Source organism: Hibiscus syriacus, unplaced genomic scaffold, assembly GCF_006381635.1.
Source record: "Hibiscus syriacus cultivar Baekdansim isolate YM2019G1 unplaced genomic scaffold, ASM638163v2 tig00110482_pilon, whole genome shotgun sequence".
In the NCBI taxonomy this organism is placed as follows: Eukaryota; Viridiplantae; Streptophyta; class Magnoliopsida; order Malvales; family Malvaceae; genus Hibiscus; species Hibiscus syriacus.
The window spans coordinates 2,454,256-2,526,344 of record NW_024062758.1 but is presented as its reverse complement, the minus strand read 5'-3'; the positions used below and the strand labels follow the sequence as shown (position 1 = coordinate 2,526,344).

The 72,089-nt window shown below is 33.3% G+C and overlaps 3 protein-coding genes and 1 pseudogene across 4 annotated transcripts; 1 reads left to right on the top strand and 3 right to left on the bottom strand.

Annotated features, from left to right (window-relative positions):
• Window positions 1–21,037: 21,037 nt before the first annotated feature.
• On the bottom strand, window positions 21,038–22,987 carry LOC120128747 (actin-depolymerizing factor 2-like). Of its 2 annotated transcripts, XM_039146378.1 has the most exons (3): window positions 22,892–22,987; window positions 21,464–21,729; window positions 21,038–21,372 (listed from the first exon to the last, which is right to left on the bottom strand). In XM_039146378.1, the coding sequence occupies exons 1-3, from the start codon at window positions 22,892–22,894 to the stop codon at window positions 21,222–21,224; spliced, it is 420 nt and encodes a 139-aa protein (XP_039002309.1). In that variant the 5' UTR covers window positions 22,895–22,987; the 3' UTR covers window positions 21,038–21,221. The 2 variants fall into 2 exon arrangements, with proteins under 2 accessions (XP_039002309.1, XP_039002308.1); XM_039146377.1 differs by lacking the exon at window positions 22,892–22,987 and having other exon boundaries at window positions 21,464–21,750.
• Window positions 22,988–29,822: 6,835 nt separating this feature from the next.
• On the top strand, window positions 29,823–32,987 carry LOC120128820 (ras-related protein RABE1c-like). Its single transcript, XM_039146444.1, has 8 exons — window positions 29,823–30,010; window positions 30,810–30,882; window positions 31,287–31,387; window positions 31,493–31,558; window positions 31,830–31,927; window positions 32,180–32,242; window positions 32,335–32,427; window positions 32,531–32,987. The coding sequence occupies exons 1-8, from the start codon at window positions 29,944–29,946 to the stop codon at window positions 32,609–32,611; spliced, it is 642 nt and encodes a 213-aa protein (XP_039002375.1). The 5' UTR covers window positions 29,823–29,943; the 3' UTR covers window positions 32,612–32,987.
• Window positions 32,988–44,425: 11,438 nt separating this feature from the next.
• LOC120128795 lies at window positions 44,426–48,805 on the bottom strand (annotated as a pseudogene).
• Window positions 48,806–66,732: 17,927 nt separating this feature from the next.
• On the bottom strand, window positions 66,733–67,301 carry LOC120128728 (zinc finger protein ZAT11-like). The gene has a single exon (XM_039146358.1). The coding sequence runs from the start codon at window positions 67,264–67,266 to the stop codon at window positions 66,748–66,750; it is 519 nt and encodes a 172-aa protein (XP_039002289.1). The 5' UTR covers window positions 67,267–67,301; the 3' UTR covers window positions 66,733–66,747.
• Window positions 67,302–72,089: the final 4,788 nt, after the last annotated feature.

Here is a 72,089-nt window from a genome sequence, read left to right as displayed (position 1 = left end):
AACATCCCCCCAACTCAGACAAATGATCAAGAAATAAACATAGATGATGGAGACTCAGAAGCATGATTCCAATTCATACGTGAATGACAACAACAAAAAGAATGGGGAATTGAAGAACTTAATCTTACCTCTAACGAGTCTATTGATTACGAAGATTAAAACTTCTTAATCAATACTATTATGTCAATGATTTTATTTAATGTTTATGGTGTTCGTAAATGTTAATGTATTAAATTTTTTTGTTCTTTTATTCCTAATATGCATTTCTGAAAGTCAAATCTAATGTATTAAGTTTGTACTTTTTAACAAAGAAATCTAACTGACCTCGTCACCTCGACGTGATGAGTTCATGTGTATTTTTTCCTTTCCAACCTTAAATTTGCATAATAATATGAAAAAATAATATTTTTTAATAAAACTCCTCACCTCAAGGTGACGAGTTTTGCAAGAAATATTAAAATATTGGGCCCGAAAATATAAAAATTATATCCCATGGAACTCGTCACCTCGACGTGATGAGTTCTCTCTACACTGTAGAAAATAACATAGAGCTCAAATTAATTTTTGAGGTGCCCTATTGGGACAAATAATTGCGTTGGGCAAAAAAACCCACAACTTTGTATTCAGTTGGGCCCTTCTTGTTAATTATTTTTCGAACTCATTTTATGTACATATAATTTACTTTTACATTTTTTGCCAATGAAAATAATATGGGTCCATAACTTAGTGGTAGATCATTTGACTGCAGATCAAGAGGTCACCAGTCTGAACCCGGTTAGGCCCTTTATTTTTCTACTCCCTTTTTTTTCTTTCCCATACTTATTAATTCATATTTTTTCCAATTATCTGACCTTTAGTTTTAATAAATGTTAAATTGGTCTATAGATCAATGGTAGAGCATCTAACTCCATATTAATAAACCTTGTTTGAAGCAAAAAACAAATGTGATGATTCATAATATGTTTTCCCTTGACCCATTTGATAATTTATACTAACAGTGTATAATTGATGTAATACCAGAAAAAAATTAATAAACCTTGTTTTGAAGCAAAAAATAAATGTGTTCAGCTAGTTCATTGAAGAGTTTAAACTGAAAAATCGTAGCATAATTTTCTTTTATAGACATTCTACGCTGACTACCCAAAAGAAAGCAAAACTTTGATGGTTTACCGATCCCAACTTAAAAAAACGAAGCTAAATCCTCAGAAGTGATAGCCTTCACCGAAGGGTTAAAGTTTGCTATCGAGAACGGATGTATGGATGTTATTATAGAAGGTGATACGATCTCCATTGTGAATAGACTTTTAAATCAACAAAAGGCATCTCAACCATCGAATTATTGTTTAACGAGGCACATGAGATATTTTCCAGCAATCGAGACCTCAAGATGTTTTACATCAACCGTGAATCCAATTGAGTAGTCTATTTTCTGGTCCAATGACTTTGCCGAGATCTAATTCGTTGTGGTTTTATTAAAGGTGGCAAATGGGTCATTTAATCGGGTTTGGGTCGAGTCATTTTTGCCTTTGACACTAAGCCGTGTGACGCTTATACAAGGCTCTTCTCATACAAGTCAGTCTTTCCCTCAATAATTGATGCCTCATTTTAACATGTCTTAAAGTCACGCCACATGCGCCAATAGTCATTCCCTTGAATCATTAGCTAATCCCACATTGTTCGATAATTAGACAAGCCTCATATTAGTCCTCAAGCCACCATATAATTCTCTATCCATAATTACTCTTGGAAGGAATATCTCATGGGACATAGCGAATGCTAGGTTACACCCTTACTGACCTACCAAGAGCACGATATGGGGCCTACAGTCCTCTACACTGTCCCTAGACATAATCCTAGAGAGACATCGTATCATCCACTTGGTCCTAATGTATGTACACTTAGGTTCCAAATGAACCTAAGTGAAGGTCGCTTACACCATGGTAACTCCACATGCTAGCTCAGGGTAAGGGGGATGGTGGAGACCCAACACCAGATCAATTCCCCTAAAGAGATAAATAAACTTACCAATTATACCACCAGTATACGTTGAAATATATGTAACTAGGCCATTACCTTGACATGCCCTTCATCGCCATTCTTTACATTTTCCCTTGAATCATGAACAGTTCTACTCTTTCATGCATCGGGTTATTGTCGTGGTAATCTCATGGATATGAGATGGCCGTGACATTATCCCCCACTCACATTGGTTGATGTCATCATCGACACTAAAACCATATTTTAGTTACCTTGTTACATAAGGTTGACCCTCCTCACAAGGACCATCACTTGCCCTCAAGAACTAATACCATTATTTGTTCAATGAGACACCAAATCATAGCTCTAGGAAAAGTAAACCCACTTACCTTCTGATTCCCTCTAGTTGTCATCGAGTTGATTACTTTAAAGAATATAACCTTGAGGAACTATCATCGGTATGTCTAGTATTCCCTTAATGGCTTCTTTAGAGATATGTTGCGCATGACAAGGTCCACATAATCATTTCCTAATGACATCATTATGGTTCTAACATGGGGGATTCAAACATGTTAGACTCATCTCGGCCCTTTCTAAATAAACCATCTACTTCTGCTCTACCCAACCATCGATACTTCCACGTAGCCTCAACAATAAGAATAAATGCTCAACCATCGGGATCTATGGACTGGTCCTTCGGGACAAATTTCATATGTCACTCAGTGGGACTTATACGAGCTGTGGAGACAACATAAGTGCACAACCTCAATGTACTCGAATACCTTAAGTTCTCAGTAATGTGCATGGACTATAAAAGATATCAAAAGTGTTTGCATTATTATATGATGTTATGTGAGTTTTTTTTGTGAAATGATATATGATATAACGAAATGATAAGTACAATATCATATGGTTAATGGGTTAATGATAATGGTAGAGATCATGATAATGATAGTATATATGCATGTATGTATTTAGTTATATGAAATGCTTTATGGTTTTTATTATATGTTTTATATGCCTCACTAAGTCTATGACTTAGCGTGTGACACACGTAGGTTCCGAGAAGAGGAAGATTGATAAAAGTTATGCAAGACAGGTCAGTTTATCCTTTCCAAAGATCAGATCAGAAAAGAATTGAGTAGTATGTATTTTGTAATAATGATAGTGGTTGGTATGTAAATAGAGGTTTGAATCCGATATGTTCTAATCGGTTTTGTAAAATCATATGAATGAGTTTTGTAATGTTTTAAACATATTTTTTTTCAAATTTGTTATATTGAAATATAATTCAACAATATATGATTGTATTTTTTTAATATAAGTTCAAATGTTCGGTTATTTTGTAAGGAAATTGTTTTAAAAAGTCAATGTGACATCTTGGACTCGTATCCGGGTCGGGTACGAGTTGGGGTGTTATATGTAATGGTATCATAGCTAAATTTTAGTCGATTCTAGGCTAAAAACGAACTCTAAAGTGTTTTAAAAAGTATACATGCCAACACAAAGTGGAAAATTTTCTGATTTGATAGTGTAAGAAGTATATTGTCTTGTTAATAGAATTAAATTGTTTTGTTATATTAGATGTATGATCATGAGAGCTTCCAAAGTGAAACACAAGGCGATAGACTGAAGGTAATAGCAATTCACCTACCCTGGCCAGGCAGGGAGAAGAGCGAACACCTCAGGGAGTGCCTGTATAAGATTAGAGAATGTTTTCATGATGTGGAATGATATCCTGATGTGTTTTCAATGTTATGCTCCTTTAATTCACAGAATGAATGTATCAAAATAGTTAAAAAAAAGTTAAGAGCACCCGAGTTCAAGGGTGAATTTGGGGAAGATTTTGTTGTTACAGACCTTTGGATAAATGATATGAAGATAATGTTATAAGGTTTTCATTTCTCCAAAGTAGAGAAGTTAAATTGAGAAGTTTCGTTACTACATGGGCAAGCTAGAGTATGGTGGACAAATGTCACCATAAGAACGTTAAAATATCAAATGATGTGGTTAGAATTGTAGAAGAGTTCAAGAATAAGTATACTAGTGATACGTTTATAAGATGGATGAAATAATAGTTATGAATTTGAAACAAATGGATAATACTATGTATAAGCAAGAGTGTGGATATGATAAGGGTTTGTACTCTCGAAGGAAAGAGTTAGCTTTGGCTAACAAGATTTCGTGATGAAAAATGTATTGTATATAGTTGTATATATTGATTATGTAAATGTGATGTAGTGGAGGAGATAAGAATTCGTATGTTTAAGAAAATATAAAGGGTAATAGAAAAGTTTAAGAATGAGTATATCGGCGATCAGGTTATAAGACAAAGAAAGTTACAACGTTGATTTTGAAACAGAGGAAGAGTATTGTGTGTGAGTAAGAGTCCGAGTTTGAAAAGTTGAGTAAGATATCGTTGAGGAAAATTTTGATGGAAAAGAAGGTATATGATCGAGTTGATAAGGGTTGTACCCTAGATTAAAAAGTTAAGGATTGTGTTCAGAAAAATTGAATGTGCAACCGAATAATGTTAGAGGATCTCCACTATTCTAAAGTGGAGAATTTAGATAAAGTAATTTAGTTGCTATACAGTTGAGCTAAAGTATGGTAAACAAATGTTATAATGGGAATAATAGAAGATCCATTGATGTGAATATTGTTTCGGAAGAGTTTAATAAATATGTACATCAGTAATCATTTTATAAGATAGAAGATGTTGAAATGTTAAGTGCGAACAAAGAAAATTTCATGGTGTATGATAATAAGTATGGATTTGATAGGTTAAGTAAGCTATTGTTGGGGGTAATTCCGATTGAAAAGGATGTATATGATTGGATTATTAGGGTTTGTGCCCTAGAGTGAACAGTTGAAATTAACTAATTATAATAGTAAAGGTGATAGAGTTGTAAGATTTGGAAAAGATATAAAGTTAAGTTAATCAAGTATGATGTGAATCTGGATTTAGTTGTGTATTATGATCATATAGATATGATATAGACAAGGAAATAAGTATTCATATAAGATTAAAGAAGAAATTATCAGTACAAGAGATGGTAAAGGAAGAGGTTCCGTATAAATAAAGGAGATTATCAAAGTTACGAAGATGCGATGAAAATCGATAATCAGCGAGAAGTAAAAGTGATATGAAAAGAGTATGAGAGCCTGAAGAAAATATATGATCTATGTTACAAGGAGATTTTGATTTGTGGAGGAGTAAAAGAATAAGGAAATTAAAAGTGTTAAGTATGATAAAGGTTATATGGAAGTGTAGATGATAAGTTCGATATAGAAATACGAAAAGTATACGAGGTAATGTGAAAAGATTGTTTGATTCCGTAAAGTATATGTTTAATCACATTTGAAGAAGATTTAAAGTTGTGTTTTTGAATTGACGATGATGGAATAAAAGTTTGATATTGTTATAAGGTAATTAGAGATTAATGAATAAATATATTGATTTATAATATGGAGTGATAAAAATAGATGTTATTGTCTACGTGATGAGTAACATTATATGAATTTTAGAAAGATCAAAGGAAAATGCAGAATTGAATGAGAGAAAAGACGGAAATGTATGAGGTTACTAGTTACTGTTTATATGATAAGCAACAGTAAATGAATAAATAAGAAAAAAAATTAGTTGAAAAACTAAAAGAAAGAAAGAGTAAGTAAAGGAGACAACATAAGAACATTAGAAGATATGTTCTTATCAATGTGTGCAATGAAAATTCGAGGACGGGTGTTCTTAAAAGAAGGGGAGATTTGTAACATCCCAAATTACGGGTTAGTGACTAAATTGTAAAATTTTAGAATTTGGTGATTAAAATAAAGTAGTTGAATAGTTTAATGATTTATTTGGAAATATTTCCTGAAAGTTGTTAGTAATTATCAAAGGAATTAAAGGGCAAAATGGTTATTTGACAAGAAAGATATTTTTCCCTTTATATGAATGAATCACATGGGGGAAGAGAGTTATATTCTTCTTCTTCTTCTTCTTTATTATACGAGACAAAGGGAGCCAAGCTTGCAAAGGTAAGTTTTCTAATTAGTTGATTATTTGTTGATTTAAAGTTTGGGTTTTGATCATTAGATGATAACTAAGCTTAAGGAAAACTTAAGTTGTCTTAAAATCAAAAGATTAAGAAGTTATGAAAGATTAAAGAGAATGAGTTTTTAAGTGAATTTTTGGAAAATATTTGATAAATTGAATTTGAAACTAAATTTGACTTGTTATCAACTTAATTAAGAGATATGAAGTGATAGAATTGGATTGAGAGCATCTTGAAAATTTGGGTATGATTCTTGAAGTTCATAAAGAGGAGAGGAAATTAAGGTTAAAGATGAGATAAATGGATATAAATGAGTTTAAACATGTGTATGTGATTAAGGATATGAAAGGGGTGGAAATATGGCACAATTAAGTTAGAATAAAGTAATTTTCGTGCATAAATTAGAATTTCGGGCTAGTGTGCATCGGTACATATTCAACATGTACCGATGCATCAAGGGTAAATTTCCATAGATTATTCAGTATGTATCGATGCACATAGGTAGGCATCGAAGCATGGGAATTTTGAAGCTATTTTATGTAGCGATGCACCCATAGTGCATCGATACACCCCTAAAGGAAAAAAAAATGGAATTTTGGGTTCATCAAATCAGCTTAAGTTATTAACATCAAGTTATAAGGTTTAGGCTTCTGATAATCGTCTTGGAAATTATATTTATGTAGATAATGAGCCTAAACGAGTTCTGGAACAATCAAAGAATTAGGATCGAATCAAAGTAATGCTAAGGTGAGTGTAATTTTATTTGTACTTATATTATTGATCAAACATTGGCTTGCGATGAGCCAGAGACGGAGTAACTATGGTAAGAAGTGACTCTTGAAATGTTATTTGATTTGTGAATGATGTGATGCTTATGTGTGCATGAGTATATGAAAATTGGTATAGGTGTCATATGTTATTATATGTGACGTGAATTACATAATTACATGTATATATGATAAGTGATATTGATATAAACAATTATAAGAATATGTAATATGAGTGATTATATAAAACTATGAGATAAGTTATATGGCATTGATATATGTACTATATAAAATTATGAACATGAGTACATATATATGTTTATATGAATACAAGAAGTGTTATATGAAATGTGACCATGTGATATGAATGTGATATGTGAACATAAGTGACTAATTGACATCAGCTATGTGACTATATGAAAGCAAGAACATGTGATATGAAATACATGATAATGGGATATTATACTCTATAAGAGTATTACATGATATGAAATAAAAGAGTTATGAGTTATATGCATATAAGATATATGTTTACACATACATGTGGTATGTGACAGAAGAGAAGGAACATGTGATTATAAGAGAAATGATATGAATATAAAAATGTTATAAATGATAATGCCCATGTTATGTGATATGATAGCTAGTGGTATAGTTGGCATGCCAAGAGTCGAAGGTTACCTATGTTCTTCGGGACATATGGACAGTTACATGTTATCTATGTTCTTCGGTACATATGGACAGTTATAGATTACATATGTTCTTCGGAACATATGGACTGATTACCTAGATTCTTCGGGATCTATGGACTGGTCCTTCGGGACAAATTTCATATGCCACTCAGTAGGACTTTTACAAGCTGTGGTGACAGCATAAGTGCACAACCTCAATGTACTCGAATACCTTAAGTTCTCAGTAATGTACATGGACCTATAAAAGATATCAAAAGTGTTTGCATTATTATATGATGTTATGTGAGTTTTTTTATGAAATGATATATGATATATCGAAATGATAAGTACAAGATCATATGGTTAATGGGTTAATGATAATGGTAGAGATCATGATAATGATAGTATATATGCATGTATGTATTCAGTTATATGAAATTCTTTATGGTTTTTATTATATGTTTTATATGCCTCACTAAGTCTATGACTTAGCGTGTGACACACGTAGGTTCCGAGAAGAGGAAGATTGATAAAAGTTATGCAAGACAGGTCAGTTTATCATTTCCAAAGATCGGGTCAGAAAAGAATTGAGTAGTATGTATTTTGTAATAATAATAGTGGTTGGCATGTAAATAGAGGTTTGAATCTGATATGTTCTAATTGGTTTTGAAAAATCATATGAATGAGTTTTGTAATGTTTTAAACGTATTTGTTTTCAAATTTGTTATATTGAAATATAATTCAACAATATATGATTATATTTTTTTAATATAAGTTCAAATGTTCGATTATTTTGTAAGGAAATTATTTTAAAAAGTCAATTTGACATCTTAGACTCGTATCCGGGTCGGGTACGGGTTGGGCGTTACACAAACAAAATGCACGCCTATGAGCTTTTAAAGAACAAGTGCCCCTTGCGCAAATACCAACATTGAACACCCTCGTGCTAGCACCATATTAATTTTCCCTGTCTATTCTTCACGCTAGAGCACTTGGCGCAAGACCAAGTCATCATGCCTACTTCCCTCTTGGAAGCGTTCGAGATAAACGCTATCCCCCTGTCTACTATATCTGTGGAAGCTCTTGACGTGAAATAGGGACACCCTTCCTTCTTCATACGTGAAAGCGCTTGGCGCAAGATCAGGTCATCCTGCCTACTCCCTTCTAGGAAGCGTTCAGCATGAACGTTGTACCTCTGCCTAATTCCCACGTTGAAGCCAATCGGTTGAGCTTTTTATTTTTTTAATCCCCTTTTTTCTTTCTCGTACTTGATAATTCATATTTTTCTAATTCTCTGACCTTTAGTTTTAATAAATGTTAAATTGGTCTATAGATTAGTGGTAGAGCATATAACTCCAGATCGCCATTTTGAACCCAGTTGGAGCCTTTGTTTTAATTTTAATTTTCTTCATTATATGTGATGATTCATAATATGTTCTTCCCTTGGCCTGTTTGATAATTTATACTAACACTGTATAATTGATGTAATACAAGAAAAGATTAATAAACCTTGTTTTGAAGAAAAAACAAATGTGTTCAGCTAATTCACTGAAGAGTTTAAATTGAAAAACTGCAACATAATTCTCTTTTACATAAATTCTATGTTGATTACCCAAAAGAAAGTAAAATTTTGATGGTTTACTAATCTCATCTTAAATAAACAAAGTTGAATCCTCAAAAGTGATAGTCTTCACTGAAGGGTTAAAGTTTGCTATCGAGAACAGATGGACGAACGTTATTATAGAAAGTGATGCGATCTCCATTGTGAATAAACTTTTAAATCGATGGAATGACATCTCAACCATCATATTGTTGCTCTTAACAAGGCACATGAGATACTTTCCAACAATCGAGACCTTAAGGTGTTTTACGTTAACCGTGAAGCCAATTGAGTTGTCCATTCTCTGGTCCAATGAGTTTTGTTAAGACCCAATTCGTTGTGGTTTTATTAGAGGTGGCAAACGAGTCATTTGGATCGTGTTCGGACTGTAACATTCTCAATACCAGGTTAGTGACTAATTTGGAAAGTTTCAGATTTTGGTAATTAGAATAGAATGATTGAATAGTATAAAGATGTATTTGTAAATGATTGTTTAGGATTGAATTGAAAAAGAAGAAGGAATGGAAGGACAAAAGAGTCATTTGCAAGGAAAATTAGTTAAAAAAAGGATATATATTAGTACACGTGGGTTGAAAAGGAGAGAACACCACAGGCTTCCAGAGTTCTCTTCTTCTTCTTTCTTCCTTGTACGTGTAAAGCAAAACAAAGGTGAGTTTTCTAATTATTGAGTTTCTTGTTAAATTTAAGATTGGGTTTTGATTATTAGATGATAACTAAGCTTAAAGAAAGCTTAGGTTATCTTAAAATCAAAGGATGATGGAGTTAGAAGAGATTAAAGATTAGAGGTTCTTTAATAAAATTTTGGAATAGAGTTTATATATAGAATTGGAAGTTAAATTTGACTTGTCATCAATCTAGTTAAGACATATTAAGGGTTAGAAGTTGAATTAAATCATGTTGCAAAGTTGGTATAATTCTTGGAATTCACAAGGAGGATAGGATTATGAGGTTTAAGATGAAATAAATGAGTATAAATTGGTTTAAGTATTTGTACTGGAGTTTAGAATATAAAAGGGGATGAAACATGAAAGATTTAAGCTGAAATGGATGAGTTTTTGGGTTCAAGATATGAATTCTGGGCAGAGTGCATCGGTGCACATTCAAAGTGTACCGATGCATCAAGAGAAAATCCCAGAATTTGTTGAAGGTGCATCGATGCATAAAGAGTGCATCGATGCACTCACTTAAATTAATGAACAACGAATGACATTAATGCATCAGTGCATAAGGAGTGCATCAAATGCACCTGCTTAAAATACAAACATCGAATAGGATTTATGCACCGATGCATGGGTAGTGCATAGGGATGGCAACTCAACCCGAATCCGACGGGTTCCGACCCGACCCGACCCGATCGGGTCAGATTTTAAAAAAAAAAAATTCTGGTTCGGGTCGGGTCGGGTTTAGGGTAAAAAAAATTCGACCCGACCCGACCCGAAAAATATATATAATTTTATCTTATATATTTAGGGATAATTACAATAATATCCCTCCATATATAATTTTTTTCAATTAAGTCACTGTTTTCATTGAATTAAATTTTTTTATTATTATTTCGGGTCGGGTCGGGTCGGGTTTCTAAGTCATATATTTGGGTCGGGTCGGGTCGGGTGAAACATTAATTTTGTCGGGTCGGGTCGGGTCACGGGTGGAGAACCCTTTCTTCTCGGGTCGGGTCGGGTGGCCCAAAAATCCGACCCGACCCGACCCATTGCCATCCCTAGTAGTGCATCGACGCACCCGTCAAGGGATGCATCGATACATAGTGTAGTGCATCGATGCATACCTTCAATAAGAGATGGAAATAGCTTTCTTTTAGCCTAAGAATTAATAGTTTGAAATATATCAATTCATATGCTGATAAGTATCAATGTATTACTATGTAGATTTAGAGCGTAATCTTGTTCCAGAACAATCGAAGGATTAGAATCGAATCAAGCAAGGCTAAGGTGAGTGCATTTTATAGTTAAAGTGTATAGAGATAAGACTTGTGATAAGTCTATCTCTGATAGTTGAATTAATGATTTCATACCCATGTATATGCATACATATACTATTGTAATAGTGATTGCATGCATAATTCATTATATGTTCATATGACATTGAATGAACGAATATCATTGCCATAAAATATAATCCAGGTATGTGAAATACTGGAAAAGATTATGTGTTTACATGAAAAGTGATGAAAGAGATATGAAATGAGAAACGTATTCATATTAAAGCTCATGTTATATGATACGAGAGCTATAGGTATAGTTGGCATGCCAATAGTCGAGGGTATATTAGTCCTTCGGGACATAGTGGTCCTTCGGGACGTATCCAGTGGTCTTTCGGGATGTATCCAGTGGTCCTTTGGAACATAGTTGTCCTTCGAGACAAATACTGAACAAATGTTCGGTGCCCCATGAGGGAATTTATTGAGATGTGGTGACAACATTAGTGCAAAACCTCAACGTACTCAAATACCTCTGTTCTCAATAATGTACATGGGCAATTGAAAGATAAAGTAAGGTGAAAGTGATACAAGAAAATAAGTTTCATATGTACATGACATGATTGTATCGGTTACAGTGAAATATATACATGCATATTGAAATGTTATGATCAAATGGTAAGAATGCATATTCATGAATATATAACTACATGTTTATTTAATGCCTCACTAAGTCTATGAATTAGCGTGTAAATGATTTACACATAGGTACCAGGAAACAAGAAGAGTAGTATTAGAAGTGGCAAGAATAGCATCACTACTAAAAGATCATATCAGAAGTAATTGGCAAAGTAGGTATTTTGGGTTGTGTATAGAGCGTTGGCATGTAATAAGTTGTTAATTACGAATGCTCTGGTCGATTTTGTATTTCGTAATCTCTTTTATGTAAATTAACGTATTTTGGTTTAATGAAAGTTTAAAATTTCCCTGTTTTTCTTTAAGTGGCAAAGGTTGAAAAGTCAATGTGACACCTCAGACTCATATTCGGGTCGGATACGGGTTAGAGGTGTTACATTTAATGGTATCAGAGCTACGGTTTAGTCGATTCTCGGCATAAACTGAAGTCTAGAGTATCTTATGATGTATACATGCCAATAAATTAGTGAAAACTTCTGATATGATAGAATAGTAAGTATGTTGTTTTGCTAATAGAATGATATTATTGTGTCTTAATAGATGTCCGGACATGGTAGTTCTATAAATGAAGTGGGAGATGATAGACCCGCTGAAAGTAGCAATTCACCTGCCCTGGCCAGGCAGAGTGAAGAACAGACACCCTCTGGAGTGTCTGTGAATGAACAAGATGTATTCTTTAAAACGTTAGACGCGGTATTGATGCGTTTCCAACCTCCAACTACTTCAACTCCGAAAATAAATGTTGCGAAAGAGTTGAAGGGTTTAGGATCTCCAGAGTTTAGAGGGGAAGCTGAGGAAGGTCCTGTTACTGCGAACCTTTGGCTTAATGACGTGAAAGTCATGCTTGAGGGACTTCATTGTTCAGATGTTGAGAAGATGGATGGAGTAATTTCCTTGTTAAGAGGGCAAGCAAGGATTTGGTGGACCAATGTTACCTTGAGGATGTCTAGTAATCAAGTAACTTGGTCATTATTTTTAGAAGAATTCAAACATAAGTACATCGGAGATCAATTTGTTCGATAGATGAAACAGAAGTTCATGAATTTGAAGCAATGAAATCGCACTGTATATGAGTACGAGTGTGAATTCAATAAGTTGAGCCGCTTTGCTGCCGAGCTTGTTCCTACAGAGAATGATGCTTGTGAATGGTTCGTAGAGGGTTACGTCCTCGGTTGAAGGAAATACTGATTGTATTGAATCTATCCTCGTTTCAAGAGGTAGTCAACCGTGCCAAAGCTTTGGAAAGAGCTCATAATGAGAGATTTGAAAATTCAAGAGCTCAGACAGTCAAAAGAACGGGTGCTTCTTCAAGTTTTGCACCATCAAAAAGGGGTAAAGATGCTGGTTCTCGACCCCAAGGGAGATCAGAGTCAGTGGCATCCTCCGCTAGAGGATTGAATCCGATGAGAGGTAGACAAACTCAGTCAGTGGGATCTAGAGCTGGGAGAGCTAATCAGAGTCAAGTCAGATAATGCCCACATTGTGGAAAAAATCATTCAGGGATATAAATGAGAATTTCTGGAGCTTGTTTTAAATGTGGAGAGACCGGACATTTTGTTCGGGATTGTCCCAGGGTAACCGATGATTCTGCACCACTAGATAGGTCTATTTCGGCAGGCCAAAGGGGAAGAGGTAGAGGCAGAGGAAGAAATTAGTCAGAGTCCTCTGCTCAACAAGATATACACTCCACGGCTCGAGTGTATAATCTCAATACCAATGAGGATCGGGATGACCCAGAGATTGTAATAGGTATATTTCTATTGTTTGATAAACATATTATGTTTTTGATTGATACGAGGTCTATATATTCATACATTACTAGTAAGTTAGTGAAAGAATTGAACATTCCGTTAGAAACTACTAGCAATGAGGTGATAGTGACGAACCCATTAGGGCACAGTGCTCGGATAAATTTGGTAAGCCGAGGGTGTCCCATACGGATTCAGGGAATTGAATTATCTGCTAATCTGATGGAATTACCTTTCGACGAATTTGAAGTGATACTGGGAATGGATTGGTTATATCTTTATTACGCTAATGTCGATTGTAGATTGAAAAGAGTAACGCTGAGAAGTCCAAAAGGGGTAGATGTGGTGGTATTTTGTGAAAGATGGAATCCATTGGCAAATGTAATTTCAGTAATGTCGGCGAAAAAGTTAATGTTACAGGGATGTCAAGGGTTCATTGCTAATGTATTGGATGTTAGAACCAAGGAGAAAGAGATTGACGAAATTCATATAGTCAGAGAGTTTTCGGACGTTTTTCCTGTAGAGTTACCGGGTTTGCCTCCAGATTGAAATAATGTCTAGAACTTCACCTATTACAATGGTACCATACAGAATGGCTCCAAAAGAGTTGCAAGAATTAAAGATTCAATTACAAGAATTACTAGATAAAGGTTTTATTAGACTGAGTGTCTCTCCATGGGGAGCTCCAGTTCTATTTGTTAAAAAGAAAGATGGATCAATGCATCTTTGCATCGACTACAGACAGCTCAATAAAGTAACCATCAAGAACAAATATCACCTCCCCCAAATCGATGATTTATTTGATCAATTAAAGGAAGCTTCAGTGTTCTCAAAAATTGATCTACGTTCGGGTTGTCATCAATTAAAGATTCAAGAGAAAGACATTTCAAAAATGGCGTTTAGAACAAGATATGGTCACTATGAGTTTATCGTGATACTGTTTGGAGTTACGAATGCACCAGCTGCTTTCATGGATCTAATGAATAGAATATTTCAACCTTATTTGGATCAGTTTGTGGTGGTGTTTATTGATGATATTTTAATATATTCAAAGTCAGAAGAGGAATATAGTTCGCATTTGAAAATTGTCTTGTAAATTTTACGAGATAAGAAGCTTTATGCAAAATTTTCTAAATGTGAATTCTGGTTGAGTGAAGTAACATTCCTTGGTCATGTAATTTCTGCAGAAGGAGTTTGAGTGGATCCCCAAAAGTTTAAAGCTATTTTGGAGTGGAAGGTTCCAAAGAATGTATCGGAAGTTAGAAGTTTTCTGGGGTTAGCTGGTTATTATCGAAGGTTCATCAAAAACTTTTTGATCATAGCATTGCCCCTAAATAAACTGTTGAGAAAAGAAGTAAAATTTGCTTGGACTCAGGAATGCCAGGAGAGTTTTGAAAAGTTAAAGAAGATTTTGACAGAAGCTCCAGTGTTGGTTCAACCCGAGTCTGACAAGAACTTTGTAATGTATAGTGATGCGTCTCATAATGGCTTGGGATGCGTGTTGATGCAAGAAGGCAATGTTGTGGCCTATTCTTCAAGACAATTAAAGCTGCATGAGAAGAACTATCCTACACACGATCTGGAGATGGCTACAGCAGTGTTCGCTCTTAAGATCTGGCGTCACTACTTGTATGGGGAAAAGTGCTACTTGTATACGGATCACAAGAGTTTAAAGTATTTGATAACTCAGAAAGAGTTGAATTTAAGACAGAGAAGATGGGTGGAATTTCTTAAGGATTATGATTTTGTGATTGATTTTCATCCCGGAAAGGCAAATGTGGTAGCTGATGCTTTGAGTCGAACGACGTTTGCAACTTTACGAGCTCTTGATGCTAGATTATCGTTAAGTGGAGATGGTGCAATATGTGCATAACTGACTATCAAACCATCATGGCTAGATTGAATTAAAGAATTGCAAGCTAAAGATGAAAAGTGTTGAAAGAAGATACAACAGATAAAGAATGAAGAGTGTACGGATTTTGAGATCAAGTCTGATGAGAACTTGTATTATCGAGAGAGATTAGTAATTCTGGATGATGATGAATTAAAGAATGATTTGGTAATGGAAGCTCATTGTAGTCCATTGACAATGCATCCGGGGGGGAACAAAATGTATATGGATCTCAAGAGTCGATATTGGTGGCCGAGAATGAAGAAAGACATTACGGAGTTTGTATCAAAGTGTTTGACTTGTCAGCAGGTCAAAGCTGAGCATCAGGTTCCGTTAGGACTATTACAACCAATTTCGATTCCTCAGTGGAAATGGGAGAACGTAACAATGGATTTTGTAACGGGGTTACCTTTAACTCCGAACAAAAGGGATTCAATTTGGGTGATTGTAGATAGATTGACTAAGTCAGCCCATTTTATTCCGGTGCAAACTGATTTCTCCATGGATAAGTATACTGAGATGTATATCAGAGAGATTATACGTTTGCATGGTGTACCTATTTCCATAGTTTCTGATCGGGATCCTAGATTCACATCGCGGTTTTGGAAGTCATTACATAGAGCATTGGGAACTCGGTTGAACTTTAGTACATCATTTCATCCTCAGACCGATGGAAAATCCGAGCGAACAATCCAAATTCTGGATGATATGCTTAGAGCTTGCGTAATCAAATTCAAAGGATCGTGGGAAAGGTATTTATCACTTGTTGAATTTGCATACAACAATAGTTATCAGTCAAGCATCAAAATGGCTCCCTATGAAGCTCTTTACGGGAGAAGATGTCGTACGCCCTTGAACTGGTATAAACTTAAGGATCGAGAAGTTATAGGTCCTGAATTGATTCAGGATATTAAAGAAAAATTTCAAGTAATTCAGAATAATCTGAAAGCTGCAGCTGATAAACAGAAATCGTATGCTGATTTAAAAATGAAAGAGATTGAATTTTAAGTCGGAGATAAAGTGTTCATGAAAGTGTCTCAATGGAAGAAAGTATTGAGGTTTGGACGTAAAGTAAAGTTGAGTCCTCGGTCCATTGGACCTTACGAGATTACTAAGAGGGTAGGACCAATAGCATATCAACTAGCCCTGCCATCTGAAATGGAAAGGATACACAATGTCTTTTATGTCTCAATGCTTAGGAAATACTGATCTGATCCATCCTATATTATTACTACCGAAGAGATCGAGGTTCAACCAGATTTGACTTATGAGGAAGAACATGTTCAAATATTAGCTCACGAAGTCAAGCAACTAAGGAACAAGACTATACCATTGGTTAAAGTCTTGTGGAGAAATCATAAAGTAGATGAAGCAACATGGGAATATGAGGATGAAGTACCCTTACCTATTTGCATAATGAAAATTCGAGGACAAATTTTTTTTAGAGGGGGAGAGTTGTAACACCCTCAATACCGGGTTAGTGATTAAATTGGAAAGTTTCAGATTTTGGTGATTAGAATAAAATGATTGAATAGTATAAAGATATATTTTAAATGATTGTTTAGGATTGAATTGAAAAGAAGAAGGAATGGAAGGACAAAAGAGTCATTTGCAAGAAAAATTAGTTAAAGAAAGGATATATATGAGTACACGTGGGTTGAAAATGAGATAACACCACAGGCTTCCAGAGTTCTCTTCTTCTTCTTTCTTCCTTGTACGTGTAAAGCAAAACAAAGGTGAGTTTTCTGATTATTGAGTTTCTTGTTAAATTTAAGATTGGGTTTTGATTATTAGATGATAACTAAGCTTAAGGAAAGCTTGGGTTATCTTAAAATCAAAGGATGATAGAGTTAGAAGAGATTAAAGATTAGAGGTTCTTGAATGAAATTTTGGAATAGAGTTCATATATAGAATTGGAAGTTAAATTTGACTTGTCATCAATCTAGTTAAGACATATTAAGGGTTAGAAGTTGAATTAAATCATGTTGCAAAGTTGGTATAATTCTTGGAATTCACAAGGAGGATAGGATTCTGAGGTTTAAGATGAAATAAATGAGTATGGATTGGTTTAAGTATGTGTACTGGAGTTAAGAATATAAAAAGGGATGAAACATGAAAGATTTAAGCTGAAATGGATGAGTTTTCGGGTTCAAGATATGAATTCTGGGAAGAGTGCATCGATGCACATTCAAAGTGTACCGATGCATCAAGAGAAAATCCCAGAATTTGTTGAAGGTGCATCGATGCATAAGGAGTGCATCGATGCACTCATTTAAATTAATGATCATCGAATGACATTAATACATCGATGCATAAGGAGTGCATCGATGCACCTGCTTAAAATACAAACATCGAATAGGATTTATGCACCGATGCATGGGTAGTGCATCGATGCACCCGTGAAGGGATGCATCGATACATGGTGTAGTGCATCGATGCATAACTTCAATAAGAGATTTAAATAGCTTTCTTTTAGCCTAAGAATTAATAATTTGAAATATATCAATTCGTATGCTGATAAGTATCAATGTATTACTATGTAAATTTAGAGCGTAATCTTGTTCCAGAACAATCGAAGGATTAGAATTAAATCAACCAAGGCTAAGGTGAGTGCATTTTATAATTAAAGTGTATAGAGACAATACTTGTGATAAGTCTATCTCTGGTAGTTGAATTAATGATTCCATACCTATGTATATGCATACATATACTATTGTAATAGTGATTGCATGCATAATTCATTATATGTTCATATGACATTGAATGAACGAATATCATTGCCAGAAAATATAATCTAGGTATGTGAAATACTGGAAAAGATTATGTGTTTACATGAAAAGTTATGAAAGAGATATGAAATGAGAAACATATTCATATTAAAGCCCATGTTATATGATACGAGAGCTATAGGTATAGTTGGCATGCCAAGAGTCGAGGGTATATTAGTCGGGACAAATATTGAACAAATGTTCGGTGCCCCATGAGGGAATTTATTGAGCTGTGGTGACAGCATTTGTGCACAACCTCAATGTACTCAAATACCTCTGTTCTCAATAATGTACATGGGCATTTGAAAGATAAAGTAAGGTGAAAGTGATATAAGAAAATAAGTTTCATATGTACATGACATGATTGTATCGGTTACAGTGAAATATATACATGCATATTGAAATGTTATGATCAAAGGGTAAGAATGCATATTCATTAATATATAGCTACATGTTTATTTAATGCCTCACTAAGTCTATGACTTAGCGTGTAAGTGATTTACACGTAGGTACCAGGAAACAAGAAGAGCAGTACTAGAAGTGGCAAGAATAGCATCACTACTAAAAGATCAGATCAGAAGTAATTGGCAAAGTAGGTATTTTGGGTTGTGTATAGAGCGTTGGCATGTAATAAGTTGTTAATTACGAATGCTCTGGTCGATTTTTTATTTCCCTGTTTTTCTTTAAGTGGCAACGATTGAAAAGTCAATGTGACACATCAGACTCATATTCGGGTCAGATACGGGTTAGGGGTGTTATACGGACAGGGTCATTTTGGGTCTATATTACATTTGTTTTAATTTTATTTAGGTCAGGTCTGGTTTGGGTTTAGTTCGGATGTATGGTAAATTGGTTCGGATCGAGTACCGGGTATGGTCAATTTTTGGGTAGGTCAATTTCGGGTTGTGTGACTATCAGATCGGTTGATTTTTGTGCGAGGTTAATATCGGATCGATTAGATTTCGGGTTGGGTCATTATCAAATCGATTGATTTTCGGCTCGGGTCAACATAATATCGATTAATTTTTTATTTGGGTCAACTTTTGGATCATATCAATTCGGTTCGGATTTAGGCTTAATTCGGTTATAAGTCTAATCAAGTATATATAGATTTTCGGTTCAGACTGCTTTTGATTCAGATTAATTTCGGATTGAGTTAAATTCGGTTCGGGTAATTTCAATTCAAATTATTTTCGGCTCGAGTTAATTTCAGTTTGGATTATTTTCAATTCGGGTCAAATTGGAAGTGGGTCCATATTGGGTTAGGTAAATTTTGGATCAGGTATGGTTATGGTTTTAGATCAAATTTGATCATCATGTTCAGGTTAATGTCGAGTAAATCGATTCAGGTAATCGAGTTCGGGTCAAGTTTACCAGGTTTAGGTTTTATTATGATGAACTTAAATGTATTAAGTCTGATGTAATCATTGATGCTATTGAAATCTAACGAAATTCTTCCATCCAAAAAGAAAAACTGAGCCTAATTTAAATAAACTGATTTACATAGTTGAATAGGATTGGTTTGATCGGTTTTGCATTGATTCATTCCCAACCATGGTTTTCAGAACCGGACTGGTTAGCGAACCGACCATGCTATCGGTTCACTGGTTCAACCGGTCGAACCGGTCCGACCGGTCGGAAGAACCGGACGACATCATAATTATTTAAAAATTAAATAAAATACCAAAAATATTTAATAAAAAATAATTTTTTATATCACAAGTCATATTCAAAGCAAGTCATAACATATATAAGTTAAAAACCATAAAATCAAGTGAAACAAAATGATTAAAATTAACTACAACATAATATTTAAGGTAAAACATGTTAAATAATAAATATAATTATATAACTATAATTAAAAAATAAATTTGGGGCTAAAAAATCATAACAAAATTATATTGTTTGGTTTAATTTTTTTAAAAAAACAATCTCACATGGCTAAGAAACATAGAAGATCATCCCAAAAGTCTAAAGAGTAAAAATATGAAAACAAAACAATCCCACACGACTAAGAAACATAGAAGAACATCCCAACTAACTTCTATAAGTAATAGAGGTAATTTGGCATTCAAAATCATGGAGCCTTTTGGTGAGCATTGAGTGAACTATTTTTTCACTTCAATCAAGCTCGAATTTTAGGCTTCAATTGAGCTTCTAAATTTTTTTTGAGTTCAAGTTTCAATATTATATTTCGAGTTCGAGTTGAACTTGATAATTTTTAGCTCGTGAGTTTGAGTCGAGTTGAACTTACTTTTAGAGTTTTCAAGTTCGAGTCGAGCTCAGCAATACTCGTGTTTGACTTGGCTCGTTTAACAAACGACGTCGTTTGGTTTAATATTTTTTTAAAAATAATAATAAAATTAACGGTTTTTTTCGATTTTCAGCCGATCTGGTTCGAACGGTTCAATGGTTCCGGCCGGTTCACCGGACTAGGCAACGATTTACGGTTGAACCGCCGGTCCGGTTTTCAAAATACTGTTCCCAACAAACTGAAAAATGATCGGTCATCCTTTTTTTTTTATCAATAACTCTCCAATTTAGTCAAGGATGCCGTCCACCGCCAAAAGCTGTCCCATTTAGTCAAGGATGCCCTATCTCAAGGGCATAAATCATTTGGTATGGTTATGCAGGTATTATAAAAGTTTATGTATCACTAATATTCCTTTCATACCAATTGTCTTTTAATTGTTCTATTCAAATTGTCTTTTAATACCCTTCAGTCTCCTAAAATATAAAAGTCTTCTATGTTTTAAAAGTAATTTTATCATTTCCACTCTTTGGGAGATGACTTCCGAAAGTTGTGACTGTCGCGTAACAAAATTACTGGGACAGAGAATACATAATTGTAGCTGCAGTTTCATGCAATCCAGGTAGAGGCATGAAATAGTGATTGTAAAGAAATTGATACCCCAGCAAACCATCATATATTGGTCAGTAAGTATTACAAGGGGGTACACTGACCCCATATGAATCCACAAATATAAGAGCAGCCCAATATCAAAGCAAATTCCAATATCCAAAGTTGCTATAGACATTACATTTATGTGAACCACGTAGTATAAAGTTCCATTTCAAAGTAGACGTTACATTATTAATTGGCGCGGCTCCTTATAACATCGAGACCCATCTCAGTAGGATCAGTAGCTTGCAACTCTACCTGGATGCCGTCCAATTCCCTTTTGAACCTGTCCTTCGAGCTGGCATAAATCATCTTGCTTCTTACTTTTGATGTATCAGGAGACCTTCACGTACAAAATGTTAACATATCAGTGAAGCAATTCAGGATAAGTCCATGAAAAGAACACGTCACAAAGATTAAAAACCTAGAGTTACCAGGCAATGAAAAATATCCTGCTCTTCTGGCAGTTCTCGTTGGTCACAAAATCGAAGTCATACACAGCGTATCTACACTCATCAGCTGGAAGGCTAGCAGTGAAATCTTCATAGCTATCAGTAGGTTCACCAAGCTTCTCCACAACGACTTGCTTTTGCTTTTCCTCGATCTTGAAAACTATGAAGCGGTAAGTCCTTTTAGCCTTCAGTTCTAAAAACCTCAACTTGCAATCATCATGAACAGCCATTCCTGAAGCCGAGTTTGCCTGTAGAATCATGAACAACATCAGCAAGTATCATGCACCAACTGAGCCAACTAGAAATCTATACCACTGGGGATGAGATCGAGAAATCTTATAGTGGAGTAAGGCGAGATAAAAAAATTGATGAAATTATACATTTGGAGCAATGGCCAGCCCACCCACCCCTTTCCCAAGCTATGCCCCTGCATACTACTCAATAACTACTGGATAGTAATAAGAGCTCCAAAATTACAAAGAATCTAGACAATAATTTTGCAAAGTAAATGAAGTCATATCTGTTTAAGAGATAAAATAACATTGTTTGGACCTCAGAAGGGGGTTTCAGCAAATGTAGTTTCCCATTTACCTAAGCAAACAGGATGTTTCGGCCTCCAAATGAAATAATTCTTCCATTTTACAATTTACACAGCCTTCTTCAACTAGAAGGATCAATAATCGCTCACATTTACTTTATTCAATCAAACAGTTTTACAAACTGAAGGATTGAAACATTAACAACCAGACAAAGTAAAAGATGAGGAACAAAGCCCCAAGATAAAATCCATCCAGCTTTTTACACCACCTATTTAATTTGTTCCTTTTATTATGAACGTATTCAGCTTTCCATTTTATCAAGCTCACCATTAACATTTCCTTCTCATTCTTTTGTCACTTGCAAATTTTACTTAATCCTAACTGTAATAATCAATAATTCGAATAGGAAAATTATATATTGCGAATCTGTTCCAACTCAATCAACGGCCAAATATTGATCACGTTTTGACACCAAATAATATGATAGGACAATGAGCCGAAAAAAAGAAATTAACTATCATTTGTAGACGATTTGAATAAAATTATAAAGCACAATATATTCTCAAATCTACAGAAAGCAAAATGAAGTACACCGGATGAGGAAAAAAAGTGAAAAAGCAAATAAACTATTGAAAATCAATCGGTCAAACGGCCAGATGTGGAGATCGAATCGAGCAATGAAACCAGATTGGGGAAACTAAAAGACGGACTCAATAAAACTAAACTGAAGAAGTACAGCACCTAGTTTTATAAAAAAAAAGTATACCTAATCAACAGAATCAAATAACAATGAAGAAGAAGACAATAATACAAAGGTTAGGAAACAGAGAAAGTGAAGTCAACGACGAGCTGAAAGGAGAAGAGACTTTACCATGTTTTTTCCCGAGAGGGTGAAAGAACGAGAAAATCTAGGGCTTCTTGGGAGAGAGAGAGGGAGAGAGAGACACACACAGAGAATTGTAGTGCTAGATAAATGAGCGTTTTTCATATATATATATATATATATATATATTACCCTTTGATTTTATGTTTCTTTGTCAGACATTCTTCAGATTATTTTTTTTGATCTAATATCTTTTTGCAGTAAGGCGTGCCCCTGCAGTACGTTTTACGTTGATCTGGCGTCACTTAGGGTATAGCGCGGGACAGGGGCCGCATTTAATTTTTAAATCTGACACGCGTCAGAAAGGCGCCCCCCGTGGCTCGCCTTAGGTTTAATTACCCACCTACCCCCGACTGTTCACACCCTACCCCTATAAATACCTCCATTCACAATCAATTTCATCACACCAAATTCTCTCAACTTCTCTCGAATACTATTATATTCTATTTTAATTGTTTAAGGTATATTTTATTATATTCAATATTTTGTTTTAAATTTATTTAAGTATTTAATTTTTTTAATATTTTATTTAATTAATTTTTTTACAGATATAAAATGGAATGAGATCTACTTTGCTTGGATGGAAATCATATATCGCGACATTTTGCTGATACGGTAACATTTTAACGTTTTAATATAATTTAAATTTTTAGTAATGATTTATTTATTTAATTAATGCATGATTATTAGTTTAAAATTTAATTTTTGTAATTATTTAATTTTAGGAGAATGATCGTGTATTTATTAGGAACCTTAAGTTAGTGATACATAGTTGTGTCTTGTCGTATTTAGTAGAGGCTGGATTCGGTCACATAGGTAGATAAGAGGGTCACTGTAAGATAGAACCAGACCTTATTTCTGCCTTAGTAGAACGGTAGAGGCCGGAGACCCACACATTCCATCTTCCGTGTGAAGAGTGCACGATTACACTTGAGGATGTTTCTATGCACCTGGGGCTTCCGGTGGATGAAGATGTGATATCGGGGATGGCGCACGGTTCATGGACTGTTTTGTGTCGGGACTATCTGGGATGTGTCCCGGAAAGTTTTAACGGTGGTTGGATACCGTTAAATTGGTTAGATGCCAATTTTCGAGAGTTGAGCGAGGACGCCTCTGATGATGAAGTTAAAATTTATGCACGGGCATGCATATTGCAGTTGATAGGAGGGTTGCTGACGCCGGACAAATCGCGCAACCAAGTTCACTGTATGTGGTTGCGACATCTTGACGACTTTCATATGGTCGGGTCACTCAGTTGGGGCTCGGAAGTTTTGGCTTTCCTGTATAGGGAGATGTGTCGAGCCACTGACTACAAGAAAAATGCTATCGACGGATGTCTCCTGCTGCTGCAGTCTTGGGCATGGTATCGATTGCCCTTTTTATGTCCCGTTGTCAAGAACCCATTCGTATTTCCGCTACTCTTGAGGTAATTATAAAACTGATTTCGTATATTAATCATTTTATACAATGTATAATAAATTTTGTTTTCCTTGAATAGGTGGTCTAATGATAGGAAAAATCATCAGGAGCTACCTGATGATTTAGAAAAAAAATTAGGGTGCTAATCGATCAAAAGGCTGACACACAGGTATGTCTTTTAATGTTTAAAAATCGATTTTAGATTATAGTTGTATAATTAGATTATTATTTTGATAAAAATTATTTATATTTGTTTTAGTTTGAATGGGTGTCATATTCTAATGATGATGTGAGGATGGTGATCCCACATGTGTTGAGGGGCCCATTAGATGTTTGGATGGCGATGGTCCTTTTGATCTGTTATGCAATCGTCGAGTGGCACTCCACTGATCGCGTGCTCCGGCAATTTGGTTGTTTTCAACCAATTCCGGAAGCACCTCGCAATATGGACGAGTTGCATAGCACAAATAGACGCGACAAGACCGATACAGATTGGCTGGTGAGGCATCACGAGTGGGTCGTGCTGTGGGAGGATCGACATCGGTGCCTTCCCCGTAGAGAGCCCATTTTTACTGACCTCTTGATGGTTGCTGATGGTTATTATGAGTGGTTCACCAGTAACGGGAAACTGTTTCTACTTTCCGATGATGCACAAGGGCGGACCTTTCAGCGACATCGACAGAGACGTTCACCGACACAGCACCATCATCCCCCGACTCATGAACAGAGAGCAAGTGCTTCTGGTTCATCCTCAACTGCACCAGCAGGACCTTCACATCAGCCACTGTCTACAGCGACTTACCTTCCGCAGCCATATGTGATATCGCCATCGCCGTTCCCTTACCCGATGCCACCGCTGTCACTATCACACCAGCAGGACTTTTTGTTAATGTATTTTGGTTAATTTTGTTTATTACCATTTAATATCAGTTATTGTAATTTGTTTACCATTTACCATTTAATACTTATTGTAAGTTTGTTGTATTTAAAATTATATTCAAATACCAAATTGTTATTGTTATAATAAAATTTAATAATTGTGTTCGATAACTTTCTTCAGTTTGTAACTTATTGTAAGATCGAATGACATTAACTTGAAGTAAATACAAATTAAAGTACAAGAATTCTTATTTGATAAACAAACTACATCAGTTCCTCATCAATTGCTACTTGATGACAACAGAAGTGGACATGTTTTTCTAGTGTGCCCTGGGTTTCTACAATGCCCACATATTCTGTCTTGTCTAGATCTTTCTCGAATATCCATATCACAATGAATTTGATTGGATTTTGGAAGACCACGCTCCCTCAATAAAGTTAGATTTGGTACAATCGAAAGCCAATCATGAACCTCATCAGGGTCTTTGTCATTACCTATAGGGGGAACTCAAATTCATATACCTTAAAAACTTCATATAGTAGGTATACGGGATCCACAAAACAATTATAGTCTTGACGTGTATGCGAGCAAGCTGCTATCACATGAGAATATGGATACTTCAGAGCTTGAAAAAACCCGCAGTCGCACATTCTGTCCCGTAGATTTACTCTTAACGACACAACTTCAATCCCTTGAAGAGGTCGCGGCAACTCTGTGACACGAAACATTTCATGTCTTCTAGAGAAGCTTGTTACAGACATTCCATTTGATGCAACAATTTTTTTGTAGATCTGCAATTAATCTAGGGTGATAGACATGACCGCCTTACATCTAGGTTTGAGCTTGTCCCCCGAGCTTCGCAAAAAGCGCCCCCAAACGAAAATATGTAGTTTTTACCAAAGTCGCTACAGGTAAGTGACATGCACCCTTTAAGGTTGAATTGATTGCCTCAGCCAAGTTGGTCATCATGTGTCCATATCGATATCCACCATTATATGCGTTCGTCCACATTTTTTTATCGATGAGGCTGATGTAATCGTATCCTTTCTCGTCTTTCGCCTGCAAATCTTGAAGCATTTATTCAAATGTTTGAGGAAGTAGTTCGTAACCTGATCAAAAAATGTATAACTTACTAACTTGCTTTGTTTGCAAAATTAAAATGATCGAAAGAAAACAAACTACATCAGTTTCACTTACCCATGCACACAATTAATTGACGCTCATCATTCTTCTTGTACCTTCCATGGTAGTTCGCAACAATGTGTCGGAGACAATACCTTTGTTGGACAAAGAGTAGTTGCCACATTAGACCCAAAGACTCCATTGCTGCCTTGATCCCAGCTCCGCGATCTGAAATGACACAGATTTTTTGCCTCGTGATAACATGTGCACGTAAGTTTCGGAGGAAAAAAGCCCAAGAATCTGTATCTTCTCTTTCAACAAGAGCAAAGGCAACTGGAAGAATGTTGCGATTGCCATCTTTGACAACTGTCAATAATAATACTTGCTTGTATTTTCCATACAAGAAAGTCTCGTCGATTTGGACCACAGGCTTGCAATATTTGACAACATTAACGCACTGTGGGTAAGTCCAAAAAACCCGATAGAATTAGCATCGATCGTGAAGAACTCGATCATTATGGTATGCATAGGAGGTTTTGAAGTCCACAATTGTCCCAGGATTCAACCTCCGCACCAACCTAAACCATCCTGGAAGTTCGTTGTAAGATGCATCCCATTCGCCATGAAGTTTGACAATGACATTTTGTTTTGCCAACCAAGTTTTTTTATAGGAGAAAATATACCTATATTGCGATTGTATAGCTGAAATCAACACATCAACAGCTATATGAGAGTTTGCTTTTACCATGGGCATGATGGTTTGGCATATCACTTCAGAGTCCAAGTTGGGATGATCTTGGTTGACCCCTCCAGCACAATATGTGTGAGGACCGTTGTATACTGTTAGTTCTCATATGTTGTTTTTTCTCTTCCTCTTCGATACGCTAACCATCCAATTGCATCCGTTTTTGCGTCGGGCACAATAGCATACATATTTTTCTGTCGTGGAGCGGTCGACTCTCGATTGAATATAATTACGGATATTGTACTTTTTTATAGCCATCATCGCTTCTTCTTTGCTTGAAAACTTCATGCCTAAAGATAACTCACCATTATTTATTGACGAGTAATATTCATAGTTACCGAGATGAGGCATATCCGTAAATTCTGACCCGTACATTGCACCATAATCAACTTCATTATAATATTTTTTTAAATAACCATATATAATTATAAAAAAAATAATATAACAAAATTACCTTATAACGAAATATCGAACGAACTTCTGAATCAAATATAAGAGGATTGTCAGGTGTTATTTACTGGTTGAAAGGATTGTTGGTGAGAGAGTTTACGGGGAGATGGCTATTTATAGCCGAGAGATGATGCTTTAAAGTCGAGAAGTTTGGGTAAATTATGCAAGGCGCAGTCCCTGCACCACGCCTTGCATTATGCATGCCTGATAATTGAGCATGTAATAATTGAAATGCGCGACCCCTACACCGCGCAATAGCCATACATGGAGTAAGGTGCGCCCCAGGGGCCACACTATAGCCACGTGTATACAACTTAGCATAAAGTGCGCAGCAAGGGGGAGCACCTTACCCCACGTGGCGTCATATCAGCGTAAAGCGCGCTGCAGAGGGCGCGCCTTACTATAAAGGGTGTTAGATCCAAAAAAATAGTCTAAAGGGTGTCTGACAGGAAAATATAAAGTCAAAGGGTGATATATCGAGAAAAACGCTAGATAAATGGTAAGTCTTTCGTTACTATTATTTTATACATATATACTTTTTTTTACTTAGGGATAACTGCTTGGTAAGTTACCAATTTAATAATATCATTTTTTATTTTACTTATTATATTTTTTAATCTATTCATTAAATTTTATATACTAAATTTTTTTAGTTATTCTATGATATGTATTATCTTATTGTTATTTTTATTATAAAATAAAAAGATTATTAATATTTAATTATTAAATATAATTTAAAATAATAATAATTAAAATATCTAAAAATCCAATCCCTAATTCCCTCTTACTCTTAGTTTTAGTTTCATTCGACCATCTAAACTTATGGTATCAACACTTTAATTTTATGATACTTCAACATCTATGGCACATATAATATAATTGATCATTTAACTTTATATCATACTTTATAATGATAACATTGTATACCATACATACATATTTATTTTTATGAATTTTAATCCAACAAGATAAACTTTCCTCACCTTCACTAAGATTTCTTTCACTGCCCAAACACCAGAAGCTGGAAACTCAAAAGCCTTGGATAGCAGTAGCCCATATGGATGTCAGACTTCAACTCTTCATTGAGAAAATCTCATAATTTAAAGAAAATTAATATATGAATATAACATATAATCTCTTATGAAGAACACTTCAAATTAAACCAACTATATATATATATATATATATATATATATATATATATAAAAGCTCATCAAAATAAGATAAAATGTTTTAAAATAAATAAGGTAAGTGTCTATTTTGCAAACTATAGAAAATAAATGGAATTTATATCAAATCTCAGAGTTTATAAAAAAAATGGATGTCCCTTTTTCCATATATATGGGGTAAGGGGGAGGTAAGATAGTATGCTAACCCCAACACAGAGCCGCTTCCGTAAAAGACCTCCAAATTATGAAATGCCCTCCGTGGGACTCGATCCCACGACCTCAAGGTTAAAAACCTTGTGCTCTATCAACTGAGCTGGATGGTCATTTCATTCAGAGTTTATAAACTATTCCCTAATAAAAATCCAATCCTCAAATCATTCTTCGTCGATATTAAACGTTAAATTCAACATATGTTCCTTAATTTTGTAGTATATACTCTCTTTTTATTTTAATATAATTGATTCATTGTTTTCATTTTATATTTTTTATTTCTTAATTCAATAATGGAAAATTCATTTTAAACATATTTATACAAACAAATAAATACATATACTAATATTTTTCTCTCTCGGTTCTCAAGATTTTCTCTTGAATAATTCTAACCGACCCGAGTTACATACATTGCTTTGGTGAGTGAGTCTCTCGATGAAGATTTTCTGCATATAAAAAATTCGAACTCGAGATATACTTAAATGATAGTAAGTTGCTTATCACTTGAACCAACTTTGTTTGTATACTTACTAATATTTTAAACTAGTTTATTTTAAAACATTTTATCTTATTTTTAGTTTTAAAAAATTTTAGATTAACTTATCCAATTTTTTTTTTTGAAAGAAATAGCTTAAGGAATAATACCGTGCGCTCGAGTTTATAAAAATAGATTCTTCCAGCCAATCACATTGAAGAAGCCGAATCAAAAAGGGTAGGAAAAAAAGGAAATTCCAAATTTCAATGTACCAAAAAAGAAAAAGAAAAAAAAAACCAGAAACCAGAAACCAGAAAAAAAAAATGAAATTCCCAAATTAGTTGGACTTTCTCGGTCTCATTTGCTTGCTACCTTCTGCGTCTTGAGTTCTCTGTCTCATCTACTTTTTCTCAACTTCATTCTTATTTTCATTACACTATCCTTTGATTTTTATCAAAAAGGGAAATGAATGTTATCTTTTTTTCTTCTATAAATGCAGATAAGTAAGAGAAAAGATCGGGTTTATCTTTTTAAAATTGGGATTTTTGTGTGTAGTATTTGAGAGGACCCATGGCTGCACCACGAGCTCGGGCTGATTACGATTATCTCATTAAGCTTCTTTTGATTGGCGATAGTGATAAGTTCTTTTATTTTCTTTTAATTTGTTGGGTAACACAATAATTAATTGAAAAATAAAGCATGTGTATTGAGAAAACACTGATATCTTGTCATTTTTTTACGGTTTTTATTTAATTGTGCTTAGATTCCATTGTGAAAGAGACTACAAACAATATGATTTTTTCGTTTGAGATGTTATGACTTGGCTTATGGATTTGTTGTATATTGCGTTTGTATTTTTAAGCTTTTCATTGGTTTTAAGGGAATGGGTTTTCCTAAAAGTGGTTTTGGCCATTATTAATTTCTACAATGGTTCAGATTGGGATCATGATGGAAGGAGCTCTATTTCATTGTAACATGGGAAGTGGCATATGCTTACTGGATTAGCTAGGGTGTGTATGTGTTTGTAGTACTAATAGTGGATATTTTTTAGTAGTTTTATAGCAAGTATCATACACCCCAAGAAATAAGTTGGGGAAAGGGTGTAAAAGTAGGGGACACTCTTTTGTTGATTTTCTTAATTGTAGTCTTCGATGTGGAATCTTGACGTTGTGACATGCATATGTATCATTCTTGTGCCGTGCCATGGCAAACTTGATGGTGGGAATCTTTGAGACAATATCCGAATCTGTTGCAGAGTAGGAAATAAAATTGTTTTTGTTACACTAGACAAATATTTGTTGAAGAGGCAGGTTGTGTAATTCGTACTGCTTGGTTTACAAGTTAGAGAGAATAATTAAGTGATCTTATGCTCAGGCTTGAGTTTTATGTAACTTTAAATATCACCGACTGTGACTTTCTCATTTGAATTTATGCAGGAGTGGGGAAGAGTTGTCTGCTTTTACGTTTTTCTAATGGTTCCTTTACTACTAGTTTCATAACAACCATCGGGTTTGTATCCCTGGAAACTCCTGTATATTACTTGTTCAAAGTTATTTGCAGTTTTGGCATTTCAAAAGTGTGAATGCTGAGAGGAGCACTTGAGGTGTAGCACTATAGGGACTTAGTATCGTGACTAACAGAGAACTGACTATTATTTGCAACATTTGGTTACTTCCAATGGAACTAACATGTTTTAGGGATGGAATGGAGTTTACAAGTACTGTAATCTGACTTTTCATTAATCTGTCCTAGACAATCCCTTGTAATTGGTAATCAGAATGAACTGTTTATGGCAACAGACTATAACCCGTTCACTCCTTCGCTCGTATCTATTCAGCTGATTCTCTAAGATTTAAAAAGTTTGATTACTTTATGAATGTTTTCTCTTATTGATTAACTATTTTCCTTGACAGCATTGATTTTAAAATAAGAACCATCGAGCTTGATGGTAAGAGAGTCAAATTGCAAATCTGGGATACAGCGGGTCAAGAGCGATTTCGAACTATTACAACAGGTGTGTTTAAGCACATGCAGGTTGGATTTTTATTTTCTTTTCAAACTAGTACGACAGAACTATCAAAGTTTGATGTTTGACTTTTGTGATGAATCACTTCTGCAGCTTACTACCGTGGAGCTATGGGAATTTTGCTGGTTTATGATGTTATTGACGAGTCATCTTTCAACAGTAATTTTCTGGCTTTATTAATTCTGTTTTTGGAATATAGGTGGAATTGTCAATTTATATGGATTGATAACCCATTGTTGTTCGATGATTTCCATCGTTTTTATGCTTGTCTCCTTCATTGGGTTAGGCAGTGATATTAGTCTATTGTTGATCCTCCTCATCACTGCTTTTTGTTGGGATGGCTTAAGATATCTCTGTTGGAATGGAGTTTCTTATAGTGGGTCCTACATCTATTGAAAGTCTTATTGAGCCAGCTTCTATTCATGTACAGATATCAGGAATTGGATTCGCAATATTGAACAACTTGCTTCAGACAATGTCAACAAGGTACTGGTCGGAAACAAAGCTGTCATGGATGAGAGCAAAAGGGTAAGACTTTCCCTTTTGAGTAGTTATAGAAATTACTTATCTTGTTTGTATTGGTGGTTAGATTGTTGGTTCATTAGATCCCAAGGCAACCCCTTCTGTGTCGCATGACTTGTATCACCGGCTTTGCTTCTTGTAGTTTATTTGCACACTTGGTCTTTTAATAAGTTTGACAAACCCTAACTCCTCGTGCACATACACTTGAACCAGACACATTTCTCGAGTAATAATTGGACTTAATCTCCTTTTTCCCAGGCTGTGCCAACCTCCAAGGGTCAAGCTCTTGCTGATGAGTATGGTATCAAGTTCTTTGAAACTGTAAGTTGCAGGTTTGCTGCTGACTGAAACTTTTCTTTTATAATGCTATTGACCATTTCTTTGGATACGTTTGGAACAATATAATTCGGCAGAGTGCAAAGACAAATTTGAATGTGGAGGAGGTTTTCTTTTCAATAGCCACCGACATTAAGCAAAGGCTTACAGAATCTGATAATAAGGCTGAGGTATTCTCTCTTCTGATTTTTTACTTCTCTTTGTTCGCCTTGAATATTCCTTTGATTGCTTCATGTTCAAAATGATGGATGCCTTGTTTCTTTATGGTTACAGCCAGCTGCACTCAATATCAATAAGGATGATTCTGGAGCAACCAGTGGACAAGTTGCCCAAAAGTCAAATTGCTGCGGATAGTAATGGTATTTCAAGAGGTATGCAGATTCAAAATGGAAGTTTCAGCTTCACAATCGCTCTAATGTAAAACTAATTGGAACGACATCATGTAGGTTTCATGTATTTATCTCTTTTTTTATTATTTCCGGCTACTGGATTAGCTCGTTAAAGGCTGTTTTTTTCTCTCTTTTTTCCATTTAACATGTGGAATTTTATAAGCATATGACATTAAACTTCTTGAACTCAAATGACCCTTGTTATGTACCTGTCTTGTGTAGATAGATAACTTAAATCCATGTTTCGGTACAAAGGAGGTTATAATAGTGGGAAAGATTTGAAATGTCGGGATTCAAACCCAGAACCTTCTGAATAATAAGGGCAGCCATAATCAAGTTAAGCCTAGGAGTTCTTAATCCACTCATGTAATAGGTAATTTAATGCTCTAGGGTTGAAGGGTTGGTGCCCTTGGGTTGAAGGTCACCGATTCATGTTTGGGTCCTTAGCCTATGCCTTGCTTAGACTTTGCAGGCCTTTCAGAACTCATCTTATTGTTTAATTATGAGGTAGGATTGATGTTTGCCTTTCTTAACCTAAATGATTGAGATCAGTAGGAAGATTTCTAGTTATAATTGCAATTTCATATCACATTCTCCTGTAAAATTATAGTCTTTCAAAACCAAACCTATTAAAATTTGGGGGGGGGGGGAAGATATATATATTTTTTCTCTCTCTTTTGATCGACTCTACAAACCCGGATCAGAGATGTTAACGGACCTCAACCTAAAATGAAAAACATGGAGCGAATATAATACTAACTTGCTATCATTAAAATCGACTCAATATTCACCAATCCAATCACATGATTGACAACGTCATCTCATAGACAATCATTAACAATTTATGACTTGAATTCATATTTAGAGACTATATTCAAACTTAAGAAAATCTTGGGGACTTAACCATAAATTTTAAAATTATGAGAATTGTTCACTTAAACAAACATTACCACAAAATTAATACACAACCATATTTTAATCATTACTATCAAATTCAATCGTTTCATAGTGTTATCTTCTTAAATGTTGAAATTCAAACTTTTAAAAAAAATTAGGGACCTAATCCGAATTAACAAAAATATGATCTTAAAACAAACATAATATTCTTAAACTTAAGAAGTATTAGTTGTAACACCCCAACACGTACCCGACCTGGATACGAGTCCGAGATGTCACATTGACATTTTCAAAACCTTTATTCTTGTAAAATAACTGAACATTTGAATTTATATTAAGAAAATATGATCATATATTGTTCAATTGTATTTGGTATAAAATTTTGAAAATAAAAGTGTATTTATGAACAGTAAAATACAGTATGAACAATATCGTATGAACAGTACACAAATGTTAAAATTTCCAGATTACAAATAGAAAACCAATACCATTTACATATATATATGCGTTTCAAAACTCGATCAGAGTGTATCCAATACAAATCCTTTTAATTATTACATGCCAACTAAATACTTTCTAACAAAATACATGTAATTCGATCTACATTTCTGATCTGATCTTTGGTAAGGAGAACTGACCTGTCTTGTTCCTCTTTATTTCTCTTTTCGCTTTCCATACCTACGTGTGAAACAATCACACGCTAAGTCGATGACTTAGTGAGGCATATAACATATAATACCATATATCATTTCTTATAAATAAAAGGCATACATCTGCGAATACTATCATTAATCCCTTTCACTTACCATATACTCATCATGTAATTTCTATAACATATACTCACATGTACGTATATCCTTGCAATTTAACATCCTTACATAAATCCTGTGATCTATTACATATAACAAATCGCATATACATATCATATTCAATATACTTATTAAATCTCTTTATTAGCCCATGTACACTGTTGAGAACTTAATGTATGTGAGCACATTGAGGTTGTGCACTATTATGCTGTCACTACAGCTCATATAAATGTCCTGAAGGACCAATCCATAGATTTCGAAAAACCTAGGTAATCAGTCCATATGTCCCGAAGAACATAGGTAAACAGTCCATATGTCCCGAAGAACATAGGTAAACAGTCCATATGTCCCGAAGAACATAGGTAAACCCTCGACCCTTGCATGCCAACTATACCCTAGCTCTCATATCACATACATGGGCATTGTAATTTATAACAGCTCACATCACTTATTCATATCATTTCCTTTCTGTCACGTACCACATGTACGTGTAATCATTGATCTTATAATCACATATTTCATATAGTCACTTGGCGTATTTCATTTCGCATTGGGCATGTCTCATAGCATATATCACACATGCATATAATCATGTAACATATATAATAACCTATATCCATTTCATGTATCCATGCACATATCAGAATCATAAATCAAATAACATTTTAGGAGTCACTTCTTACCATAATAACTCCAATACTGGCTCATCGCAAGCCAATGTTCGTTCAATAACATAAGTACAATTAAAATTGCACTCACCTTAGCCTTGCTTTGATTCGATTATAATCCTTTGATTATTCCGGAACTTGTTTAGGCTCAATATCTATATAAATATATCATTTCAAAACAACTATCAGAAGCCTAAACTTTAAACTTGATGTAATAACTTAAACCGGTTTAATGAATCAAATTCTATTTTTTTCATTAAGGGGGGAATCGATACCCCCCCAGGGGGAATCTGTTCCCGGGGAATCGATACCCCCAGGGGGGAATCTGTTCCCCCTGCACATACTGAAATTTTCGTCCAAGAGGGGGAATCGGTTCCCTTCATAGGGTATCGGTTCCCTCTACCCAAAAATTATATTTTAACCCCGAAAATCATCAATTCTTCACTTAATCTTCTATTTTAAACCCCTATCATGTCATTAAACTCAACTACCATTACTTAAACCACTTATATCCATGAAAATCATCTATAACTTCAAAATCCTATCCTTCATATATAATTCAAGAATCATACTCAATTTTCAATATGTTCTAAATACAATTCTAACACTTATATCTTCTTATTCTCATAGATGACAAGTCAAATTCAACTTAAAATTCAACTTATCAACTCTATTCCATGATTTCATATAAAAACTCATTTTCTTAAATCTCTTATAACTTCTTCATCTTTTGATTTTAAGATAACTTAAGCTTTCCTTAAGCTTAGTTATCATCTAAGGATCAAAACTCATGCTTAAAATCAACAAACAATCAAGAAATTAGAGAACTCACCTTTGCTTTGAGTTGTCACGTGGAGAAGAGAAGAAGATGAAGAAGAGAATTGCTTTGAAGCTTATCTCTTCAATCATTCTCCACATGGGTATTATAATACCCATTAATTATTATTTAATTATTTTCCTTGTTCAATTACTCATTTGCCCTTTGACTCCTTTAATATTTACTAACAACTTTCAGGAAATATCTCCACATAAATCATTAAACTATTCTACTTTAATCACCATATTCTGAAATTTTTACAATTTAGTCATTAACCCGTAGTTTGGGATGTTACAAATCTCTCCCCCTTAAGAAAATTCGTCCTCGAATTTTCATTGTACAAATAGATGGGTAATTGTATACCCATATCTTATTTGCACTTCTCTGTTATACTTCGATCTACCTCTAACTTATATATCCTTATCATATCTATTTTTAATTCATTTATTAATCAAAATATACAACTATATTCAAATCCACTTCATATTCGATTATCATATCCTGAAAATATCTTAAATTTTACTAATTCTAATATATTTTTCATCTCATAATCTTGTTAGCCAATGCTAACTTTTTCCATCCAGAATGCAAACTCTTATATTCATATCATATCCATATTTTTACTTATACACAATACTATCCTTTTTCCTCTATGCTTTTTCATTAATTTCATATCATCTATACTTTCATTCTTTATTCCTTTTTAATTTCTATCAATCCTTAATTTTCGTCAAACATTCAAATCCTTTAACTTTAATAGACTCACTTACACACTACTTTATTATCCAACTTATTTCTTTCCATCAAAACATAAACCTTCATTCTCACTCTTTCTAGAGCTTTAACATGATTTACCATTTCTTGAAATGAGAACAATTTTAAAACAGTAACACTATTTTGATTTAAGGCGCAAGCCTTAAACAACCAATCACATATATTCTTCTTAATCGAAATCATTTCAGCAATAAATCTAATTAACTTATTAAACTTATACACATACACATGCACGTATAATTTCATTTCTTCAATCTCATATATTCGAGTTTCATTTGTCTTATGAACTTATTATCGATTTACTTATTCTTGAACTGTTTTATAAACCATAACCACGTCACTTGATCTTTCAATATTCTTATGGTGACTTTCATTCACCATATTTTATCTTATCTACGTAGTAACGAAACTTCTCAATTTAATTTCTCATCTTTGGAGAAATGAACACCTTCTAGCATTATCTTCATATCATTTATCCAAAGGTCTGTAACAACAGAACCTTTCTCAAATTCACCCTTGAACTTGGGTGCACTTAAATCTATTCGATACATTCATTCTATGAGTTAACAAAGTATACAATTTAAAACACATCGGAATATCATTCAACATCATGAATCATTTTCTAATCTTATACAGGCATTCCCTGAGGTTTTCGCTCTTCTCCCTGCCTGGCCAGGGTAGGTGAATGCTATTACCTTCAGGTTTATCGCCTTGTGCTTCACTTTGGAAGCTCTCATATATTCATGTGCTCATATCATTAATTCTATCACATATCACGTGTGTATATGATCATCCAATTCATATCATATAACATATGTCATTTGATATGTTCACATATCATCTATCATATTATATAAACATATATATATCTCATTACTCATTCTCAGTATTCACTTATCTTATATAACATAACAATTTAACTCTATTAACAAGACAACACACTCCTTACCCTATCATATCAGAAAAATTTTCACTTTGTGTTAGCATGTACACTTTTTAAAACACTTTCGACTTCGTTTTTAGCCTAGAATCGGCTAAACCGTAGCTCTGATACCATTAATTGTAACACCCCAACCCGTACCCGACCTGGATACGAGTCCGAGATGTCACATTGATATTTTCAAAACCTTTATTCTTGTAAAATAACTGAACATTTAAATTTATATTAAGAAAATGCGATCATATATTGTTCAATTGTATTTGGTATAAAATTTTAAAAATAAAAGTGTATTTATAAACAGTAAAATACGGTATGAACAATACTGTATGAACAATACCCAAATGTTAAAATTTCCAGATTACAAATAGAAAACCAATACCATTTACATATATATATGCGTTTCAAAACTCGATCAGAGTGTATCCAATACAAATCCTTTTAATTATTACATGCCAACTAAATATTTTCTAACAAAATACATGTAATTCGATCTACATTTCTGATCTGATCTTTGGTAAGGAGAACTGACATGTCTTGTTCCTCTTTATTTCTCTTTTCGCTTTCCATACCTACGTGTGAAACAATCACACGCTAAGTCGATGACTTAGTGAGGCATATAAAACATATAATATAACCATATATCATTTCTTATAAATAAAAGGCATACATCTGCGAATACTATCATTAATCCCTTTCACTTACCATATACTCATCATGTAATTTCTATAACATATACTCACATGTACTTATATCCTTGCAATTTAACATCCTTACATAAATCCTGTGATCTATTACATATAACAAATCGCATATACATCATATTCAATATCTTATTAAATCTCTTTATTAGCCCATGTACACTGTTGAGAACTTAAGGTATGTGAGTATATTGAGGTTGTGCACTATTATGCTGTCACTACAGCTCATTTAAATGTCTCAAAGGACCAGTCCATAGATTCTGAAGAACCTAGGTAATCAGTCCATATGTCTCGAAGAACATAGGTAAACAGTCCATATGTCTCGAAGAACATAGGTAAACAGTCCATATGTCCCGAAGAACATAGGTAAACAGTCCATATGTCCCGAAGAACATAGGTAAACAGTCCATATGTCCCGAAGAACATAGGTAAACCCTCGACCCTTGGCATGCCAACTATACCCTAGATCTCATATCACATAACATGGGCATTGTAATTTATAACAGCTCACATCACTTATTCATATCATTTCCTTTCTGTCACGTACCACATGTACGTGTAATCATTGATCTTATAATCACATATTTCATATAGTCACTTGGCGTATTTCATTTCGCATTGGGCATGTCTCATAGCATATATCACACATGCATATAATCATGTAACATATATAATAACCTATATTCATTTCATGTATCCATGCACATATCAGAATCATAAATCAAATAACATTTTAGGAGTCACTTATTACCATAATAACTCCAATACTGGCTCATCGCAAGCCAATGTTCATTCAATAACATAAGTACAATTAAAATTACACTCACCTTAGCCTTGCTTTGATTCGATTATAATCCTTTGATTATTTCGGAACTTGTTTAGGCTCAATATCTACATAAATATATCATTTCAAAACAACTATCAGAAGCCTAAACTTTAAACTTGATGTTAATAACTTAAATCGGTTTAATGAATCAAATTCCATTTTTTCATTTAGGGGGGAATCGATACCCCCCAAGGGGGAATCTGTTCCCGGGGAATCGATACCCCCCAAGGGGGAATCTGTTCCCCCTGCACATACTGGAATTTTCGTCCAAGAGGGGGAATCGATTCCCTTCATAGGGTATCAGTTCCCTCTACCCAGAAATTATATTTTAACCCCGAAAATCATCAATTATTCACTTAATTCTTCTATTTTAAACCCCTATCATGTTATTAAACTCAACTACCATTACTTAAACCAACTTATATCCATGAAAATCATCTATAACTTCAAAATCCTATCCTTCATATGTAATTCAAGAATCATACTCAATTTTCAATATGTTCTAAATACAATTCTAACACTTCTATCTTCTTATTCTCATAGATGACAAGTCAAATTCAACTTAAAATTCAACTTATCAACTCTATTCCATGATTTCATATAAAAACTCATTTTCTTAAATCTCTTATAACTTCTTCATCTTTTGATTTTAAGATAACTTAAGCTTTCCGTAATCTTAGTTATCATCTAAGGATCAAAACTCATGCTTAAAATCAACAAACAATCAAGAAATTAGAGAACTCACCTTTGCTTTGAGTTGTCATGTGGAGAAGAGAAGAAGATGAAGAAGAGAATTGCTTTGAAGCTTATCTCTTCAATCATTCTCCACATGGGTATTATAATACCCATTAATTATTATTTAATTATTTTCCTTGTTCAATTACTCATTTGCCCTTTGACTCCTTTAATATTTGCTAACAACTTTCAGGAAATATCTCCACATAAATCATTAAACTATTCAACTATTCTACTTTAATCACCATATTCTGAAATTTTTACAATTTAGTCATTAACCCGTAGTTTGGGATGTTATATTAGTAATCCATTATTAACCCTAAACAAGGATTAAGGATCAATTATTAATCTTTCAAAAGTTTAGTGATTAAACTGGTAGTTATAAAAAGGTTAAAGATTTTTCTTAAAATTATGTTAAACTTCTTATTTCATTTAACACATAATTCTTGTACTCAGATGATTCCAATACAAAAATCAGGTTACAACTGAAAATCTGGTTTCTATGTGAAAAATCAGGATACAACTAAAACTCTAATTTTCCTATGAAAAATTAAGTTGGAACCTAAATTCTAGTTTTCATATGAAAAATCAGGTTGCAACCTAAAAATTGGTTCCCAAACTGATTTTTTTTTCAATAAACTTACACAGGTTAAAACAAAACTGAATTACTCAACAATTCTCATTTATCAACCAACATACAATCAAATTCATGCTTCATCATAATAACAATTTTATGCCAACATGATTATGCCAACTACCTTATATTTTACATACATATCATCATACAACATGATAATTTCATAACCATTAACAATATAATCTTATCTATTATAGGAGTCTATCCAAATCAATCAACACATCAAACTTATTATCAGACTCATAATCATCCAAAGCAATTTCCAACTTAACATACCAAACGATAGCATGCTTATAATCTTTCATACAATTTATCAAAGGAATATTTATGCGGTATGAAATAATTGCACGTACCTTGGGGCTTCATATTATCCTTCAATAACAAACATTTGTAGACTCCATCTAGGAGTTTAAATGCAAAGAAATTACATTGTTTGCTTTGAAAGTGACTTGCAACGTCCTAAATACAATCGGTAATTTATCAAACTTATATCCTGAAATGGTGAAACAAAGAAAATATAAACTTATATAGCTTAGTGAGGTAGTTAACATTATATAAATAAAATGAACATAACATATTAGGTTGTCCTTAATATGCTTGAATCGTGAATGACACAATGAACATATCATAACAAGTAAATTTCATGGCAAGCACAAATAACATAATTTATCATACATGACTTCCATTACAATAACTTGTATCATAGCATGAACTTCCATGATAGGAACTTACATAATATACCTAGTGATAACTTAAGTTACGGAAAATCATAATCAAATCATAGATGAACTTTCTTTTCATGATATCGTAATCGTATTAACTCATTAATTTAGTTGATTGGATTTCAGAGTAATATTTATATCATATAGAGTCATTATTTAGCTCATTGGATTATAAGTAACTATGGATAGGTGAATTCCCAACCAAATTGTCGCTAAAAACCAATAACCACAACATCTCTCCTATTGTCACCGTATAAGGATTCGTAATCCATGAATTGTAATCTAACCCTATCATAACCTCCAATTGACTCTATGGCATGCCAATTGTGTCCAAACTAACTTAACATCCAAGGGAATATGTATTTTTTTTAAACTTATCACATATAAAATTTATCTTGGCGTACCATATAACATAGTGGACCATTAGCTCCTTATCATTCACATGTTTTCATTCAAGGACTTCCATCACAATTTACCTTATTTTCAAAGAACATGTCATAACATGTATATACACCTTTGAAATTAACACATATTCTTATCACTGACATAGCATTAAAGCTTAACATAATATATGCTTGTATAGTACACATTATGAACACATAAAATTTATTATAACATATCTTTTTTCATATTACATACGAAATTTGTTTATTTCATTATTTCACATTACACATATCATAGTTACATGTTCATGAAACTTAATATAAGGTAAATAAGCTTACTAAGCTTACCAAACTTATCTTGGTATTCACTCTGTCATTTAATGTTCTATGTGAGCTTAAATCACATCAAATGAATTCACCTATAAAAACGTTAAAATATAGAATTGGAACGACACCTAGTCATTCCAATATACCAACTATACTCACCGTATGTTTCAGATCATCATACTAATCTTGTAAGTTTGATTCTCCTCTCCTATTAAGAGTCCCCATGATCAAACACATGTCCAACATAGAATCAAATACACAATTCATCATCACACGTCGATAACATGATATATCAATTTACAATTGAACATGGAAACTTTAATCTTTAAGGCCTTAAAAATCATGGGAAATTACCATGAAACTTAGAATTACTTATATTATAAAGGATGACCACTAAGTTTGACAAGTCCTCATATTTAGGGTTTATGACTCAAGAACACTTGGGCTCTAAAAATAGCAAAATTGGTGCCAAAAGAAAGCTAAGATCATGGGCTTATCAAATATGTACTTGAATTTTGAATTCAGTGGCTAGATTACAAGGAATTAACTTGGAAGGCTTGGATGTTTGAAGGATATTCTCTAATGGAGAAAAGAAAGTTCTTGAAGATCAGAAAAATATCTTCTTTTTTTCCATGTTTTTCCACGTGAAATCCCACCCCAAATGGTATAAAAATGTCTTTTATTTTAAAAATCAAAATAGATTAAAATCTTATTTGAGAATACATATATAATGATTGATCAACTTAAGGAAATTGGATAAATTAAGACTTAGGTCCTTTAATAAAATAAGCACATAAAAGGGTTTCCAAAATTTTCTCACATTCCAAATTTAAACATATTTATTCGAAAACTTGATTCAAATAAAAATAATAAAAATTTCCCAATCATCAAAATCGAACGATTACTAAACCGATTTTTTTAAGTGCTACAAATTCAATATGCATTTAAGCAAATCACTATATATTTATTAGGAAACAACCATCTTTAAAATATTCAAAGTATTGAATTTATTAAGAAATCAGAGGATTGATTTCAGTATTCCCCCCCCCCCCCCCGATAGAATCATTCGTCCAGAATTTTATCAATTTAGAATGCAAAATTTAACGTTTCAAAATTAGTATCTTAGTTAACTCAACCGTCAAATATGATATTATTAAATTTTGATAAAATTAATTGTCAACATGATGTCATGTTCTATTATTATCTAATGCGAGTTAATAATTGTTATTTGGATGAAAATTATGTGAATTGAAGTAAATTACAAGATAAGTATAGATTATAGCTTAGTTTACGAAGTAACGTATTTACGTATATTTTAAGTTAAGATGAGATCAAGGCAAAGGTTTGGTATAATTACTTCTCTCTTTTTATTTTATGTGTCCTACGCCTCATGTACTTGATATCCTCAAAAAAATCTTAATTTTGTCTTATTGGCGTGTCACCTATCTTTTTTCTTTTTCTTTTTTTCTTTATTGAATGACAGCGGCACCAACTTTAACGTTGGTTGCCAATCATTGATATTTTATTTTTTTTGTTATTATATTGTATCTCTATTTTCTTTTATTTTTTTATTTTCAATAAGTCTGCCTATATAACATGTTTCCATCTGTTTTTATGGTTTCATCTGCTTTGTGACATGCTTTCATTTATCTTTTGGCATAATTTTTTTTGTTCCTTTGGCCTTTTTTCTTTTATTTTTTTTTCTGAGGGTTGATTTGACATTATCACGATTGATCAAGATGACGTTTATATGATATCTTGTTGATATTTCTTGCTTTGGACCCTCGGAGTGGATGTAGATATTCGTTTTGCGTTCGTTAGCTTTTCACAGCATTCGAGTCTGATTTACGAATCGATGGTTTTTCAATAACTTGATTTCCTTTTGTGATTTATTTGCCGATGCAATTAGATCTATTTACATCTATCTTTGATCGAGTTTCTTGATTAAATTTTTAATCTTTCCTCGTATGATTCTTATGATCTTAAGTTGCTAGTTTTGTTTGAATGATTATAGGAAATTGTCCTAATTACATGCTTAAATTACGATTCTAATTGTAAATTTTTGAGATATTTCCTATTTTGAATAAAATTAGTTGCTTCCGTTCAAAAAGAAATAGTAGCGGGAAGATCAAGCCTTCAGCCACTTTCAAACTTGGGCAAATATAATAGACCCGAAAACATCCGATCATATAGTTTGAATTTAGACCGCCGATTATTTTAGTCATGCATTCAAAGAAAGCAGTGTTACTGAAGATGGCGAAATTATTTCATGCAGGAGCTTCGACCATGTATTTATAAAATAACAGTACTAAAGAAACTGGCTAAATAACCTCCATGACACCCCTTCCCTCATACTTAGATTATGACATGAGAGCCTATGAGATCTACTAAGCCTCACTTTCTTTGAGGGATATAAACATACATATGATCCATAATGTTACTCGCATGCTTAGAACCTGATTTCATCCTTCTTGAGACTAGAAGGGCCAACTTATATAGAACAAGCTCAACTGTTTCAAGTAACCCATGATATCAAAATATGAAGGTCTCATTTAGAAAAATTTGGAAACCCATGATTTCTGTTAGCATCCATCTGCTCAACTCAATTAAATCCAAAAAAAACATATATATGGTTTAGTATAAGATACATACTCCTATGCACAAATGTGACTAGCCTCGCAAGCTTTGAAAGGCAAAGTCTTCATCTCAAGATGACACAGTTGTATCATTCTTTCCATAGATACGCTGAAGTTCACGGGTCGCAGCTTGATATGAAGCTGAGAAAACAGAAGAAGGAAACCAAGTGAGAAAAGTCACAAAATGAACCTTTCAGGTACACAGGTTGCACAAACTACATTACCTTTCCAGATTCGAAAGTTCTTCTGATTAATCTGAGACCCTGTCATATTTTTGAATCACATCAAACAGCATCTCGTGCGGAGTGTTTTTGAGCTCTTGAACAACTGCATATATGGTCTTTCCATTCTCAAAGTAAATATGAGTGTTGGGGTGTTTGGTCTTGCAATTAGCATGGCGCTCAAACTCATATGCATTCAAAGCCTGCATATAAATTTTGAATTATAAGGCTAGGGTACTTAGGTTTAATGATCTCTGTATCTGGGGAAAGGGGAAGGGATAGAGAAGCTTTGCAACACAGAACATTTTTGGTTGCCTACTTAAAAACTGAAAAGCAGATGACTGTTTGAGTTGCTTACTTTTTCAAACTTGCAGTCTTTGCAGCCACACATATAACCAGTCCCTTGAATATACGCTTTGAGGTTTTTCTGCAAAGAAAAAATTTAGCTTACATGAGTGAAATTCCATTGTTGAAAAGATAAATACAGGAAATAACTAACCTCCCGTGACCAGGAAACATACTTCACAGCAACCCCGTCAAGCATACCGGTTGACAACAAACTTTTGACATTGGAAGGGAAATTGTTGAGAGAAACCTTTCTAGTTGTCTTTGGTTCTTTATGCTTTGAATTGGTAGCAGTTCCAGGAATACTTGTAGGGGCACTATTTACATTTAATTCCGGATTCGACGGAACTAACTGTTGCTGGCTAGGCAATTCTGAAGCTTGTACTGAATTCTGATTATTCAACAATAAGTCATAGCCACTAATAATACTACCGGGGGAATTTGTCTCAGATTCATCAAAGAAGCCCCCAAAAGATATGGTATTGCTACCACCCTTGTTATAGTTCTGATGCATAGATAGAATACCGGACTCTCCTTTACATTGTGCAGGAGCCATTGTTGTGATGTTACACTCTGCACTATGATAGGGTGGTTGCACTGTATCATCTTCCTTATCAAAAGGCTGCCCCATTGAAAAAAAATTGACATCCTCCTTGTCAAAAGGCTGACCCATTGACAAGATACTCTCATTTCCCTTGTCGTAATTATGCCCCACTGATATGAAATCAGCATCTCTCTTGTTAAAGGTGTGCCCCATCGAAATAAAACTGGCATCTGCCTTTGTAAATGTAGGGCCCATCAAGATGGTATTTTCATCCCTACTACCATAAGTTGGGTCCAGCAATATACTGTTTGTTATCACTTGTACTGTAAACAGTAGGCATTGAAGCTATGCTATTAACTCCTATATTGTATGGGTGTCCCGCTGATGTTGGCATGGCATTGTTTGAATCCTTAGCTTGGTTAACTTTAACTTTCCTTATTCCACCAAAACTGAGACATGGAGCATCTTCAACTGTAGGAGACAGAGATAAACCCACCGATGAACTATTAATACATTGATCCTCAAAATCCTTTCTCCCCATATTCATATTTCTACTGTCAACAGAAGAAATGTTCCTATCAACCAAGTTGACAGTTCTCATGGGTTCAGATTCAAATAGGCTGTCACCAAATTGGCCAGAAACTGATTGAAAACTGGAAGCATTGTGCCATGGAGAAACATTGGTGTCTGCAATTCCCAAAAGAGATCGGCTTTCAACTGATTGTATAGCTTGCTTCTTGTTGCTGAACACTTCTGGTGCAATAGCATCCATAAACCAGTGATGAGTACGCTTTGACTCAGGTTTCGAAGAAGTACCGTGATGCATCTCTCCATTAGTTAGACATGCACCATCTCTTGGCGTCCAAAAACTTTTTTGCTGGAAAGGTTACCAAAATCACCAAAACAGATAATCAAAGCAGAGGCATTAATTGTATTGGGAACGTTGTTGATATATAGACAACTTTAGATTCATATGATTTCTGGTGGGATCAAGTTTTGCATTAGAGTATTTGAATCGAAAGTATGCCATTCAAATGAGTAGGGTCGAATAACACTAACAAAAATTCTATAGTAATGGAATACTGAATATAACAAATAAAATGCCTTGCAAGTTAGAAACTCATTACCAACCCTACAGTAATGGCTTTATTTCTAGATATCATCGATACATGCATCAAATCATAGAATTGAAATGAGAACCTTTTGAAGTTTTGAAGCTCATGTACAATGTCCTTGTATTTATTATATATTATTTCGATTACACAATTTTCAGATGATGATCGTTAAAACAATAAAAGAAAAAAAATATTATTTTTATGATTGGTCAAGGAAAAACAAAAATGAAACCTTATTTATATAAGGTGTTATTTTTTACAATTTCACAACATTTATAACGTATTGTTAGTTAATGTATTCCACCTCGAAATTTGAAGAAAAATTGAGTTAAAAAGTACAGTTGACATGACAAAGGAATTAATAGATCTCATTAATATATATCTGATTACGTTTAAGTCTAGAGTAACGGCAAAGATCTTCTACATAAAAGATACTCAAAAGGAAATCTGTCCTGTCTGTTTCAGAAGGATATTACTCCTCCTTAAACGGTTAATTGACTTTCACACCATTTTTCAATGCATACCAGAAGGGAAACATGCAGAAAAACCAGCAGTTGCTAAATGCAAGTGGTTTCAATTGGCATGTCAATATATGTACAGAAACTGCTAGTAAGATATTTAACCTAATATAAATCACCATATCTGCATATCTGAGGCACATTACATCAGCATTCATGTAATCCACATGTTCAACATAATGAATAACAAGAATCATAACACACATCTAAATTCTCAAACATCGAAATCTAGCTCATAGTATAAATCACCATATTTGCAAATCTGAGACGTCTTTTTTTTTTAAAAGTAGACATCTTGTCTTTGCAATTACTTTTATAAAGACATTTAAATTCCTAAATTCCAACATAATGAAACCTCACATAATTCACCTTTTATCTTCATATATAAGGCTCATAACATTTAACTTAAGCTTAGATAATAACATAGGCCAACAACATCGGCATCAATGTGCTACTCGTATTATACATAAGGTCTATTACAAAGTCTGGATTCCCCAAAGCTGCAAAAAATGGAGCCTAAAATTGATTGTAGTATACGCATCTCTAAATATTTTCAGTAATGACTAACGACTACTTTTAGTAAGACAGATAATTGCTTACAGCTTGAAATAATGGAATCTAACATTAATCGCCATAACCATGTGTATAAGGCAAAATAACAATCGTGGTTACTATTTTATTAACACCATGAATTTCTTCAAAACTTCATCGTACTTGAACCTAATATAAATCACCACATATGCATATCTAAAGCACAAAATCATCTTGATTAGCTTTATTTCTACACTTAAATTTCTCAAGCCAAACTTTACCGGTAATCCGAAAGTTAATTGAACTAATAATTTTCAATCCAGTGAAAAAAATTAAAAATTCTCTATTTAAGCACTTTAATTCATTTTCAAACAAAAATCAGAATGGATCCAAGTAAACCAAACAAAAACTGAAACCTTGAAAAAATCCTGAAAATGACAAAAGAGAAGAGGAAAAGGAAAATCAAAATCATTAACAAGAAAGAGCCATTACTTAAACAAAACACTTGCATGCAATAAAAAGAGCTTCAATAAGTGCTAGGGTCATACCATTTCTCTCCAATCTTTCAACTTAATGAGTAAGTTAGCCACTCACTTGCAATTAAACCGGCCTTCGCTCAATCGAGAAATAAGCTTTTCTCACCATCCATAAGCTCCTTAAGAAGATCAAACATCAATGGAAAAAAAACAATTAATCAAATCAAATCAAATCTAAGTTCAATCACAAATTCCACACGCATTAATCAAAATTTTAACATTTATAATATTTAGAAACGATATATATTTTCTCCGTTTCCCTCAGTATTTTACAGAGGATAATTTAAACAGGCTTTTCGGAGCAATGGCGCAAACAAAAACCTAGTAGTTAAAATAAATTAGAGAGGTTATAAATAATACCTTTCTTGGAAAGATCGCCGGTTAAAATTTCCGGCGCTAACTTCCCGGAGATATTCTACCAAATTTCCTCTGTATAATGATTTTATTATTTTTCACTCTAATTCATTTGAAGTGAAAGCAGTAGCACTACATACACTAAAAAAACAAGGGAGAGCTTTCAAACCTTTATACAGTGGAGGAGAGAAGGACAGCATTTTAAATTTTGAACTTTTTTATCCTCACTCCAATGTGGACCCCACCAATGAAAGAGGGTCTATCATGACTAGGCTTCCGCACCTGATCCGGCTTCGTATGGAAATTCGGCGACATAATTGACACGGTTTTTTTTTTAATTTTATCTTTCTGACACCGTTTGACTAATATTTCCAGAAGTAGTATCTTTTTTGTTGAATTGGCAAAGGTGCGTTCCCGGGGACGTGCTTTACCCGTGTTTTTCGCTAAGTTGAATGCCACGTGTGGAAGGCGCATCCCCGGGGACGCGCCTTTGCCAACTCAACAGACACGTGTGGAAAGCGCATCCCCGGGGGCGCGCCTTCCATTAAATGTCATAAATGCCCCTCATCCGTTTTTCCTAACTACCCCTCCTCCTCCCCTATATAAACCCCCTCAACCCTCCCTCATTCTTCACACCAAAATCATATTCCTCTCTTATATAAATCAAATTCTTCAACTATTTGAGTTTTAAATTGTTATTAGTGGTAAGAAATTTATTTTATTAGTATTTTTTAAATAGTTATTATTTTTTATATAATATATTTATATAAATTATTTTTTTATTAAAAAATTTATAATTATATTTATTTAGAATTATTAATTTTTTTTACTAATTATATTGTTTTGTCTACAGTTTAAATGGAAAACGAAATGCTATGCGATTGGATATTGATCATATCTCCAGACATTTTAGCGATATGGTAATTTTTTTATAATTAATGTTAATATTTAAATTATTTTTATTTTAAAGTTATTATGAATTTATATTAATTTTTATTTTTTATAATGTATATTATTTAGGATGCTAATCGTATTTTAGAGACTTTTTAAAAATCCACGTATACCGACACCGGAACGTATTTGCCATATTTGGCTTCTGCCGGGTTCGGGTATATTGCAACAATTATAGGCGGTTGCAAACTCGAACCTGTCCTAATTTCTGCACTGATGAGAGGTGGAGGCCCGAGACACACACTTTTCACCTTCCATGTGGAGAGGCGACAATTACATTGGAGGATGTCTCTATGCATCTGGGGCTTCCCGTCGACGGAAATATGATGTGTGGTATGGCGGATGGTGATTGGAATCAATGTGCATTGATTCTCTGGAGCTGCTCCGCCAGAGTTTAATGGAGGTAGAATAGCTTATCTTGGTTGAAAGCTAATTTTGAGGTTTAAATGAAAATGCTTCAGAGGATCAAGCAAAGGCATGTGCTCGGGCATATATTCTACGAATAATTGGAGGAATATTGATGCCCGACAAATCTCACAACCAGGTGCATTGTATGTGGTTGCGGCATCTGATCGATTTTGATGAAGCTGGAAGATATAGTTGGTGCTGCAGTTTTGGCATTTCTCTTTAGAGAAATGTGTCGGGCGCGAATTATAAGAAAATGCTATCGGTGGATGTCTTCTGCTTCTACAATCAGGGCGTGGTTCTGCATGCCTTTCTTATGCCCGATCGTGAATGAACCATACGTATTTCCCTTATTGTTGAGGTAATTTTCGAACTAAATTTTGATTTAAATATTTTCAATTAAATAGGGTGATATTTAGTTTATATTATATTTCATAGGTGGTCGATGAAAAGAAAGGACCATAAAAGTATACCTACTGGTTAGAGGAAATTCGTTTACTTATTGATACGAAAGCTGGGTCTGAGGTATGTTTTTAAATTTGTTTAATTATTAATATTTTAATTTAAAATGTTAGATATAATTAGAATATTTTATTTATTTGAATTGTATATTATATTCAGTTTCAGTGGATACCTTATGCGAGCGATGAAGTGAAGCTTGCATCCCACCCCACCTTAGTGGGTCATTAGAGGTATGGATATCGGTTATACCTCTTATATGTTATGCTATTTGAGTGGCATCCAGTTGATCGCGTGCTCCGTATGGTTGTACGCAATATATTCCTGGAGCTCCTAGGAATTTAGACGACGTGCATATAGATAGACGAGGAAAGAAAGATGTTAACTGGGTGGTGAGACACAGAGATTGGATTGTGCTTTGGGAGAACCGATATACACTGGTGGCCCCTCGACAATATTACGCTGAAACTGGTCATATGGTTACGGGTAACTATATGGACTGGTTTAATGAAAATGGGAAGTCGTTTCTACTTTCGGTGGAAGCACGAGGGGTTAACATTTCTAGGTGCCGAGAAAGACGTCAACCGTCTTAATATCATCGTCCCCTGACGCGTGGACGGAGAGAAGACGCAACCGGTTCTGCATCAGTCCCACCACAACATCCTTATTCGTCGATGCCGCAGGGGTACATGCCCAGCCCTCCACTTCATATGCCAAGCCCACCAGTTTATATGCCATCTCCGCAGGGTTACATTCCGAGCCCACAGGGTTACATTCCGAGCCCGCAGGGTTACATTCCTAGCCCGCCAGGTTACATGCCTAGCCCACAGGGTTTTATACCATATGGAGGTGCATATACGACTATGTTTAATGATCCAGCATATGGTTTATATGCATCTTATTTGGCTGGTGGTGCTTCTCCACAGACACCTCAATCTCCATCTGGATCACAGACATTGATGCCAATGTTTCCACAGTTTTCACAGTTCCCGGGGAGCGGTGGGATTGTTACTAGCACTCCTCCAGGGTCGTTATTTTATACAGGCCCTTCAGCCCCTTCAGCGTCATCTACACCAAATGAAGAAAATGTTGCTGATGATGATAGTGAAGATGAGGAGACTGAAGAACAAGTTCCACGAAGAAATCCTCCACGAAATAGACAACCACCGCCATGTGGAACTCATTCGAGAAGACAACATCGGTGATCCAGTTATATTTAATGTTATTTAAATAATTATATTTCAGAATTTTATGTAATTTGGTTATGTTATTTAAATGTTTCATGGTTGTTACATACATATTTTTTAATATTATTTTTTATTCACATTTAACATTAAATGTTTGATAAATGTTTTTAAAATACAAATTATATTATTCGAAATTTAAAATAAATAAAAATAATATTCAAATTAATTTAATATAAATTATAGTATTCGAAATTTAACATTAAATTTCAACTTAATATTCCAATTGTATTCGAAATTTATATTCCAATTATTCACAATACTTAAATTGAAATTAAATTTATCCATACATATGATTTTATCATTAACATATATATTAAAATGTATACATTAAAATCAACTTATGTTGAGTTCATCGATCGACGGAATCGGCCAAAAGGGGGGTGAATTGGCAATTTATTCAATGTCACATTTCAATGCTCATTCCATACAATTTCAATGTCACAATCAACTTATCACTTCACATTTATTCAATTTATCCATAACATTATCTAATTTATTCAAACTTCACATAACGTTTTAATTTAAGTTATTCTTAACTTGCTGAACTTTCAAAAGAAGTTAAATTTTGGTTATAATTTACCTGATTTACTGATATATCTAGTGTCCCCGAGGGACATGAGTAATAGGGCAATAACATATTCTATGACAAAATAATGGAAGGCGCGCCCCCGGGAACGCGCCTTCATGTCCCCTGAGAATAATAGTACTGATATATCTAGTGTCCCCGAGGGACATGAGTGACATAATAGGGCAATGATAACATATTCTCTGACGAAATAATGGAAGGCGCGTCCCCGGGAACGCCTTCATGTCCCCTGAGAAATAATAGGTATGATATATGTAGTGTCCCCGGGACATGAGTGACATAATAGGGCAATGATAACATATTCTCGACGAAATAATAGAAGGCGCGCCCCCGGGAACGCGCCTTCATGTCCCCTGAGAAATAATAGGTACTGATATATCTGTGTCCCCGAGGACATGAGTGACATAATAGGGCAATGATAACATATTCTCTGACGAAATAATGGAAGGCGCGCCCCCGGGAACGCGCCTTCATGTGAATAGTGAAATAATAGGTACTGATATATCTAGTGTCCCCGAGGGACATGAGTGACATAATAGGGCAATGATAACATATTCTGACGAAATAATGGAAGGCGCGCCCCCGGGAACGCGCCTTCATGTGAATAGTGAAATAATAGGTACTGATATATCTAGTGTCCCCGAGGGACATGAGTGACATAATAGGGCAATGATAACATATTCTCTGACGAAATAATGGAAGGCGCGCCCCCGGGAACTCGTCTTCATGTGAATAGTACTCCGATTATAGACACTATTATATGCAACGTATTTTAAACTTTCAAAACAAACTTCAGTTCACAATCTTTCAAATTCTCAAATTCCCAAACTCTAAATTCTCAAATTCTCTGAAAATGAGTCGTCTTTCTGCTGTTGTTTTTGTATGATGGAGAAATTAAGGAAGCTGAAGAGGGGGTTGTTTTTTTTGAGTCAGATCATTATATCCCCTTAACCTTGAAGAGAAACATCACAATTGAGGAGTTAATCACAAAAATTTCGTTAAAGATTCGTGTAGCAGGCCAGAGAAGACTATCTTCTTCAGTACAGATTTCCTACTGAACTTTTTCCGCTCACGTATACATCATTTCAGCTTTCAAACGATGATGATGTTTCTATGATGGTTGATGCTCATATGGGGAGTTCACAATCTTATTGAAATGTATGCCACTTTTATTGAGGTTCGTGCAACTCGTGGTCTCTCATATTCCTCTCACTTTGGCATTGCATATCAAACTGATCAAGTTGATAGCCCGACACAACTGATCTGTAATGATTTCACATCATTAATGGCGGATCCAATGCCATATACCATGCCATCAAGTTCAATATGAAGGCATTCATCTGCAACTGCTTATGATCTCAACCCACGTGGCTTCACCAATAATCCATATGGCAACATCTCTTCTACTTCAAGGGGCAGACATTCATCTGCCAATGTTTTCGACTTACATATGGAAATGCCAACGAGACGACAGTCTATTCACATCCCACATGATACAATGGCCTCAAGTTCAAGGGGAGGACACGCAAGCGGGAACTTTTGACCTCAACATTGGATTATCGGAGGAACCCTCATCTCCACCAGAAGAACCTCTTCGGGAGCCAGGTGCAGATGGTGCTGAAACGGGATTATTCATTGAACCTGACTCACCACAGTTTAACGTACATTCTGATGATGACGAGGATGACGTTCCGATAAATACAACACCAGCCGAACTTCCTGCACATATGTACGAGGCTGATTATGATGCAATGTATGAGCCTGAATTTCCAGATCTTCCTGATGTTGGCAACTATGGACTTCAATCATCAGTCAATGACGGTAATTTACATATTGGAATAGAGTTCGCATCGAAGGAGGAAGCAATGATGGCAATAAAGAGTTACAATATTCGTAACTCAGTTCAGTCCGAGTTGATCGATCTAACACGGAAATATGTCTGCTACTGCGTCCAACGTGACAACGGATGTCAATGGATGGTCCGTGTATCAAAGAGGAAGAGGAAGAACAACTTATGGGAACTAACCAGATACAACGGTCCTCATACATGTTGTGCAACAGGTATAAACCAGGATCATCCCAACTTGGACTCCAACATTATTTGTCAAGCAATCATGCCCATTGTGAAGCAAAACTCTCGTATAGCTGTTGCAGTGTTGATTTATGCTATACAGTCACAATATGGGTACACTGTCTCATATAAAAAAGCGTGGTTGGCAAAACAGAATGCCATTTGCAAACTTCATGGCGAATGGGATTCCTCTTACAACGAGCTGCCCAGTTGGTTTCATGTTGTGCAAAGACTTAATCCCGGGACAATTGTTGAGTTCGAAACTCAACATCATTACGTGAATGATCGAATGGTTCACGATCGCTGCCAATTTTACCGAGTCTTTTGGACTTACCCTCAGTGTATTAATGCAGTCAAGTACTGTAAACCAATTGTCCAAATTGATGGTACTTTCTTGTATGGGAAATACAAGCAAGTTTTATTATTGGTTGTGGTCCAAGATGGAAACCGCAATATTCTTCCTGTTGCGTTTGCCCTCGTTCAAGGAGAAGACACTGAGTCTTGGGCTTTTTTCCTTAAAAATTTACGTTTACATGTTGTCACCAGGGAACGAGTATGCATTATTTCAGACCGAGGAGCCGGGATAAAAGCAGCAATGGACTCTTTGGGTACAATGTATAGACCTCAACATGTTCAACATCGTTATTGTGTCCGTCATATTGCTGCAAACTATTACGGAAAATACAAGAAGAACGATGAACGTCAGTTAGTCGTGCGGATGGGTATGTTACTTTTTCCCAATTTTTCTATCAATTTCTTATTACTTATTTATACTTCATATTAACTATTACATATTCCTAATGGCTTAGGTTACGAACTCTTACCTCAAAGGTTTGAGTCGATGCTACAAGAGCTGTTTGGCAAAAATAAGAAGGGGTGCGAGTACATTATGGATATCAGCAAAGAAATGTGGACAAATACATATGACGGGGGGTATCGCTATGGTCATATGACAACAAACTTGGCTGAAGCAATAAATTCAACCTTAAAGGGGGCGCGCCATTTACCAGTCACGGCGTTGGTTAAAACGACTTATTTTCGTTTGGGTCAACTCTTTGCAAAGCTCGGTGGACAAGCTCTTACTTGGATGCAAAACGGACATATTTACCACCCAAGACTAGTAGTTGATTTATAGAAAAAAAATGGCTGCATCAAATGGGATGTTAGTTACAAATTTTTCTCGCACCCGTGAATTGTTTCGTGTAACCGAAATACCACGTCCCCTGCAAGGGATTGAAGCTAACTCTTTCAGAGTTAATCTGCAAGAGAGGTGGTGCGATTGTGGTTTCTTTCAAGCACTCAAATATCCATGCTCTCATGTCATTGCTGCTTGCTCACATTCGCATTTGGACTACAAAAATTATGTTGATCCCGTATACCAACTTTCACAAGTATTCAAGGTATGAATTTGAGTTTCCGCCCATAGGAAACGAAAGAGACCCAAATGAGATTCAAACTTGGCTTACAATTGTACCAGATCCATTGCTATTGAGGGACTCAGGTCGTCCAAAATCTACTAGAATACATTGTGATATGGATATTCGGGAGAAGTCAACAGAACAAAAACGATGTGGGCATTGTAGAAACATCGGACACAATAGAAAAAAAATGTCCAGCTCTGTTATCATCATATAACCATTAACTCTTATGTAATTAATATTGTATTTAAATGAATGTTTTTGTTTCTAATAATTTAATGTTATTGTATTTATATAATTTGTCAATGTATGTACACCTAAATAATTTTTTTTAACTTTTAAATACATAAATATATTTAATATATTTATTTAATATAATAATTAATATTATTAGTTATAATTTTTTTTTAAAATATAATAATAATTTCACCTTCTAAGTAGAGAAAAATATTAAATTAAACAAATTAAAAGTTATTAAAAAAATATGTATACGATGACACATTTCATGTTCTGATTGGAGGATTAAATTTATTAAATTAAATTTTCAATATATATTGTTATATCATATTAATTTAGATAATTCACTCCACCTTTAACACACATTAACAAAATACATTTGATAATTCTTACATTATAATCGAAACATTTTACATAATATATTATTAATTTATAATAATAATAAAAATAAACTATTTATTATTAAATAAAATACGTGTCTGCTGAGTTGGCAAAGGCGCGTCCCCGGGGATGCGCCTTCCACACGTGGCATCCAACTCAACGAAAAACACGGGTAAAGCGCGTCCCCGGGGACGTGCCTTTACCAACTCAGCAGAAAAGGTGCTACTTCTGAAAATATTAATCAAACGATGTCAGAAAAGGAAAATTTAAAAAAAAATATGTCAATTATGTCAAATAACCTGGAAATTCATTGAAGTTCTTAAGAGAAAGCCAGATAGGTTGTCTTTGTAATACGAGGGACAGCTTCGCCGCATTTCAGGTGTGCCTGTCTTTGAAGCGGGAAATTATCTGCGGGTAAGAGTAGGGAAAGATGGCTCACATGTGCACGTGGACATAAGAAATTTTTGCCATGTCATCTTTTTGTTTGATGCTTTAATTTATTTATTTTTTTAAAAAGACTGTACTATGTAAACTACGAAGTAAGATTTTATGTTGTATGAATATAAATTATTAATAAAAATATAAAAATACTTAAAATATATAAGTACTTAAAACTTTTAGGAGAAAGGATTATCTCCATCAATCGCTTTCCATTCATTACAGATAAGTATCACATTAACTGTGATTTGTTAACTTTTAATTAAATTGCTGTCCATACTTCCATAAATGCTCGTCACACAACTTGCCAATTTGGAATTGCAACTTAAAGGTTTGGATTGTTACTATTTTAATTGTTGTTGTGGGGCATGTTACATCAATTTGATTGAAGAAATATATAAAGATAAAATTAAGTTTATCTATAAAGATATTTAAATATAAAAACTACATATAGTGACAGATCTAAAAATATTTTTCAGGTTGGACACATTAATATATTAATTACTTAAAATTTTCACAACTAAATTGTTAAGGTTAATCCACTCTTTACTACTCTAGTAACAATGATAAATCTCATCTCATATATATATATATTAGAGTGTTCATTGAATTATTAATACATATCAACATTTTAGCTATTAATTTTATAAATATTGAGAATCTTTTATAGATAATTTTAGATATAATATCAAATATTATAAATATCTATATTATATATAATATATATATATATATATATATATATATTATTTTTATATTATTTTAGAATATTCTCAAGATTTGTCTCGTAAATGACAATTATATATTTATATAGTGGTTTCCAACATTGGCAATTTTTTTATGATTCAAAAGAAAATCTTTTATTTTAAAATAATTAATTAATTAACTAATTTGTACAAATTACTTTTAATTTAATATTATTAATTTTTCTCCATCGTTGTCTGCAATTGCACGCCGATAAAGCATTTATTTTCATATTCATTAGATATCCTATATGACTTGACATGTATATCCTGGTGTCTTAGCTTGATTTTCTTCTCCTGCTTTCCCAATTGAATGAGGCAACAATGTTGACCATGTAATGTAATTAGAACTGACTAGAGATGACTGATACAAAACAAGTTGCCTATAACGGGAAGTCATGATGTGAGGCGCCTAAAATAAGGTTAATAAACGGCGTGACCGGTAAAAAATGTAATAGGTTAAAACCATAACAAAAATGTTATAAATCAGAACCGAAAAAGTTATTTGTCGGAGTAACATAACAGGTTGCACTAAAATGTTATACATGGAAAGAAAATGAGTTATAATCGGTAAATGTTATAGATACTATTAACATTTTAAGTTTCGCCTAAAAAGTTATCAAAGTTTAAGCTGATGGGCCTTAGATATTATCACGATAAGAAATAAGTTAAAAGCTAAAAATATATATAAGAAATACGGTTGAGCTAAGAATATCATGATTCACTAAAAAATAGGTTGTGATATGTAATATTAATATTTTTATTAATTATTCAGAAGTATTTATAGAATTTAATCTTTTGATTGATTCAAATATATATTAATGTTATCAAATATATATTTGATTTAGTGATTTGATTATATGTTGATTTAGTATTTGTAATTTTTTTTTATTTACTATATATATATATATATATATATATATATTTTGATATTATGTTTGATATTTATAAATTTATGTTTGGTATATATTAATTAATTTAAATATAATATTTTGAATTTTGGAAAGTTACTCATTGTCGTTTATTCCATGTGGTCTCAGAGAATTTTTGTCTATTCGCTGTCGTGAAGTTGCTCACCGTACAATTTATGGTCGGAGATGTTTGTCGTCATCGAAAAATCTCAATAAAGGTTTTAACCTTGCATTTAAATTTTCTCTATTTATTTTAGTTTCTTTTGTTAGTTCTCCTCTATTTTTTTTTGCAGGTTTGTAGACTACTTTTTTATACGTATTTTTAGGTTGTGTTACATTTTTTTTATAGATTATAGTTTTATTATGTTATTGGAGTTTTTCTAGATTAATTTCGCTGAAAGGATAGATAATGATTTTGTCGTTTCCTGGTATTGGGTGCAAAGTGAATTTGGAGGGGTTGGGTTGAGTGGTTACATGTTGCTATTGGGGTTAAGAGTACTAGATCGGATTGTATATTAAATTTGGGTTTAATATTGGATTTGAGTTTTAACTACATATATTTTTGGTTTTATTTTGATTCGGGCTTGATGAATGAATTTTTAAATCCAAAAAATAATGTTTATAATAGATATTTTTAATTATCTTTTGGACATAAATAAACAGGGTGGACACAAAAATATTTAGAATATGCACAAATTAATTTTAAGGTGGACACACATATAAAAAATTGAATACTTAATAAATTAATTTTAAATTTTAAGATAAACACGTGTTCATCTTAAAAAGCATATAGCTCCGCCACTTACTACACATAATATTTATACATGATGAATAATAAACCTTAAATATTAAAATATTAAAATTTTAGTTTTTTTAATATGTTATATCGATAATAATATCGACTAATCATTTAATATCATTTTTATGGTGGCATAAAATCAGTACTCTGGGTATCGTAGAAGATCACAATCCTACTAAATTTTGGATTATGATGTATCAAATTTGGTGTACTCTGGACACCATTATCACATGACATGTGAGAAGGATTCATCTTAAATGACCAGAGAATGATTTGAATGGGCTGTAATCATTTACTAAAGAAAATGAATTGTTTCATGGAACAAAAAGGGTAAAAATTCTATGAACTTGGGATATAAATGCTGCCTTTATGATTATTTTAATCATCTTGTTGGCCACTTAAGAAGATGATGTGAAAATAATGCTGTATAATTAAAACTCCATTAATATTGACAGATTCATGTTTAAGTAAAATGTTTGGAGTCATTCAATTGAGTTGGCCCAAAAAAATATATCCCCTCAAAAATCAAAAAACTTTAATTCCAAATTAACTGAAATTTAATAGAGTCGGTAAAGATCAGATATTGAGTTATTGGATACACAAATTTTAATTTTATAATGATTAAATATTATATCATATGTAGATGTTTAATTTAGACCTATTTTAATATAAGTTTTATTAGGAGTGAATCTTAATAAAAAATTATTTTAGTTTAAATTTAAATATGTTTTATTTTTACAAAAATATTTAAAATTTATAAAATTGTTATATTTATCTTTATTTTAATATATATATATATTAAAAAGATTTGAACCCAAAACTTCAAGGTGGATGATAATTTAATGAGAAACCATTTTCAAGATCAATGCATCCCTTGTATTATTCACTTTTAAAGCTGACCTAAAGCCTCACTGCGGATTATTTTATATGGGCCAGTTGGACAAATAAATGTGAAGGTCCTTGATAAAGTCCAATTTAAATTATGTTTGTTGTTTACAAATGAGGTGGTGTTTGGTTCGCTAGAATCCTTGGAATTAGAGGGAATTGGAATTCAATTTCACCACTTTCTCATGTTTGGTTCAAGTTTTCAAATGGGGAATTGAAATTCAAATATATTAAGGAAGGGAAAGTAAATTTCATCTATAACATGATGGAATTGAATTCCTTTGGAGGAGAGAATGTGAAATTTGACCATACTACCCTCATCAATCTTTTGGTATTCGGGTCGGATTTTTTTTAAAAATTTCTTGTTCAGGTCGGGTCGGATTTTTTTAAGTTTGAAATTCGGGTCGGATTTTTTTAAAAAAAATCAGGTTCGGGTCGGGTTTTTTAAGTTTGATATTCGGGTTGGGTTGGGTCGGGTTTTTTAAGTGTGATATTCGGGTCGGGGTTTGGGTTTAGGGTGAAAATACCCGACCCGACTAGAAAAAAATATATAATTTTACCTTATATATTTATGAATAATTACAAGAATACCCTCTATATATAATTTTTTCAATTAAGTCACTGTTTTTATTGAATAAAAATAATTTTTTTATTATTTCGGGCGGGTGGACCAAAAACCCGACCCATGGCCATCCCTAATTGGGATGATTTTAACTTATGATGTTTATTAGTATGATTTTTATAATTTATTGAAATGAATAATCAATCAATAAAATGAAATTTTAATATATTTTTTTTAAAATTTTTATAATATATTGATACATGTAAGTTATAAAATAAACTTTAATTAAGCAAAAAAACAAGAAGGGCAATTCTGTCATTTTACATTTCTGAAATCAAATTCATCTGACATGTCTGTGAACCAAATAGAATATGGAATTGGATTCCAATTCAATTTTCTGCTAACCAATTCCTTCAGATTCCAATTCCTTCGCATATTCCAATTCCTTTACAGATTCCAATTCCCTCAGGTGGTGTTTGGTTTGCTAGAATGTTTATGAAGAAATTGGAATCTGTGAAGGAATTGGAATCTGTAGGAATTGGAATCTGAATCTGAAACCTGTTTGGTTGGCAGGAAATTGAATTGGAATCCAATTCCATATTCTGTTTGGTTCGCAAACATGTTAGATGAATTTGATTTCAGTAATGTAAAATGATAAAATTGACCTTCTTGTTATTTTGCTTAATTTTAGTTTGTTTTATAACTTACATGTAGCAATATATTATAAAAATTAAAAAAATATTAAATTTTCATTTTATTAATTGATTATTCATTTCAATAAATTATAAAAATCATACTAATAAACATCATAAGTTAAAATCATCCCAATTAAGGATGGTAATGTGGTCCACCAGACCCGACCCGAGAACAAGGGAACCTCCACCCGAGACCCGACCCGAACCGAATATATGAATTAGAAACCCGACCCGAAATAATAAAAAAAATATTTTATTCAATAAAAACAGTGACTTAATTGAAAAAAATTATATATAGAGAGGTATTATTGTAATTATTCCTAAATATATAAGGTGAAATTATATTTTTTCGGGTCGGGTCAGGTATTTTTCACCCTAAACCCGACCCGACTCGAATATCACACTTACAAAAACCGACTAAACCAGAACCCGGTTTTTTTAAAAAAAATCCGACCGATCCCGATTTTTTTTATAAAAAAAAATCCGACTTGAATGCCAAAAAGATTGATGAGGGTAGTATGGTCAAATTTCACATTCCCTCCTCCAAAGGATTTCAATTCTATCATGTTATGGATGAAATTTACTTTCCCTCCCTTGATGGAATTGGATTCCAATTCCCCCTTTGAAAACTTGAACCAAACATGGGAAAATGGTGAAATTGGATTCCAATTCCCCCTAATTCCAAGGGATTCTAGCGAACCAAACGTCACCTCAGAAACATTCCAGCGAACCAAATGCCTGAGAGTATTTTGAATCCAATTCCTTTTATCAAAGTATAATTAATTTGTGATAAGCACGACAATTAAATTAAAAGGAATTTGGACTGCCCTTATATCATTTTCATTTAACATTTAACGCGGTGCATTATTGGTAGTGAACAATCATTCATGAATAGCATTTTTCTTTTCATTCATTCGATGATTATATCCATGAATTTGACGAAAATTTGTGTATAGCCTTTTTAAGGATTCTTAATCCATGCGAGTTTCTTATTTTTCATTAATGGTTTTAATTTACTTTTATTTTTTTATATATTTAAATATTAATTTAAAACTATAACAGTAGATTGATGATTATTGTAAATATAAAAGAAAATATTGCTATTACATCAAATAATTATCTAAAAATTATAACATAATTAAAAGCATTTGTTTTCTATGAGGTGGGATGCTATATATAGAAACACGGTTAACTTAATTTCTCCTTCTAGTTTATATAGTTAACTATTTTCTTTTGGATTTGGTTGTGTATGTGATAACTTGTAACTAACAATTTATTTTAAAAAATTTAAACATTAACCTAGCAAGAAAACATGTGCTTCTCCTAGTAAGATCAAGCATTTATAAAATGTATAAATGTTTGGTGTACAGTAATAAATATTTTTTTTTCATAAACAGCGATAGAATTACTACAAGTGTTAGAATTTTTTTTTATTAATATGAGATAATTATAATGTATTATCTATTTAAAGATAAACTTCAATCATGAATGGACGTATGATTTAATATTAGAATGGATGAATCTATAAAATGAATATATAAAAATTTAAGAGACAAACTTATAAAATTTTAGGAGGGTACAAATAGATTTTTAGAAGAAAATCTAAATAAAATATGTAGAAAATTAAAAAATTTAGGAGGGGTAACCCCCGCCTAGGTCCATCCCTTCTTTCAACCACTTAATATGAAAGCTCGTGACATTCATGATGCTCGAATATAGAATTTCAAGAAATGACAACAATATTTTTATCATTGAGATCATTTGATTCATGCATAAGTATAAAAATTAAAAAACAAGAGAATGAAATAATTTTACGGTTTTGATCTGATTTAATAATTAAATTAATAATAATACTTATAAATACAATCTTACATTAATTAATATCACAAGTAGTCTATAATAACATACTAAAATCTTCACATAAATACCAAATTTTCTTTTCATTAGAGAGAAAAAAGCAACAGTACATCACCCTGACCCTAGCTAGTAGTTTATCGAATTATTCAGTGACGAATCTAGAAATATTTTTCAGAGTAGAAACACATATATATTAATCAAAGGATGCGCACATACAAAATTTCAGGGTGGATACACTCTTCAATACTCTAGTAACAATGATAAATCACATCTCATATTAATAGATTTTAGTGTTCATTGGATTGTTGATACATGTAAGTATTTAGCTATTAATTTATAAATGTTGAAAATCTTTTATAGATAATTCTAGATGTAATATTAAATATTACAAATATCTATATTATTTATGAATATTTTTAGATATATATATTAATTTTATATTATTTTAAAATATTCTCAATATATATCTCGTAAATGATAATTATATATTTATATAGTAGCTTTCCAACATTGATATTTTTTAATTATTAAAAGAGAAATCTTTTATTTTAAAATAAATAAATAAAAAATTAATTAATTTGTACAAATTACTTTTAATTTTATATTATTATTTCTTCTCCATCGTTGCTTGCAACCGCACGTCGATAAAGCTTTTGTTTTCGTATTCGTTAGATATCCGATATAACTTGACAGATATATCCTGGTACAATCCATATATCTTAGTTTGAATTTCTTCTCTTGCTTCCCTAATCAAAGGAGGTAAAAATGTCGACCTTGTAATGTATTCAAAATTGGTTGGAGATGGCTTGTACAAAACAAATTACCTATAATGAGAAGTTCTGTTGTGAGACGCCTAAGATAAAGTTAATAAACAGCGTGATCGATAAAAAAGGTAATAGGTTAAAAGTGAAACACAAAATATAATAAATCAAAACTGAAAAGGTTATCAGTCGAAATAATATAATAGGTTGCATTAAAATGTTATGCAAGGTAAAAAAATGAATTATAACCGATAAATGTTATGGATACTATTAACATTTTAGGTTTCACTTAAAAGATTACCAAAGTTTAAGTTGATGGTGCCTTAGACATTCTTACAGTAAGAAAATAAGTTAAAAGCTGATGGGGCCAAAAATGTTATGGTTCACTAAGAAATATATTATGATATGTAATATTAATATTTTTATTAATTATTCAAAAGTATTTATAGATTTTAATCATTTGATTGATTTAAATATATTATTTTAATTTTTAAAATATATTTATTAATTAATGTTATCAAAATATAGATTTGATTTAGTGATTTGATTATATATTGATTTAGTATTTGTAAATTTTAATTCTTTCATTTAATATGTGTAATCACCAATTTTTCATCCATATATATATATGTTTATTATATTATATTTAATTACAAAAATTGCTATTTTCAACCCTAGGGTGTGACCCTGTAGGTTCTTGTAACATTAGTAGTAATTATCATAACCATTATAATATTACAACAATGAGTGACATCTAGCAATATATAATTGTCACCTAAGTTACATGAAGTGATAATTCCACATAACATCTTCATGACTAACTCTTTTAATGTATTACATCATTTTTGTCATTTATGTCTAGAATAGTCACAAGTCTTGAAATAGTCACAGTTGTATAGGCTATCTATTATTTCTTGATGTCTAGAGTAGACTATAATAAGCGAATAATTTGTGATATCTCATATCAACTTATTCGAGCATGACCATGAATTTCTTGTCTCACTCAATCAAGTGACATGTGATATATTTCCTATTATGTAGAAATGACAAATTCTATCTTGATCATTCACATCCCACTACATATATTATGATATGTTCAATATCAGTCTTTGTAGTGCAACCAATTACAAAGCATATTTAACTGAATCAAAACATACAACAATATATGTTGAGATAGTAATGATATCAAGTCTGAGGATCATACATATAGTCATAACCATGAGCAATGATGTGACTGTCACATAATAATCCAAGACATATACTCATAGTTGGTCATTCTAATATGTCGTTCTCTAACAACTTATTTATGCATTGATTCTGATATCTCTATGTCAATGACAATTCATTGTCATCAACCAACAACATATTAGCCTTAAACATATTATTATTGTACATACCCATAATAATACTTGACTAAAGATATTTAATAATAATCACATTAATATATGAACTTTATTATCTTTCAGTTTATTTGAGACACAAAAATATAACTGAAATAAATAATGACAATGCCTTTATTCAATAAAACTGCTAAATATAATGTACCACTACAATCATTTCACGATTGATCTTTGGACATACTCTAACATTAAGGGTATTGGATCTGGATTTTATATTAAATTTAGGTTTAATATTTGGATTTGAATTTTAACCACATATATTTTTTGTTTTATTTTGATTCGGACTTGATGAATGGATTTTTAAATCCAAACAAAAAATAATATTTATAATAGACATTTTTAGTTATCTTTTGGGCATAAAAATTCATGATGGACACAAAAAAATTTAGAGTGGGCACAAATTAATTTTAGGGTGAACACATATATAAAAATTGAATACTTAATAAACTAATTTTAAATTTCAAGATAAGCACGTGCCCACTCTGAAAAGCATATAGCTCATCCACTATGGTGATTATTAGTTAAAACGTAATATAATTATACGATTCAAATAAAGTTTTTAAAAAATATAATGTAAGATAAAATCATAAAATATAATATTTATATACAACCACAACGCATAAAATTATTAATAGAAATACAATACAAATAAGGGAATTAGTCGACTTTTTTAATCATATATATCCTTTATATGGAAATCAGAGGCCAGGGGGCCATTCTCTTGACTCGTACTAATGAGAATTTGACTCCGCGAGAAATTGAGCAAAAAACTGTTGAATTGGCCTATTTTTTGAGTGTACCGATTGAAGTCTTTTGAAATGAATTTGCAGAATAAATGCTTTCTCGCCGGGAGGAAGAAACTCAAGTCAAGAATCCTCTTTTTTCTATATATATATATATATATGTATGTGTGTGTGTGTGGGAATTGTAATATCTCAGCCATAGAAAATCTGATTAAAATCTTAATATTAATAATTTACCTTTTATAATCTTTCTCATTTGTTAATTCTCCGTACCATAATGATTAATTTTAGCTCGTTGATAAGCAAAACTCGAAAAATATAACGTAAATTTGAATCGTGAATAATTGATAAGTTTAAAGTTTACCCTAAAGTTATTACGTAGCATCATCCTATTAAATCGTATCGGTGCAAGAAATCATACACGCACAAAAAGATGAAAGCCAAGTATAAATATGTATATTATTGTATTTCTATATGTAAATTAATGAACAAATATAAAATAATAATTGATAATACAGTTTACAAGAAAAATTTTATTGTTGAAGGTGCCTTGCCAAGCAGTTCCAAATCATTCTCCAATGGAGTCAAGTTCAAATCTAAACAAAAAACTCTTCTGCTATTTGATTTCTTCTCAATCGGTGTCATCACTGCTTCATTAGACAAATTCAAAGAACCATGCCGGTTTTCACTCGAAACACCCCTATGCCTCCTCATATGTCCTCCCAACGCTTGTCCGATCGCAAACTCAAGCCCGCAAATCGAGCACTCATGCATCTTAGGTTTAGCCGGCGACGTTTGATTCTCCAAAGCCTCGCCGTTTGCTTCCACCAACTTGGGCCTTTTATGGCTCGCTCGATGACCTCCTAGAGCTTGGAACGACTGAAACTTCCGGTTACATGTTTTGCACTCAAAAACCCGAGTCGGGATACTATCGATCTTGGCATTCTCGAACCCAGTTCCTCCTTGTGAAAGGAGCGCCAAAGAATTTGCCAAAGCTATGTTGTTCTCCAACTCTCTATTGAGAAAACTTCGCTTCATTCTTTTAGGGTATGGTGTGAAAATATAAGTTTGTTCTGGTGTTTGATTTTTTTTTTCAGAGAGAAGAAAGTGAAATAAGACTTTAGGGTAGCGTGAGGTTTGGTTTATATTTATAGGTTGGTTTTGAGGGGAGATGGGAAGTTTTGACTTTTTATGTTTGACCTTTGGGAATGACGTTTGTGCCCTTACTTACTTGTCCGATTAGGCAATGAAGTAACCGGGGATTTCGGGAATAATATTACGTGAAATCAGCTCGACTCGTGTACACGTCAGCATGACCGAGTAGCTGAGCCAAGCAAGAGTCGTGAGTTAAAGCGAGTTGGAAGTCGATCTTCAATCGTCTATATGATTCTAACAATCTCGGCAAAAACACGGTGACTGGTCATACCGAATGACGACTTCCCACGTGGACTTTTAAGCTTTTAAGTTTCTAGGTTACAGACGTGACGGTTAATGGTTGGTCCAAAATTCTACTCATACCGCGTTCGTTTCCATGTGAACATAAGCCAAGAGAGTAAAAGATAAAAGAGTTAAACATGGTTGGTGACTTGATGTTGGAAAATAATGTTTCTCTTATACCTTTAAATAATAAAGTAAAATTGAAATGTTTATCTTATTCAGTACTTAGGTGGAAATTCCATTTAAAGATAAGATTATAACAGAGTCAACATGATTAATATGCATCATAGTATAGAATATGCACAGGGTTTCCTTGCAATACAACTTGTCAAGTATTCTTTCGTCACTGCCTGTAAGACTTCCACGAGAATCTTCTCCTCTGTACCTAATACCGTCGTGTCAAACAATTTATTGTTTGTGCTTGTACTATTAGCGACGACGTTAGCTTGAATTCCTGGGCATTACTCTAACTTTTAAGTACCCACATTATTTTTGTGGTTAAAATGTACGACTTCCGACGTGTCCAAGACTAATCTGAATCTGTTTGTCTTACTGTTCCCTACAGCCTTTTATCCCTTCACCACTAATTGCTTTACGTACTTGCACCTATCTTTTTCGTTTTCTTTCATTTTACAATATCAAACGCAATTCAAGCTTGTAGTTTTGGTCGTTTGTAAGATTGGATTAAAATTATAATATAAATTATATCAATTAATCATTAGTGTGATAATACCTAATTTTCTTAGAATACACATGCAATGAGTTTTTATATAAAAAATAAAATATACGTGATCAAACTTGCACCTTTAAAAAATATCATATAGTATATCAGCCAAACATTTGATTGAGTATTTGATGCATTTTTATATAAAAAATCAATTTAATTAATTAACTTTATAATAATCACAACTACTTCAAATACAATGTTTTTATCTTTACCTAACTCTTATTATCACAAATTGTTACTATGCATAATATATTGCAAAAAATATAATTATTAAAAAAATAAATCTCACAATTTTACAAAAATCTTGATATTTTTTTGAAAGGAGCTTCTTGTATGTATTAAGAGCGAAAACATACAAACAATAACTGAGACCTCGTTAAAAAACCTTCCTAAACCTAAATAGAGAGAGAAAAACGCCTCGACCAAAGCCATTAGGAAAACATGTGTTCAATTGAAGCAAACCATTACAAACCCACTAGATTCAATGACATGCGCTAATCTGAACCCTCTCATCAAAGTGACATATGCTCAGCTCAGAACAACAAACACAGATAAAAGAGAACGAAATATATGACACCAAAAAAACACTCAATCGCTGCACTAGCATGGAAAATCACTTGGGCACCATCAACCAATTTGCAGCAGCAACTAAATTAAGTCCGGCAAATTTAACCAAAAACTACCAAAAGCTCTGTACCTCTCGCAAAGCAGGCATCACGATCCATCTAAACCAATTTGGTAAGCTACATCGTTGCCCATGCTCCATCGTCGTACTAAAAATGGCCCGAACCCCTTGACCAGTGAACCGCACCACGAGACAGCCAATAACACCCCCATTCTCGAGTCGACAACAATCTATCAATCTTCTTGTACTGATTCGTAGAACAACCCCCGGAGATTAAATACTTTACAACACCACCTAGCTTCACACCTGACAATAAGTACATTCTGCAGCATTCTAACCCAGTAAAACTTTTTATCATTCTGATCCACCACTCCACCAAAAATTAGTAAACTTCTTACGATTTGTACACGTTAGCACTATATACAAGATTTACACGCAACCTTCAGAAACGCTAGCTCAACAGACCACAAACCTCTTACGCTAAAGATCGCTTGCAGAGCCTTTGTTGTCTGCAAAGTCTTGCTCTACAACACCATTGCTTCTAACACACATTGCCCATATAACATAATTGCCCGAACACAACTACCAAAAGTTATCGATAAACTTTGATTGAGTTTCGGGTGAAGTCGAGGGTCGACGGACAGCTTTCAGGCCAAAGCCAGTTACACCACGAAGCGATTTTGGTTAATGCTGTCTCGTATATGAGGTCAACGGAAAAACTTTTCTTATTGAATTATGAATACTACATCATTCCTACACCTCCAAATAGTCCACGCGATTCCGAAGAACGCAATACGCCACATTTGTTTTGTTTTTCTCTCAATTGGACTATTATCCCAAAAATATAAGAACATCTTAAAACTTTCAGGACAAACGAAATTTACCTTCCATCGGCCCAGCCACCCTTGTCAAATTCTCCATGTTACATCGCAATGGCATAGACGATGGTTGACTGTTTTCTTTTCCTTTAGACATAAAACACAGAGACATGATCCTAGGTTTGCCACACCCCTTTTTTCGAGTTCCACAAGGACATGCAATTTGTTTTGAACAGTCCTCCATACGAAGATCTCTATATTCGGTGGAACAAGTTTAGACCACAGTAGCCTCCAGATGTGGTTATTCTCCTCTTCATCGACAGCGTGAGTCACTATGACAGTAATCTCTTGGTCGATACTCATTATTTGCAGCGCCCACTCAAAGAATGCGATCTTCTTCATGTTGACCTTGAGACTTTTATCTATAAAACTATCAGTGTAGAATAAACTAATAAAATTTTCCTACTGATAATTTTTTTTTAAGAATTCAAGAATATTAAATGACTTAAATTGATCATTTTGAAAATAAACAAAACTAAAATAATTTAACAACTAGAAGCTAAATAATACAAAAATCTGTTGTATATTAAGCTAAAGAGATACGTTATCTAAGTGTCAATTACGAACTCACACAACAAATTGTTATAAATTAATTAGCATAATGGTCTAATATTAAAGAAAAAAAGGGATTAATTTAGTTCTGGGTAACGTGCTCATAGAACTTAAAATTATTCTTACAAAAAGTAATTAAATGATGCTAAAATCCAAAAATGTCCCGATAATCTTTCAAAGAAAAAGGTATTAGAGGTCAAATGAAACTAATTCTTCCAATTCCCTTTCTTAGAAACTCCCTACTCGGCTAACATTTACTATGTTGAAACACTGCAATTGTTTTGGTTGGTCACACAAAGCTTGACTTATTTAATTACAACATTCCCACACGTTATGACCAAATTGGCGTGAGTGGTGGACAAGTTGCTTTTAAGTTTATGCCATCTTTACATAAATTTATAAAAGCAAAATTTCTCAAGTATTTTGGTCGAAATACACCCCTTTGAGTCTTCTTTGAGTTTACCTCTTTAAGTGCAAGTCGACTACTGGACATTTCCTGAAATTAATTCATTTTTAATATGATCTTATATTCTTATTGATATTATATATATTTTCTTACAATTTAATTTTAAATTCATTCACTTTTTTGAAGAAAAAAAAAGTTTTAATACGACTTTCTAAAATAATTTAGAGTTTCTTTTATAACAACTGATATATAATCTATTGATTGAGTAATCTGGATAGGGTATTATAGAGGCAAGGGCAACCCTCCCAACCCAATTTGTTCCATTCGCAATCATCAAGATTCGAACCTCTAACTTTGTTTAAAAAATATAGTGTCTTATCTCACTAAACCAACTGGTTGTCGGTGATATAGAGGTTTTAATTGAATTCAAATTTCAATTGTTTAATTAAATTCCTGAATAATGACAGAATTGTCCAAATAATATTTTAGGAAAAAATCTCTATTTAAGGGATAAAAAAGAATTATTTTCTAATATAAGAAGATTGCTACAATACAAAGCTTTCTTAGCTCGTAAGATAACATTATAAATGAAATAATCAATTAGCCATTGACTTTATAGAGTTATTTCATTAAAAAATCAGGTTAATTAATAAGCTAGCTAGAAACGATTAAATCATCTTCGTTGTTACAATCAAGATTAGCTACACTTCTCAAAGAGTTTGATTGCAGTAAGCAAAACCTAATCCACTCAAATAATTAACTTTAAGATAGTACTGACAACTAAGCAGTGAGTAATTTCTTGAAAAAAAAAACAAACCCCATCCATGTTGTTCAACTTAAAAAAATAACACACACTAAGTGACCTTAATGATTAAAAGATTTGTTATTATTTATTGAGATCTTAAATTTAAATATCGTATATATCATAGTTATAAATATTTATTATCAAAAGATTAATAATCTTTAAACAATTCTACCATATATTCATCTCATATTTATAAAAAAAAAACTTAAGTAAAACCCAATGATTTTTTTAAATGATATTAATTTCAATAACTTTTATATGAAAGAAATTACAACTTAAAGATTTCGAATTTACTGGATGTTGGAATACATAAATCTAACCCAATTTAGTTTCAAGGTCTACCTTTAAATATTTTTTATAGGCATGTGTGCTGCGCGTAAATTTATAAATAATATCTGACTCAATAATTACGTTGTTAATGTTGTAATTTG

Excerpts from the sequence above, each read along its gene's own strand:
- LOC120128747 (XM_039146377.1), bottom strand. The coding sequence starts at position 21,750 with ATGTTGTTCATGATTCTACAGGCAAACTCGGCTTCAGGAATGGCTGTT. Across the intron at positions 21,373-21,463 it reads AGGATATTTTTCATTGCCTG|GTCTCCTGATACATCAAAAG; the intron begins GTAACTCTAGGT and ends TTGTACGTGAAG.
- LOC120128820 (XM_039146444.1), top strand. The coding sequence starts at position 29,944 with ATGGCTGCACCACGAGCTCGGGCTGATTACGATTATCTCATTAAGCTT. Across the intron at positions 31,388-31,492 it reads ATTTCGAACTATTACAACAG|CTTACTACCGTGGAGCTATG; the intron begins GTGTGTTTAAGC and ends TCACTTCTGCAG. Across the intron at positions 31,928-32,179 it reads TCATGGATGAGAGCAAAAGG|GCTGTGCCAACCTCCAAGGG; the intron begins GTAAGACTTTCC and ends CCTTTTTCCCAG.
- LOC120128728 (XM_039146358.1), bottom strand. The coding sequence starts at position 67,266 with ATGAAGCGAAGTTTTCTCAATAGAGAGTTGGAGAACAACATAGCTTTG.